Consider the following 72,089-nt stretch of genomic DNA (forward strand, 5'->3'; position numbering starts at 1 on the left):
AGCGTGGTTTAATGTGTTGTCTGAACTAGGCCAGTGAGAGAAAAAGAAAAAAAATAGCCAAAGGCAAGGGTGGAACCAAGTAATCTTCAACAATAAAAGTATTTTATTGTTAATAAAACAACTTTAATAAAACAAGTAAAAGTTTTATTAAAGTGCCAGGTCTCTTTTCCCTGTATATCTCACTTCTTCCTGTATCATGCTAGCCTAGCAGCTTCTGCAGACAACTGCATGAACATTATAAAGCCCTGAGGAAGAACGCAACCGTGTTCGAAAGGCGTAGGCACCTAGCACTTTAATAAAACTTTTACTAATATTATTCTTGAAGATTACTTGGTTCCACCCTTGCCTTTGGCTATTTTTTACTCTCCCACGGGGTTTTCCTTGCTTTTGCACTCAGTGAGAGAAAGAGACTGCAAATTACAAAGCAAGTAGGAGCTCTCTCGCAATGATTCTCTCTTTGGGCATGTCTACACCATGCCGTTTCCCGGGGATTGTCCCAGGATCATCCCTGTGTGTCCACATGACACACAGGGGATCCCAGGGGCAGGCAGGGAAGATCCCTCAATTTCCCCAGGATAACTGGGATGGCTTTTAGTCTGATTTTCCCCATGGTCTCAGTATCGTCCCGAGACTGCAGGACTTAGAAGGTGTGGGCAGCTGTCCTCCCGGTTTCATCCTGGCTCACGAGTAAACATGTGGAGTTGGGAACTGGGCATGGGGCACAGAGCTCTTTAGGCACCTTAGGTCCATCAGGGATGGGAGGGGTGGAGCAGGATCACTTAAAAAAAACACTCACTTTTTGTTGGTGCGCATGTGCGCTTTTCTTTTCTGTAAAAAGAAAAGAAAAGAAAGGAAGGCAGGCGGGCGGGCGGGCGCAACATCCCTCATTCCTCCCGGGATATTTATTTATTTATTTATTTATTACATTTCTATACCGCCCAATAGCCGGATATCCCACACACATCTCCCTCCCCTGGTCTAGACATGCCCTTTCTCTCCTCCTTCTTTCCTATCCCTTCATGAGCTGGCAAAGGAATGAGTTCCTGGGGGGGGGACAATTGGGATACATCATTTGCAATCCCGCCTCCTAACCACTGTGATTGGAGAGGGGGGCACAGTGAGGACATTGTGGCTATTGTTTAGCCACAGATGTCAATCTCAAAACTACCCCTTGTCAGTGTCTTCCTATTATGGAAAAGTGTTCAGTTAGTCCATCAATTTGAAACAACTTATGAAGCCTAAAAAACCTTCAGATGCTTGGATACCTTCAGAGGTCCAAACGACATTTGCTCCACCCCATGGGGATCTGACTGTTTTGAAAATGGCCAATATCTGCTCTGCAAGATTGGACCTCTAATGGGCCCTCAGATTTGTTGAGTGGAGCACACACCCCTAATGGATAAATGAGGCAAGGTCCATCCATCTCTGGATAGGGCCACAGCTGGTGCACCAATCTAACCTGGTAAAATGCGCTCCTGGTCACTGCAGCCACCTGGGCTTTCTGACTTATCTCACAGTTCAGGAGGACTTGCAGACTGCACACTTGGTCTTTTTTGGGGGGTGGGAGTGTCCCCAACTAAGACCAGATGTAAACCTCCATCCAAAGTTGTTGGTTTCTCCACCCACCGTACCTCTATCTTGTCTGGATTAAGTTTCAGCTTGTTCACTCTCATCCATCCCAAAAGAGCCTCCAGACAGTGCCTCCAGCTTAGGTCTGGCAGATTTCACAAGTCAGGACAGTAGCAGCAGTGGCCTCATGCTCTTTCCTTGCAAAGAGCACATGAAGGGTTGAGAGGTGGGACCTTTTCCTTAAAAGCAAATTTGCATAAATTGACCTTCATGGAAAAGACCCCCTCTCAACCCTTTGAACTCCCCTGGTGTTCAGGGGCACAAGGGACGGGTTTCCAAGCCCTCGAAGGGTTGCATGGCCCTGGCTCACATGGGTGGGCAAGCAGCGGCAGCTCCTCAAATGCCCACCTGGCACAGGCTCGAGAGAGTTTGTCCATCCCCAGGGATTGATCTGTCGTAAATCACAGGAGTTGTGAGATAAGCAGTGGCTAGAATCGGCAGTAAACACTCCAAGGTCGGGATTCCAAAAGTTTCAGTCGGAAGGCAAGGCAAACAATGCAGGTTTCTGGATTGCACAGAAGAGGAGTCAAGGTCTTTCCAGGGTCAGATATCATTCAAACAAAGTCAAGGAGCTGGTAGAGAAGTGACTGAAATTGAACACCTAACACGACAATTGCTTCCAGCAATCAAACAGCATCTCCGGCTGGCCTTATATTGGGATGCTTTAGGGTGTCAGGGATGTCAGACCATCTGTCAGGGATGCTTTAGGGTGGATTCCTGCATTGAGCAGGGGGTTGGACTCAATGGTCTTGTAGGCCCCTTCCAACTCTGCTATTCTATGATTCTATGCTGATGATGGAGTGAGACCAGCTGTGTTGGGCTGCAGCTAGCTTCTGTCTGCTCACGTGAAGGGCCCCTCCCCAAACACTCTCAGGCTCGGAGGCAGTCAGAGACACAACACGATCCTAGGATCTTCTTCATGCAAAATATGTCTTCAAGCACTGAGCTACAGCCCCTCCTGCACCGAGTTCTTCGCTGCCTTAAATATTGCTTCGTATCTGCTTCCAGTACCAACTACCCATAAAATGTATGTATGTATGTGTGTGTGTGTGTGTGTGTGTGTGTGTGTGTGTGTATATATATATATATATATATTCCCCAAGTAATGGGACTTGAAATATGCATGGAACCTTGCATATAATCTTGCGGATAAGGCACTGCAGGTGCTGAAACTGAAGAAGGAGACGGTTCCTTCCCCAGAGATAATACTCATGTCTACTAAATATGTTAAAATTTACATAATGAGTGAATTTTAATCAGACGGTATATGAAGTAAAGATCATGAGAGCAAAAGACACATGGCAGCATGATCTCAACAGGTATCATACATATTCTCGTTGTTTATTCTGCCACAAACGCCATGGGAGGCGGTGGGCGGAGAAAGCACCAAAATAGATACACTGAAATCTTATGAAATCTTGAGCAAATAACATAGCCTCAATAGAACTCATTACCATTCTGTGAGAACATGCAGAATAACTGGATAAAAGAAAAGGTTATAAAAACTCAGCATTGCTGAAAGTTCTCGAGCATGCAAATTTCTTGCATCAGGAAATGGGTGCTATCGGAAGCCGGGCTAGACGGATCCAACGAAGAGATGCTTGTGTGCACAGATGCACAATGGGCCTTCTTCCACATGGTGAGAAGGGCACTCCCAATTATTTCAATGGAGGGAGCTGATCCATGATATATTCCAAAATCAAAACAAACAACCACAAGTAGCATCCAGTTTACACATTTTGAGGCCACCGTCGATGTAAATGGGATATGAAAAGTCAAGAACAAGTTGCCAATTTTGCAGAACATGGCAGCTCGCCAAAGGAGCGAGTGCCCATTGGCTGGCTTGGCTTTGCTCATACCATGTCAGGAAAGGACTAGGGTCCATAGACAGGTGACTGAGTGGCTGACCTAGCAATTTCTCACCAGGCCTTGCCTGCACCATCCCTGTCTCCAAGTAGCCTCAGCTGTACAGAGGCATCCATCCATCACAAGATGTGGCGAAGTGGCACGAGATGAAGTAGTTGGAGGGGAAAGGAGCACTCTTCTGTCAGATTGTGAAGGTACCCAAGGCATTCCTACTTATCCCCCAAAAGAGTGACTGGGGCCCTTCCAAATGATGCACAGGGGATTCTGGTGTCAACTGGGGATGACCCTGGGGAAATGGTTTTCCCCATTTTTCTATGGTCCCGGGACCATATCAGGACTGTGGGGGATGTGTAGGTGCCTGCCCCTGCTTCATCTCGCCTCCTCATGAGTAAATGTGAGGAGGCGAGAAATGGGCATGGAGCTCTTTGGGCACTCCATGCCCATCGGGGGGGGGGTCAGGTTTCTTTTTCTTTTTTAAACTTATATTTTTTGTTTGGAGTGCAATTGCGCTTATCTCCCCTATTTTAAACAAAATGGCGGGCACGACATCCCTCCTTCCTACCAGGATGTCACACATGCGTATGGATCCAGGGAGAGGATCTCAGAAGCAGAATATCACGAGATCCTTCCCACTCCCTCCTGGATGGCTGGGAGGTGTAGAAAGGGCCTGGGTATTCCATACTGCTGTTCTAAAAGGTGGACGGCAGTGTTGCTGCACAGAGAAACATTCTGCAGTGCAAGAGGTAAGGTTGCTCCCGTTGGCTGGTGTCACCTGCCAGGACATATGGTACAGCATCTCATCCTCCATTCCCACAAAGCAGCTGGGGTAAACTCACCATCCCCACGGTGGGAAGAGCACCATGCAATGGAAGGTGAACCAAGTCCAAATAAACTCTTCGGGCCTTGCTAGACCAGGGGTTAGCGCGGTGCGAGGCCCATGCTTGTCCCTGTGCATCCAGATGACGCACAGGGGATCCTGGCTTCAGCCAGGCCTCGAGCCGCCCTGGCACCACGCTAACAGGAACCACTTGTAGTGCGGTTCTTCCCACGGTCCTGGTCTCAGGTCGGGCTGAGGCCAGGACCATGGGCATGTAGCCAGGTCCGCTGCTTTTCCCGGCTACTGGATTTACTACCAAGTAGCCGGGAAAAGTGGCGGACTGGCTGCAGCGCTCCACAGGAGGGCTGCAGCCATTAGGGCTATGGTGGGGACATGGGGGGTGGGAAACGGAGGCCAGGGAGATTGGGGGGGGGAATCGCAGCCCAGGGGACATTGGGGGGGAAATTGCAGGCGGGGGGACATCAGGCAGGGGATCGTACATTGCGGATGGGGGGCCAGGTGGGAGGAGGAGAACGGGGCTGGGGGGGGGAAGGAGAATTTTTTAAAAAACACTACTTACCTTTCCAGCATCCTGCCACTTTAAAAATTAAAAAAATGGTGCCCACGACGGTTCTCCTCCAGAGCTCGTCACGCCTCGCATCTGAATAAGGGCGAGATCTCGCGTTATTCATAACGCGAGGTCTCCCCTCCTCTCCCCCGGATTCTCACTGAGGTCTAGCAAGGCACTTCTTTCTTCCCTCCCTGAGAAACAACAACACAGCAACAACACACTCTTGCTTCCAGCCAAACTCAGTTAAGTTCCTATCGAGGCATCTCAGCACACAAAACTGTCTTGAATCCCTCTGTGTGCGTGTCTCACAATCCACCGCACTAGAAAACAAAAGCACCTGCGAATTTCATTTGATTCCACATCTAGGCAGGGCCTCCCTTAGGGTCGGGTGAACTGGATGGTCATCCAGGTGCCAAGCAGAGGATGCTGCCAAGTTGAGCTCAGCGGCTGTGTTTTTTGGGAATATACTGTCTGCAGGGAGCTAGGGTGGAAAAAACTTCAGCTTGTCCAAAATGAAGCACAATGGCTGATAAAGAGCTAAAGGTTTTCAGCAAAGTTATTCTTGATGGACGTCACACTTGCACCTGGGGCTATCAATCCTCTGGGTGGCCTTGCAAAGCAGACTACTGAGGCAGAATGGGGGGAGTTACTGAAGGTATTCCTCACCCAGGGCTATTGAACCTAGGACCGGCCCTGCATTTAGGGATGGTTAAGGATTCCAAGGGCGTTGGAGCCAGCAACTGGGACCACATGACACATTGGGCCTGTTCAGATGACACTGAGGGCTCTGTGGTTAGCTTAGCTATGCTTCTCTGTGTTTAGCACTAGCCACAAGCCATACGCTCCCACACAACACCATTAGCCCTCTCTGGTTCCTGGTTTCCTTAACCACACACTAACCACAAAGCACTTAGATGAGCATCTGAGTCCTCCGAATGCTCCGCCCCTTATCCCATCAGCCCTTGAGCTAAGAGAGCCAGCAGTTGTGTGATTTAAGTTATTTTGGCCACTCTATATTGCTAGCTCTATGATTTCGGCCCTTTAACCATAGCTGCATTTCATAAGACACCTTAAGCAAAGGTGCAGGAGCTATACTAGAGTGACCAGATTTAAAAGAGGGCAGGGCACCTGCAATCTTAACTGTTGTGATGAAGAGGAAATTTCACCAGGTTCTCCATATATACAAATGACTCCAGCTGAAATTTCCTTTTCAATACAACTGTTAAAGATACAGGAGCCCTGTCCTCCATTTCATATGGTCACCCTACTAACGCCAAAGTTAGTGCTGCTAACCCTGCTGCAGAACAGGGTTAGTGAAGCTAAACACAATGTGGTTTAGCGGAGGCAACTGGTAAAGGAAAACACATATCAGATGACACTGTTAACCCTGCTGCTTAACCAGAAACCCTTAACCAGCATGGTTAATGGTGCTGTCTGAATGGGGCCATAGATACAACAACTTTATTTGCTTCCATTTCTGGGGCCAATTCAAAATGCTGGTTATCAACAGAAATTTATTTATTTATTGCATTTATATACCACCCCATAGCTGAAGCTCTCTGGGAGGTTTACAAAATTAAAAACAGTAAACATTAAAACCAAATATTCAAAGTTTAAAAACAAAAAAAGTATAAAAACAACAGTACCCTTATGAAAACAACTATTCTGGAGTCCGTTAAAAACATGTTGTTAAATGCTGTTAAATGCCTGGGAGAAGAGAAAGGTCTTAACCTGGCGCCGAAAAGATAAGAACGTTGGAGCCAGGGAGCCTCGTCGGGGAGATCATTCCATAATTGGGGGTCCACCACTGAAAAGGCCCTCTCCCTTGTTGCTTAGGATCAGGATCAAACCGTTCCTTTCAATCATGGTTGGTCATCAACTGATGTGAGAATAATAGAATCATAGAATAGTTGAGTTGGAAGGGGCCTAGAAGGCCATCGAGTCCATTCTCTCGCTCAATGCTTGGATCATGTGACCAAGGATCACATGAAACCAGATTGAAAAGAGTCTAGGGTTAGAGTTGAAATTTTAAAAGTCTACCCATTGAATTAACATGGCAAAATCTATTTAACCTATTCTGCAATTGCTCAATTATAACTAATTTCTTAAAAATATTTTATGCATTCTGGATGTTTAAGAGTCGATTCACTCCCAACTGAATGTAGAAGTGAATTAATTAACTCTAGTATGATAACAGAATAAAGCTGAAAACCATATTTAAGGCAACCCCCATCCCCCCGCCTCTGCCTAAAATCTATTCATTTTTAAAGCAATTCCAGCATGAATCTACAGAGCGAGGATGACAGACGTAGCAGTTTCAGAGGGTAGCTGGAAATTGCTTCTTTTGCAAAGCCCTGTCATGTGCTTTCAGATAATCTATTCACAAGTGCAGTAAGTCAATCCAAAAAACATTTCAGTGTCCTATTAAGTCCTTGGACAACAGGATTTGTGTGTCTTTAAGTTTAAATCAAAGCCTAATCCATACTTCTGAGTGAGCTAAAAGAGTGTAATTCATTTCCATCCTGGATTCAGCATGCCCATCAGAGAAACAAATATGTAGCCAAAATCTGTCTTCTATTTTCCATTATCCTTGACAAAGTAAGGGACATTTTTGACACTTTGCATATTGAAGCAGGAGACAGTGGTGCCCTGATAAAGGCATTTGCCCAATTGCAGTATTTGTCCTCAGCATCTTGAATGAAAGAAGTCAGTAAAACTTTGGGTACTTCAGAAATTCAAAACTAACTAGAAAATTCTATATTAGGGTTCAGCTAGCCAGGAAATCAGAAGACGTTTACTTCTTGGGAGGAGAGCAATGACAAATCTTGATAAAATAGTTAAGAGCAGAGACACCACACTGACAACAAAGGTCCGCATAGTTAAAGCATTGGTATTCCCCGTAGTAACCTATGGCTGTGAGAGCTGGACCATAAGGAAAGCTGAGCGAAGGAAGATAGATGCTTTTGAACTGTGGTGTTGGAGGAAAATTCTGAGAGTGCCTTGGCCTGCAAGAAGATCAAACCAGTCCAGACTCCAGGAAATAAAGCCAGACTGCTCACTTGAGGGAATGGTATTAAAGGCAAAACTGAAGTACTTTGGCCACATAATGAGAAGACAGGATACCCTGGAGAAGAGGCTGATGCTAGGGAAAGTGGAAGGCAAAAGGAAGAGGGGCCGGCCAAGGGCAAGATGGATGGATGATATTCTGGAGGTGACAGACTTGACCTTGGGGGAGCTGGGGGTGGCGACAGCTGACAGAAAGCCCTTGTGTGGGCTGGTCCATGAAGTCACGAAGAGTCGGAAGCGACTGAACAAATAAACAACAAAGATGTGATCTGGGCAGTAGAGGCTGGTGGACCCACTTTTATTTATTTATTTATTTATTTATTACATTTTTATACCGCCCAATAGCCGAAGCTCTCTGGGCGGTTCACAAAAATTAAAACCATAATAAAACAACCAGCAGGTTAAAAACACAAATACAAAATACAATATTAAAAGCACAACCAGGATAAAACCACGCAGCAAAATTGATATATGATTTAAAATACAGAGTTAGAACTGTAAAATTTAAATGTAAGTTAAAATTAAGTGTTAAAATACTGAGAAAATAAAAATAAATAGTGGGGCTGGGAATCTATTCTGTGTTTCAGTCAGAACAAGCCAGAACTCTAAAGGAGACATCCAAGGCGCTGAATCCTAGCACCCAAAATATGCTGGAATGGCTTCTGGTGGTGATGGTTGAAGGTGTGAAAATCCAAGGAGAATTCTAGAGGTCTCACTCATCTTAAGGCCCAGTTCCTCTGACAGAATTTTTGCAACAAAGTTTCTACTCATCTCATCTTTCCAGCCTCCTCCACCACCAACTTCCTCAAGGCCTCCAAGAAACTTATCTTGGGGTAAGGGGGAGTCAGCGGCAGAGCTTCATCTGCCCACTATTTTTTCCTCATACTCACCCGCGATTTTGCGCTCTGTTTCTTGAGCACGGCAAGCTTTTAAAGATGAGGAGCCATTCAAAAAGAAGAGATGGCAACCCAAATTCAGAATCACAAACAGGGTTGGATAAGCAAATTAAGCAAATTCTTGCTAATCACGCAAAGGTATTTACCTGAATGGACAGATCTGTCTGCTCCGCTTTTTCTGCATTCTTTCCATCCCACTTATGAAGAAATTTGCAGATTTGGGTAACTGTATGAAAAATTCTCACCTGGGTAACAGGGATGTGTTCTCTCTTCCCTCCAGCACTGACCACTTTGCAAAGTGCTCTGCACCCGTTCAGAAAGGGCACAGAAATGTTAAAAAGAACGTATTACTTGGCAAGGTGGTGTTTTTTTTAAAAAAAAATGTGCTCCCATACCAAGATTTTGGCTCAGCCCAAGTCAAAAGCTATCAACTACACCAGCTGTAGAACGGCACAACAACTGGGAGGAGGATGTTGTGCAAGTTGGCATGCAACAGCCCTGGTAGAAAAAATGTGCGACGGTACGCTGAGCTGTGGCTCTGAATTTGAAATCAGAAGAAGAAATGCCCCAAGGAGCCTGTGCGTTCATTGCACACGCATGCTGCAATGGGATTGCCCAAGATGGTGCTAAATACACCCGAGGAAGTAAAAGCACCAGAGCAATATTTAAACTGCTGTCCAACAGCATTTGCATGACTCCCATCAGGCCTAGCTCTAGATCAAGGTGTCAAAGAGTCATAAAGGGTTTTGCTTAAAGACCTCACTAGTGTATCCTCCTGGATAGCAGTTACAGGAGCTCCCAATCCTTTAAATTACCTAATTACAGCACAGAGCAGGTATCAGAGCTCAAAAGCATCATCAGATTAGCAAGATAGCTGTTGGTTTTAGATCTTTAGACGGCAATCCCCATGTACAATTAATTGGAAGTATTGTCTTATCAGCATCCTTCTCATGGGGGAAGGAGTTACATCCCAGGACAGAGCAGTAGTAATGTCACAAAGGTAATTGCTGCATAAGTGACTTGAAAAGACCAGCAAGCCTAAAGGTTGGATCCTGTATTTTCTAATGTTGGAAATATCACCGCATAACAATACTTTCTCTTACCTCAAAATTCTCAATACCCTTGCATCTCTGCTTGAAACATATCAGTCCACTGCTATTTCTCATTTTCCAATTCTCTAGTTTGGATCATAGAACCATAGAATAGTAGAGTTGGAAGGAGCCTAAAAGGCCATCAAGTCCAACCCCCTGCCCAAAGCAGGAATCCACCTTAAAGCATACATGACAGATGGTTGTCCAGCTGCCTCTTGAAGGTCTCTAGTGTGGGAGAGCCAAAACTTCCCTAGGTAACTGGTTCCATTGTCGTACTGCTCTAACAGTCAGGACATTTTTCCTGATGTCCAGCCAGAATCTGGCTTCCTGTAACTTGAGCCCATTTTTCGGTGTCCTGCACTCTGGGATGATCGAGAAGAGGTCCTGGCCCTCCTCTTTGTGACAACCTTTCAAGTATTTGATTAGTGCTATTAAGTCTCCCCTCAATCTTCTCTTCTCCAGGCTAAACATGCCCAGTTCTTTCAGTCTCTCCTCATAGGCCTTTGTTTCCAGACCCTTGATCATCTTGGTTGCCCTCCTCTGAACACACTCCAGCTTGTCTGCATCCTTCTTGCAGTGTGGAGCCCAGAACTGGATGAGGCCTAACCAGGGCCGAATAGAGAGGAACCAGTACCTCACACGATTTGTAAGCTATACTTCTATTAATGCAGCCCAAAATAGCATTTGCCTTTCTTGCAGCCATATCGCACTGTTGGCTCATTTTCATCCTGAGCAATGAGTCGTCTTCTTCTTCTTCTTCTTCTTCTTCTTCTTCTTCTTCTTCTTCTTCTTCTTCTTCTTCTTCTTCTTCCTCCTCCTCCTCCTCCTCCTCCTCCTCCTCCTCCTCCTTTTCCTCCTCCTCCTCCTCCTCCTCCTGAAAAAAAGTTTTCATAAACATTCACACACCTTGTGCACGTTTCTGCTAATGCATGCATTTTTGTATGCAATTTTGCCTAATACATACATTTTTGATAGTAATTTAATGCATTTATGAATGTTATTTAAATGAATATATCCAATGTTGGGTGCACTTTCCCCTCATATATGTATTTTAATGTATAATGTTGTTGATGGTGATGATGGATTACTCCACTGCAAAATTTGGAGAAGTGCAAATTTCATTCAGTTCCTTTATTGGTTCAAATGTGCTAAATTAGGTACATTCAGAGTACAACACAAACCAAATAAATCGCTCACCCATCCCTCCACTCCACATGATGAAAAAAATTATTTATTTACTTATTTATTTATTACATTTTTATACCGCCCAATAGCCGACGCTCTCTGGGCTGTTCACAAAAATTAAAACCATTAAGAGCATAATAAAACAACCAACAATCTAAAAACACAAATACAAAATACAATATAAAAAGCACAATCAGGATAAAACCATACAGCAGAAATTGATATATGTTAAAATATGGAATTAAAACAGCAAAATTTTAATTTAGGTTAAATTAGGTGTTAAAATACTGAGAAAATAAAAAGGTCTTCACCTGGTGACGGAAGGAGTACAGTGTAGGCACCAAGCGAACCTCTCTGGGGAGCTCGTTCCACAGCCGAGGTGCCACAGCAGAGAAAGCCCTCCTCCTAGTAGCCACCTGCCTCACTTCCTTCGGCAGGGGCTCACGGAGAAGGACCCCTGTGGATGATCTCAAGGTCAGGGCAGGCACATATGGGAGGAGGCGTTCCTTCAAATAACCTGGCCCCAAGCCGTTTAGGGCTTTGAATGCTAGTACCAGCACTTTGAAAATACTTTGGAAGACTGGTTGACCCAAATTCTGCACAGATTCCGCTGAAGCATTTACAAGGCAAGGATGTTACGGCATATCCAAATCCACTGAAAAAGTCAACTTGACTCCAGCATGTAGACAATTCAATTTCAATTTCATTGTTATTAACTACCAGCAAGGAACTGTTCCCCATTCACCCTTGGAGAACAGTATTATGTTGTTCAGCTTTTTTAAAGGATCAGCTGCATGTGTTCTAGACAGTTCTCATTTCATCTCTTCCCCCTGCTGCTGGTGAGAGATGCTTTATGCAGTCCTGCTGTGCTGTAAAACAGAGCAAGAGCCTAAAATAGTTCAGGGCAGAAGGGCAGGCATTTGTATTACATTGTTGGGAGCTTAGGTGGACATGAAGTCTCTGTAAGAAAGGTGGAGTCTCTATCCTTTGCTGTCACATTTCCACAGTCTGAGCCTAGCAATTGCAGGTCCAAGAATTCTAACATGGTCAGAACTAGGGATGTGCTCCACTTCTAATCGGACCAGCGAATTAGAAGCGGAGCGGGGTGCTTCGCCTCCCCTTAAGGTGGAGGTGAAGAGGATTGGGGGGCCAGCGGAGCGTGGCGAAGAGGATCGAGGTGAAGGCGGATCCTTCGCCTCGATCCGGAGCTCTGCCAGAAAGGTAAGTGGGGTTTACCGGGCCCTGCCGCTGTCACTGTCGCCCATGCGGCGACAGCGGCAGGGCCTGGTAACCCACCCCTCCTCTCCCGGCCTTACCTGGAACCACTCCCCTCCACTGAGGAGCTCCGATTCAGAGCCGGAGCTCTGCGGCGAAGAGGAGCGGAGTATGGCTGGAGCGGCGCGGAGCGGAGTGGGCCGATCCGAAATTTTTGGATCGGCCCGTGGGGCGGAGCGGGGGGGTCCGTGCACACCCCTAGTCAGAGCAATCAGGGATCAGGCAAAGGCAGCCACTATTAGCTTATTGCAGCCTTTTGAAAGCTGGAGAGCCACCCTGCCAGAACTCTTGTGTAGAGATGGGCCAAAAATCTCCCTGGGCCTGCGAGGGCAGTGGACGCCCCTATGTCTGGCTCTCCCAAGCCCCGACGGACTCAGCCAGTGAATGTTCACCACATCACTGGCTACAGGACAAAGGGGAAGCAGGCCTGGGCAGAACTCAGACCTGCACATGCCCTCCCCAATTTATGAAAAAAATACCTGGAAAATCTGCGAGCTGTCCCAACGTGATGCAGATTGGGCTAAGCGAGCTGGTGTCTGGGGTGGGGACAGCTGGCAAAAAGTCAGCAAACTCCAGCCCCAACATCCCTAATCTATCGATCGATTGATCCATCGTTATATCTATTGTTCTATCTATACCAAATAACATTTTCAACCATTCCTAGATATACTCAAAAGGTTGATTAAGATAACGTGCCAAGTTCATGGACCTGAAACCAGTCACAGTGTCAGGTACTCCTGTCATAGGGCTCATCTACACCAAGCAGGATATTCCACTATGAAAGCAGTATGAAAGCAGTATATAAAAGGCAGGGGCCACACTACTGCTTTACAGCGGTGTTGAAGTGCCCTGCAGGATCTATGCTACTGCTTTATGGTGGTACTGAACTACATGCAGAACTATTGGGGCCGAATGACACATCTACACCAAGCAGGATATAACACAATGAAAATAGTATGGAAGCTGTATATAGTATGCCTCAATGGGCCCCAACAGTTGTCAGTGCACTTCAATACCACCATAAAGCAGTAGTGTGGCTCCTGCCTTTTATATACTGTTTTCATACTGCTTCATAGTGGAATATTCTGCTTTGTGGAGATGAGCCCATAGAATCATAGAATAGTAGAGTTGGAAGGGGTCTATAAGGCCATCGAGTCCAACCCCCTGCTCAAGCATTGTAAATCTTGATTCTAGTGCTCTGTAACATGGACTTAATCTACACCAAGCAGGTTATTGCACTATGAAAGTTGTGTGAAAGCATTATATAAAAGGCAGGAGCCACAATACTGCTTTATAGTGGTATTGAAGTGCATTGACAACTGTTGGGGCTCATTGACACATCCCGTACACCACTTTCATACCACTTTCATAGTGCTATATCCTGTTTGGTGTAGGTCTGGCCATGGCGTTATCTGGAAAACTCTATCTGGAAGAAAAAAGAGAGAGAAAGCAACATTACTTAGAAGCAAAAAGAAGTGAACATCCACCACCTACACGTTTCTAAGTCATCCTTCTTAGCATATAGCAAATATTGAAGGAGAATGCAACAACATATATGATTAGAATCTTTCCTTTTAGATTTCCCACTGATGGATTTCTTTATAAGTAGAAAATAAAATTGTCATCTTTCCTACCCACACAACCACCTGAAAACCCATTTTTTTCCCTGCTCCACCAAATGTAATAAACACAGAGGCAGCATACGGATATTCATCATGACTGTCACGCTTAGAACCCAATGGGGACACAATACATTGCCACCAATTGACAGATCTGATGTTTGAAATCTCTCAAACTCCCATTTTGTAGGACGTGTCCAGTAAGCTACAGTCATTCATTGCTATTCCAAAACACAGAGGTCATTTGGGCCAAAGTGGGTGTTGGACTCTTCAGAGCAGTGAAGACTGCAGGTGGCTCTTTTTTGCAAAAAAAAAAAAAAAGCACTTTATGGAAATAATCACTTCGTAGGGCACATTTCTATATCAGAGAGTAGGAAAGAACAAGATTGTCATTCCTCTCTACAAAATACATGAGCATGCCATGCTCACAACTGCAAACAAGGAGACCAGCAGGAGAATACATCTCCCAAAAATGTTTACAATTTTCAAACCTGGATGCACACATTTCAGTTTGTGCAAATTTCAAAAATGGGGGAAATCTTCCTGACTTTGGAAATCAGCTTTAGCTGATATGCCAGCTGAGCCCCTTCCTAGAGTTGGAAGACCTAAAGACGGTAGTGCACATGCTGGTAACTTCGAGGCTTGACTTCCGCAATGCACTCTACATAGGGCTACCTTCGTGCCTAGTCTGGAAACTTCAACTCGTTCAAAATATGGCAGCCAGGCTGGTCACCAGTACACCTAGGGGTGACCACATTACACCAGTTTTAAAATCTCTTCATTGGCTGCCAATTAGTTTCCGGGTGAAGTATAAAGTGTTGGTTATCACCTTTAAAGCCCTACATGGTTTGGGTCCAGGTTACCTGTGGGATCGCCTTCTCCCGTACAATCCGCCCCGCACACTCACGTTCTCTGGGAAGAATTTCCTCCAGCCAACAAAAACAAGGCTGACAATTATTACCCAGAGGACCTTTTCTTCTGCCGTTCCCAGTTTGTGGAATGGCTTGCCGGGAGCGATTTGTCAACTTAACAGTATTCCAGAATTTAAGAAAGGAATTAACTTCCTGGTGGAACCACGGGCTCAATTGAAGACGGCGACGGACCGCGGACGGAGGCAGGTAAGGTCCCCCTCTCCCTTGGTCCCTATGGGGGGGAACAGAGCTCCGATCCGGATCCGGAGCTCCGAGCAGAGCGGAGTGGGCACAGGCGGAGTGGGGGCAGGGCGGAGCGGCCCGATCCGAAAATGGCGGATCTGAAAGTGAAGTGGACTGGGGGGTCCGTGCACACCCCTACAAAGGAAGCTGGGCTCATCTACTCCTAGAGCACTTTCGAGAGGGGGGAGAGATAATTGCAAAGTTTTCTGCTTCAGTGATCGTCCTTCACAGGGCACATGCCAGCCAGTTTGCCTGCAATTTAAGGAGAGGTTTTCTGGGGTGATTTTTTTTTTTACAACTCCTGACTTCTGCGCAAGAGCAGAGTTGCGATCCTGCACAAAATGATGTTTTTTTAAAACACACACACACACACTTGGTGCTGAAAGACCCTGAGACCCATCCAGAACGTGTCAACTATGCTTTCACCTTTGCTCCAGATACCCATGGACTTGTTCCACATAGTGGTTGCCTGTTCGCTGAGCCCTGCAACTTGCAAGGAACAGCAACAGTTTTGCGAGGGGAGGGAACACCAGCTGCCCATCTCGGGATTTTTGCGAGAGCGGGGGGGGGGGGGGGAACTGGACAAAAGCTCTCATCGATATCCTGGGAAAACTGAGGGGTCATCCGTACATCACCACGGGAGCAGCTGTGCATCATGTGGCGTGGTAGGAATGACCTTGCTACTGTTCTGGAATAAACGGCTGGTGTGGATCAGGCTGCTGAACTACCTCAACATCTCCAACACAGTTATATGCCAATATACATACACTAGGGATGTGCTCCGCTTCTAATCGGACCGGAGAAGCAGTAGCGGAGTGGGGGGCTTCGCCTGCCCTTAAGGCGGAGGCGAAGAGGATTGGGGGGCCGGCGGAGCGTGGCAAAGAGGATCGAGGTGAAGGCGGATCCTTCGCCTCGATCCGGAGCTCCGCCGGAAAGGTAAGTGGGGTTTACTGGGCCCTGCCGCTGTCGCTGTCGCCCATGCGGCGACGGCAGCAGGGCCCGGTAACGCCCCCCACCCTCCTCTCCCTTACCTGCCTCCGTCCGCGGTCCGTCAGCGCCTCCAATTGAGCCCATGGTTCCAGCAGGAAGTCTGGGCCGCACTTGCGGCCCAGACTTCCTGGTGGAACCACGGGCTCAATTGAAGATGGTGACGGACCACGGACGGAGGCAGGTAAGGCCCCCCTCCCCCTTGGTCCCTTACCGGGCTCTGCCACCGTCGCTGCATGGGCGGCGATGGCGGCAGGGCCCGGTAACCCCCCCCCGCCCTCCTCTCCCTTACCTGCCTCCGTCCACGGTCCGTCAGCGTCTCCAATTGAGCCCGTGGTTCCAGCAGGAAGTCTGGGCCGCACGGCCCAGACTTCCTGGTGGAACCACGGGCTCAATTGAAGACAGCGACGGACCACGGATGGAGGCAGGTAAGGCCCCCCCTCCTCCTTACCGGGCTCTGCCGCCGTCGCCGCATGGGTGGCGATGGCGGCAGGGCCCGGTAACCCCCCCTATGGGGGGGACCGGAGCTCTGATCCGAATCCGGAGCTCCGAGCGGAGCGGAGTGGGCACAGGCGGAGTGGGGGCGGGGCGGAGCGGGCCGATCCGAAAATGGCGGATCTTAAAGTGAAGCGGAGTGGGGGGTCCGTGCACACCCCTAACATACACTGTGGTGAATTGTGCCATTAGATCAAAGAATGAGGAGAACTTTCCAAAGGCATGACACTTTTGCATAGTTTTACTAGCGCTGTGATGAAAATTGATAGAAAATTCAAAGGAAAAGAAAATTTCAGGAAATTGGGATTGGGGTTCTTATGGCAGCCGAACGGTGTGTGTGTGTGTGTGTGTGTGTGTGTGTGAGAGAGAGAGAGAGAGAGAGAGATTGTCCTGTCTTTTCTCATGCAGTCATCTCTCCAGCTGTCTGTAATCTCCTCAGCTTTCCACACTTCAATTATATCCTAGGGGAAGAGATCACAAGATAATTCCTTGCACAGGGGCTTTTTTCACATCAGGGAATGCAGATATGGATGCTTCAGAGCAATGTGGTTCTTCCTCTTCCTCTTCCTCCTCCTCCTCCTCTTCCTCCTCCTCCTATTACACTTCAGCACTTTGCAGTGTTTAGGTAAGGTCAGAAAAGCTGACCAAAAGAGATTCAAGAGAACCAGCTGGGCATTGAGATCCATGTTGCCCCCAAAGGGTGAGGTTTTCAAACAATGAATATCCCTAGGGTGACCATATGAAAAGGAGGACAGGGCTCCTGTATCTTTAACAGTTGTATTGAAAAGGGAATTTCAGCAGGTGTCATTTGTATGTATGGAGAACCTGGTGAAATTTCCTCTTCATCACAACAGTTAAAGCTGCAGGTGCCCTGCCCTCTTTTAAAACTGGTCACAGTATAGTTGCAGTATAGCTCCTGCATCTTTAACTGTTGTGATGAAGAGGGAATTTCACCAGGTGCAACATGCATACAAATGACACCAGCTGAAATTCCCTTTTCAATACAACTGTTAAAGATACAGGAGCCCTGTCCTCCTTTTCATATGGTCACCCTATCCCTAAAGCCATTATGATACTTTAGAATCCTTGAATTATCACAGGTTTCTCCATGAGGAAGTCACAGATGTGACAATCCAGCTTGTCTCCTTCTATCAGACTTCGATAATGAAACTGTTCTTGCCCCCAAAGTTAATAGCCATTCTCATTACTGCAGATTGATTTCTGCTCAGGTTCCAGTTAGATCTGCCAAGTTAAATGCCATAGAAAAACAGTTTGTTTAATTTAGAATATCATCCTTACATTTTAAACTGGTTTGAACATCTAGAAACATTTGGGAAGCACCCGGATGTTTTATTCAATCCTGACTTGATGAAATATTGAGAAGCTTTTGTGATTTATCACACTTTATACCTCATTGCACTGTCTTTTTGTGTATTTAAACTTTAGTTAATACAAACCTGACAGGAGAGTGGAAGGTAATTTACACTTTTAATATATGGCAGAACAGCTAAGGCAATGCATTATTTCTGTCAATGGAAAAGTACAATTTCTCTGATAGATTGATAGACTGAGGAAAATAACTTATACAGGCTCCATCCCGACCCCCACGCACACAATAAGGCAGGCCTCTTGCACAAATATGCATTGTATTGATGCACACATGACTCCACACAACATGACTCCACACATGATTCCTGCTCCTTGGACATTACAGTAGAGAGAATTGTCACTAGGAAATACTATTGGAAAAGGACCTCATGACGTCACCACGATCTGTGATGCTACCACCACCCTTCATGGTCGCCAGAAATTGTTGCTCCTCAACCAGGGGATTAAAGGCTCACTACCTCAGCACGTTAATAGCCAATCAAACACACAAGGCTGGAGCATACACTTAATCCATTTACTTTCGATACTGCAGTATGGGGGTGCTCTCCTGTTCTACAAAATGGAGGCACCAAGAACAAGGAAATCTCACAGAATATATAGGCCCTGACTACAAGAGGGTCTTAGTCTCTTTCTATCTGGATTAGCAAGTTAAGTTACATTCAATTTTCAAGTTAAGGTGCTCAATCTCAATAAGTCATAGGTTACATTCGATGCTCCATTGGTTGAAAGTTTTCCCCTTTGTCTGCTAGGACCTGATGTCCACCATTAAGGAATGCAAATCTGGCATATAGCCACATGTAGCCACTCTTTGGCAGAGAAGCCATCTTTAACCCTTGGAACATTACATTCATCAGAGAGATGAAATCTCTCCCTGGGTCTATCAATGCCACCAACCTCTTCATTATTAAGAAAGAACCTTAAGTGTGTGTGTGTGTGTGTGTGTGTGTGTGTGTATCTACAACTTTTGGCTTTGTTCATTTCTGGTTTCATTTGGACCTTTATTGATAACAAACATTTATTTATTTATTATTTTATTTTTATTTATTACATTTTTATACCGCCCAATAGCCAAAGCTCTCTGGGCGGTTCACAAAAATTAAAACCACCATAAAACACCCAACAGGTTAAAACACAATTACGAAATACAGTATAAAAAGCGCAACCAGGATAAAACCACACAGCAAAGTTGATATAAGATTAAAATACAGAGTTAAAACAGTAAAATTTAAATTTAAGTTAAAATTAAGTGTTAAAATACTGAGTGAATAAAAAGGTCTTCAGCTGGCGACGAAAGCAGTACAGTGTAGGCGCCAGGCGGTCCTCTCTGGGGACATGACCAAGAAAGTGCGGTTTAAAAGAACAAAAGAAAATTTAAAACTTAATTTACAAGGATTAAGCAGTTTCAGTATACATCTTAAGTTTCAGGATGTTAAATGAATATTATAAGTATTATTTTTATTTATTTATTTATTTATTTATTTGTTACATTTTTATACCGCCCAATAGCCAAAGCGCTCTGGGCGGTTCACAAAAATTAAAACCATGAGAAGCACAACAACAAAAAACAACAGTCTAAAAACACAAATACAAAATACAATATAAAAAGCACAACCAGGATAAAACTACACAGCTGAAATGGATATAGATTAAAATACGGAATTAAAACAGTAAAATTTAAATTTAAGTTAAAATTAAGTGTTAAAATACTGAGTGAATAAAAAGGTCTTCAGCTGACGACGGAAAGAGTACAGTGTAGGCACCAGGTGAACCTCTTTGGGGAGCTCATTCCACAGCCAGGGTGCCACAGCAGAGAAGGCCCTCCTCCTAGTAGCCATTATTATTTCTTTTATTATTCCTTTACCTAATAATTAGACTTTAAAATAAATATATCTATACCTCCCACCATCTCCCATGGAAATCTAACCACCCCCTAAATCTAGATCCCAGATTCTCTGATCCTACCCCTCTGAAATCCAGTTCTTATCTCACTCGCCAAAGAAAACCAAGTGACAGTTTTAATTCCCCTCTCTCCCAACTGAAAATGATACAGCCAAACAGGAGACACCATTCAAACAGCTAAACATTCTAACATCCCTTCCCACCAACGTACCATTGCCTGAAGGAGAAAGGATTTGTTAAAGTAAATCAAGAAGGGGAGGAGCCAAACATCACAGACACCAACTAATTTGTTTCAACCATGAGAGCTGTGTAAGCCATGGGACCAGAAGGTGCATGTTTTGCATGCAAAATATCTCAGATTTAGTCCTGACATCCATAGGTATGCACAAGGGGTGTGCTGGGTGTGCCCAGGCACACCCTAATGTCTCAAGCAATAATGTCTCTCTGCTAGAAGAAGCCAGGAAGAGGCCCCCTGTAGGCTAATACTGCCTCGTAAGACCCTTCTCCGGCCAGTGACACCACAAAGCCCACCAATGCTGGGGCTTGAGGAGGGTCTCCTCATTCCCTCCCCCCTTAACTTGCAATGGCCCTTCCCTAGTCAGGCAAGCTGAACACAGAGTGGGGCATCAGTATCTATGGTGTTTAATAAATAAATGGAATATAAATAATGTCCTTTATGATTGAGTATTCAATAAATGTTCACCTTTAAAAAAATAAATAAAATACCCTGGGTTGCACATCCTAATGAAATGTGCAATGCCTATGTTGACATCTCTAACTAAAAGGACCAAGTAGCAGGATATTTATTTATTTATTTATTTATTTTATTACATTTATATCCCACCCCACAGCCGAAGCTCTCTGGGCAGTTTACAACAATTAAAAATGGTAAACATTAAACGTATACAAAATTTAAAAACCACCAAAAACATAAAAAAAAGTATAAAAATGACAGTATCCATTTAAAAACAACAATTCTGGGGTCCATCAAAAACAAACTTAACATTGTTAAATGCTGTTAAAATGCCTGGGAGAAGAGAAATGACCTGGCGCCAAAAAGATAACAATGTTGGTGCCAGGTGAGCCTCATCGGGAAGATCATTCCACAGTCGGGGGGCAACCACTGAGAAGGCCCTCTCCCTTGTTGCCATCCTCTGAGCTTCCCTCAGAGTAAGCATTCAGAGGAGAACCTTAGAAGTTGAGCGCAGTGTACGGGTAGGCTCATGTCGGGAGAGGCGTTCCATCAGGTATTGCAGTCCCAAGCCATGTAGGGCTTTATTGGTTAAAACCAGCACCTTGAATTGGGCTTGGAAACATATAGGCTGCCAATGCAAGCGGGCCAGAATCGGTGTTATGTGCTCAAACCTCCCTGTTCCAGCTATCAATCTGGCCGCCGCATTTTGCACAAGCTGCAGCTTCCTAACCGTCTTCAAAGGCTGCCCCATGTAGAGGGCATTGCAGTAATCTAATTTGGAAGTTACCAAAGTATGGACAACTGAAGCTAGGTTATCCCTGTCCAGATAGGGGCGTAGCTGGGCCACCAACCGGAGTTGGTAGAAAGCACTCCGTGCCACCGAGGCCACCTGAGCCTCAAGTGACAAAGATGGTTCTAGGATAACCCCCAAGCTACGAACCTGCTCCTTCAGGGGGAGTGCAACCCCATCCAGAACCGGTTGAACGCCCCCCATCCGATCAGAGGAACCACCCACCAGCAGCATCTCAGTCTTGTCTGGATTGAGTTTCAGTTTATTAGCCTTCATCCACTCCATTGGAAATATCTCTTTCTTCCAGAGATCTTGGAGTGTCACTGACAGCTAGAGTAGATAATATTGGGGTATATGGTGTCATGCCTGGCCTTTGCCTGATCCAGGATTCCTACTCCACAGATGAAGACTCAGGCCACGACTAGACCAGGCCTATATCCCAGGATTGTCCCGGGATCATCCCTGTGCATCCAAATGACACACAGGGGATCCCGGGAGCAGGCAGGGACAACCCCTCCATTTGCCTGGGATAATCCTTAGGTCTAGCTAAGGCCTCTGAGTCCTGGAACCAGGAGAGCCCTTCAATTCTGGCACTGACCAGGAAGACCCCACCAGGCCTGTCTCAGAGGGAGTTTGCCATTCACTACTGGGAACAGAAGCCTTGTGTGATCATAATACCAATACCAATACTACTACTAATAATAATCTAGCAATGGTTTGCTTTCTGCACAGGACTGTTAAAAAATCTGAATCACAAATTAATGCACTTCGAGATCCCCTGCACCACTTTCTTGAAAATACCCTGCAGAAAGGCTAATATTTAGCTAGTTTATGAGAGCAGGTGGCCTATTAATGGCTGCCTGTTAAAGTTAGATATAGATAGCACATTGTACTATGGATTTTGTTGCACACTTCATTAAGACTTGCTTAGCACACTGAAGGTGCCAGGGGTCAGAGCAAATCAAGTATATGTTTAAAAAAGGAATTATGAGAGCGTTATTGCCCAGAGCGAATCCTACGGATATAAAATACAGCAAGTGGTGAGTATATAAACATACTAATGGTCGGCTATTAGGCTGTCTTATTAAAGACATAAAGCACAATACATTCCATATAAAAGAGCACAATGTACCCTGAACTGTCTTTGTGCTAAAGTTATACAGAGCAATTGTAATGATGCTGAGAGCAGAACTGGAATGGTAGTTTCACACAGCAGCTGCCCTGAATGGGGGAGATTTTGGAGGAAGAAGTGCTGGAGAATCGCAGCCCACCCGCCCCTCCCAATCAGAACCAACAGTTTGCTTTCAAATCAGTGAACTGAGGAAGTCGTGCAGATGTCTCGAAACAGCACGTCTGCCGTTTTTCATTCATGACTCAAATTCAAATCCAAACACGATTGCTTTCCAGGTCTTATCACATTCTCTGGAGTAGGGGGTGGGGAAATTCAGGACTGGAGGCAAAAGCCGCCCTGTGGGGGGCAGGGTCCAAATCACCACCCTGCCCCCTTCATTTTTCCCCATTGACCACAACTATCCAATTGTTTGGTGATTTCCACTGCCTCTGTGCAATCCCCCCCTCCTAAAAGATATTTATTTATTTATTTATTTATTTATTTATTTATTTATTTATACAATCATTTGTATCCCACCCTATATCATTGGGATCTCAGGGCGGCACACAGATAAAATCAAACAGGATAAAACAATAAACAATGTACACAGCTAAAAATGTATTCAACTGTTAACACACTAAACCCTATATATATATATATATATATATATATATATATATATATATATATATATATATATCAAAAACATTACAACTAGGTGCAGCTTACGCAAATTTAGCCCTCAAAATGCCACCCCTAAGGCTCATTTACTGGCAGTAAGAGCATTCAGCTAATCTGGCATTATTAACAGCCACCGCCATTAGAGCGGGGTGTGTGTGTGGGACCCGTGATTTCCCAGACTTGGGGAAATCGGGTTTCTCCCTCCCCCTGCTGATGAGGCCCTTAAAGTTTCTGTTAATAGGCCCTTTAAGGCCTCCATTGGTTGTGGTGGTGGCTGGCGAGAGAAACGCAATTTCCCCTAGGCTGGGGAAAATTGTGTCTTTTCCATTATGGCGGCTTCCATTACTGCAGTGGGGGAAAACACAAGGGGCATTCTCAGGTCAGGACAGAAGTGAGTTCAACCCAGAAGTGTGTACCACCCCCTTTGTCCTTTGCTAGTGTTGAGGCAAAAATCAACGCTAAAAATCTGCCCAGTGCATCTGTTGAGGCCTGAGAGGGCCGGACATAGCGGCATCTGATGCCCTCATGGGCCCAGGTGGATTTTTGCTCCATCGACAGTTCCATAGAAAGGGGGCCACCACACTGAAGGCTCTTTCCCAGGTAGACTCGAATCGGGCTGTAGGTCCATGCAGAACCATGAGGAGCATGCCCTTTGAGGACATCAGTGGCTGGGCATGTTGATAAGGGACGAAGTGCTAAGTCCCAAGATGTTTACGGCTTTACACGCTAGTACCAGAACCTTAAACCCAGCCCCGTAGTGAATTGGCTATATGTATGAGGGGAACTCCAGTAACATTTGCTTGTCTAATTCAGCCCAGTGTTACTCACATATGAATCCAGCTCTCTCAGGTGAAAGCAGAACATATCAGGGACTGGACCAAACCAGATTCCACCATTCTTTGTTTACTTTGGACCATTGGCATGGCAAGATGTGTATAAGTGCAGCAGCCATAGCTGAATGTCAAAGCACACACTTGGTACAGAGAAGGCCCTGGGTTCAGTACATATCTGGTTAAAGAAAGGCAGAGGTATCAAGGAATGTGAAAGACCCCCACCAGAGGGCAGCTGCTACTCAGAGTAGTAGACCATACTGGCCTAGGTGGATGAAGAGTGTGACCTGATACATGTCATCTTCCTATGTTTCACACTATCAGATGCGTGGCTGTTAAACCAGACTCTCTGCAATCCCATGGAAGACTTTGGCAGGAGCTTCCTCCAGATGTAACTTGGAAAAACAATTTGTTCGTTTAAAATGATTTCCATCAGGACTGTCTGCATTTTACTTATCGGATCTTGCTTCCTTCAGACCTCATTACCTCCCTTGAATGCAACTCGCAGCTCAGCCAAGCAGATGTTTTCTTATCAAGAAGTCAGCCCAGACCTATTTATTCAAAATTAGCATATCTCATTAACTGTCTCAAGGATGCTGCCTTAATTCATCTTTTAATGAGCATCCTTTCTAACACAAAAACAAAAAACCCTCCACCCTTTTCAAAAGAGAACCTCCATCACCCCCTGCTCCAACCAGCCCTACCCTTCCATCAACTCAATAAAATGAATGTGACGCATGTGAATATGCAGTTCAAATAGTAGAACTGTAAAACTGAGAGAGACCAAAAAGCATTTTAAATGATGAACCCTGCACTACACAATGTCCCCAGCCCCCATTACCCACCGCTGCTGAGTCCCCGGCCTCCGATGCCTGGTGCTGCCATGTCCCCGGCCTCCAATGCCTGGTGCTGCCATGTTCCCAGCCTCCAATGCCCAGCACTGCCATGTCCCTGGCCTGTGATGCCTGGCCGGGGGATAAGGCGGTGCTGGGCATAACAGGCCGGGGACATGGCAGCACTGGGCGATGGAGGCTGAGGACATTGGCGACGGCGGAAACGGTGGCTGGGGACATCGGCGGTGGTGGGTAATGGTGGTTGGGGACATCGCGGTGGGAGGATCAGAGGCCACGGGAGATAGTGGGGGGAGGAAATTGGGGGAAGGGGGAGCAGGGGACACATTTTTTTTTAAAAAAACTACCTTTTCTGTTGGTGCGCTCCTGCGCACGCAGCCCCTTTAAGTAAAAATAATAATGGCAAATGTGACAGGGCTTTCCTAGACCCCGTTGCATCTCACGTGCAGATGGGGCTGACAGGCCATGCTACTTCTAGCGCGGCCTGGCCCCTCCTCACCACCAGATTTTACAGTAGGTCTAGCAAAGCCCTTAGTGCATAATAAGAACAAGCTAAAATTACCCCTTCTCAATGTGTCCTCTACCCAGAGCAGTCTATCTGCTTTCCTTTACATCTACATAATTCAAATGCAAGTGCAGAGAACTGAAGTCTCAATGCCGCCTTCTCCTCCTCCTCCTCCGCTTCCAGGATTCGTTCTCTTGTCCCTCTTTCCCGTGAGCCTCGCAAGATGCAGCAGCCTTATCGTGACTTTCTTTCCCAAAAAGTGGGCGGAATTAACATGACTGTTCGAAACAGTGATCTCGCTTTACCGCCCTCCTTAATCATGGAATGCAAAACTATTTCTATGATGTATCTGTATGACACATAATTCAACAACCCACATTTATTCATTCAAGTTTAGTGCTGTGTAGGTGAAGGCGAAACTGCCTCAGAGGGCTCCGGCATAGTATTTGTCATACTCAAAGGAGGGTACAGTAAATGTGTAAGATACAAATGGCTGCTTTTATATCCTAGTTAGACCCACAACTGATTCTGTTGTTGTCTCTGGCAGTAACGCAATATATCACAATGCCAGCAGAAATCAGAATGGAGCACGTGAAGCACAGCACTGCAAGTTGGGGGTGCCATGGCAGAAGACCTTCTTGATGCTAATCAGCTTGATAAAAATCAGTGGGCACAAGCTATGTAAGAACATCAGAAGAGCCCTGCTGGATCAGACCAAGGGTCCATCGAATCCAGCATACTCTGTTCACACAGTGGCCAACCAGCTGTCAACCAGAAACCCACAAGCAGGACAGAGGTACAATAGCACCCTCCCACCCATGTTCCCCAGTGACTGGTGTATATAGGCTTACTGCCTTGGATACTAGCATCCTCTTATTGGCAAAAGTTCTTTGCCAGATCTTTAACAGCAAGATTCTTGAGTCTGACACAAATGAAAACTACAGGGCACCATCACTTCCGTCTAAGCAAGGGATTGCCACATCCCCCAACCTTTTCTGGGTACAAGAGAAGATGCTGATAGAGAGGATGGTCAGTCTGCTCTCCTAAGGGAGGGATAATCAGACCCATGGGGGAAAAAAACACGGCCTTGCCACCACCACCACCACCATCATCATCATGGGTTGGGGAGGATCTAATCATCTATACCAAGCAGGATATTCCACTATGAAAGTGGTATGAAAACAGTATATAAAACGCAGGAGCCACACTACTGCTTTAGAGCGGTACTGAAGTGCACTGACAACTGTTGGGGCCCATGACACAGTCCATATACTGCTTTCATACCGCTATATCCTGTTTGGTGTAGTTGTGTCATGGGCCCCAACAGTTGTCAGAGTACTTCAATACCATTATAAAGCAGTAGTGTAGATCCTGCCTTTGATACACCTCTTTCATACTGCTTTCATAGTGAGATATACTGCTTGGTGTAGATGAGCCCTATGTCTACTCTAAGGCAGGATCTACACTACTGCTTAGAACAGTTTATAACAGTAGTGACCACTGTTGGGGCCCAGGACACATTCCATATACAGTTTTCAAATTGGTTTCAAAGTGTCATATCCTGCTTGGTGTAGATCTGACCTAAGTCATTTTAAAGTAGATGAAATAAAGAAAAACTCCAGTTTGAGCCTTTTGTGCATTGCAGCCAAAGTCACTAGAAACTGTCATTTGTTGAGAAATAGCAAGTGAATCTGCATGTTCTTAAGAACATCAGAAGAGCCCTGCTGAATCAGACCAAGGGTCCATCTAGTCCAGCACTCTGTTCACAAAGTGGCCCACCAGCTATCGACCAGGGACCAACAAAGCAGGACATGGTGCGACAGGACATGGTGCAACCCTCCCACCCATGGTCCACAGCAACTGGTGCACGCAGGCTTACTTCCTTAAATACTAGAGGTAGCACACGACCATCAGGGCTAGCAGCCATTGATAGCCATCATTCTTGCTCACCAAATCATGGTAGAAGGCTTAAAAGTCATAGTCTATGTAAGTATGTTTAAAAGCCAATGCTTTCAGTACCAATTGTTTAGTGCCTTCAAAGCTATCATGAGGCTAGTCATAAAGTGATACTTAAAAGAAAGAGAAATCATTCAGTTATATAAATTTCTCTGACATAATGCATTCCGAGACAAAAGATTATATATCTCATAGCCTTGGCTTTTGAACCCAGTAAATGCGGTCACCAGATCTTAAAGTGTTCAGATCTCAAAGTGTTCTGTGTAGAACACAGAAGGAGGCCGGGCTGATGAGCCAACATCTTTGGAAGAGGACAGCAAGAGCATGGCAAGGCCTTTGCCAACGGCCAGGGCAAGCCAAGAAGAAGCTGTTCCAAAATGTGCGGGACGTAGAGTTCCCAGCTCCTTGAGGCACTCGCACAAGGGGTCCAGGAGGCCGGCCTTCCAAGTGGCCAACACGGCTATGAGAAAAGCTCTCCAGGAGGAGGAGGATTGGAGTGACATGGAAGAGGAAGACCAGAGTAAGCAGAGGCAGTAGGTGTGCCTGCTGGTGGGCTCCTGGGCCCCGGTCTCTCTGGGCTTTGGTGCTGTTGTTTAAATGGATATTGTTGTTTTATACTGTTGTTTTTATATTTTTGATGGTTTTGAATTTTGTATAGTTTTTAATGTTCACTGTTTTTAACCTTTGTAAACTGCCCAGAGAGCTTCAGCTATGGGGCGGTATATAAATTTAATAAAACAAATAAAATAAAAATAGAAACAAGTCAACAATGAGGACCTATTGAGATGCCAATACTGCTCTTGCTGCCTTTGTTAAAACAACAATAATAACAGTGTGTGTTGATTATGACATTTAGAACAGTTGGTTCAAAATCAAAGGAAGGGGAAATCAATAAATAAGGTCAAAAGCCAACTCTCTGAGCATATGTTCACTCAGAATAATTGCTTAACAGTGCAATCCTATACAGGTATGCACAGGTGAAAGTCCCATTGCTTTTATGGTTACTCCCAGGTAAATGGGTATGGGATTGTAGCCTTATTCAATATTTTCAGCAGTTTTGTTACATTGTCCGTTGGAGAGTTTATTTGAATTTCATTTTTCCCCTTGATCAGGATGTTGGCTTAAGGGGATGTTGGCTCGATCCAGCTTTGAACCATTTGCACTATTAACGTTGTCAGAATGATTTCAGCACAAGTATGGCATCACTTCGCATGGCAATGTTGAATTGCAGGCTTTGCCTGCAACTTCCATTATGCTTTCCTTTCCCAAGAGGTTCAAGTCAGGAAGGCAGGACTTTGCTGCCCCAAAGGAGCCATACCTGAAAATGTGGGGGGCGGGGGTGGGGAGGAGAGACACACCAAAAGAATTTCAGGAATACAATTCAGAAACTGAGAACAGAGCAATTGATGCTTAAAAGAAAGCTCTATTAATGGATAGTGCAGGAAGGGGACTCCTTACAGCTTCAGCAGCAAGCTGAAATACACTGATTTAAGTACGCCCATTGAGGACTGATTAACTGATCAGCACAGGACTCCCTAGAGTCATCCCTCTGCCAAATTGGGGACACCAATAAGAAAATGCAACTATCTGAGAATTCCTCAGAGGAAGAAATGTGATAATCTTCTTCACACAGCAAAATCACCCCTTTCTCAGTACATGCAGTCAATTTCTTTGTCAGAAAGTGGTCTGGGGACCATGAGTGGCTCTTTAATTGCTTTTGGTTAGTCTGAATAACTTGTTCCAGACTAGAAAGAAATTTAAAGCACTAGTTAATTTAAAGCACTAGAGAGCTTTGGCTATTGGGCGTTATAAAAATGCAAAAATTAGATAAGACAGACAAACATAATATTGCAGATCTAAGATCTCTTTAAGGGAGGCAATGAATTATGGTGTGTGTGTGTGTGTGTTTCAGAGAAAGAGAGAGAGAGAGAGAGAAAGAGAGAGAGAGAGAGAGACCATTTCTTCACCAGCCCGATAGTCCTGGCTGGTCACGGCTGAGTCCTTGTGTGTCCAAATGATGCACAGGGACTCCTGAGGGCAACCAGGACAGGGACGGGCTTTCCCAGGGATAACCCCCCCCATGGGAAAACCTGATTCTTCCCATGGTCTCGGGATTGTCCTAAGACCATGGGAGGTGTGTGCCCCCATCCTGGATTCTTCTCTCCTCACCTTGAGTAGCAGGAGTCAGCAGAGGGAAGGAGCGAGGCTGAGAGGAATGCAGGCACATGAAGGGGGGAGTGGGGTTGGGCCTTTTTCTTTTTTCTTTGTATCTGGTCAAGAGGGCAGGGCTCCTGCAGCTTTAACTGTAGTGGTAAAGAGGGCATTTCACCAGGTGTTGCATGCGTACCAATGGCACCTGCTGAAATTCTCTTTTCAATACCACTGTTAAAGGTACAGGAGCCCTGTCCTCCTTTTCATAGGGTTGCCCTATACAAAGAGGACTGTCTTCTGACAGCACTTCAATTAGAGGACTGTTATCTGTAAAGCAGGAACATGACCACTCTCACCACCACCTCTGCTATTTGTGAGAATTATGCCACAAACAAGTAATATTATTACTTGGACAACGAACTAGAGAATGAAAGACACATTGTTTCTTTTCAGAAACCCCTTGGCTTTGTTCTGTTTACCAAGCGTAAATTAGCTGGAAGTCAAATTTAAATAGAAATTTTACTTAATCCTGTGACAACATGAAAATTAATGCACACGATTCAATAACAATGAGCCATCAAGAAAATGGCACAAATATCCATCTGCCACCAATTAAGGCTGTATAATTCATCAAAAGGATGGCTTATTATATTCATTTTACCCTGGTAATAATTGGCACTAATCTTCCGCAGGTTATACCTTTCTCTTGCTCTTGTGAATCCCACATCAGCATCTGCCAGAAATATTTAATAAAGTGTTCAAATGATCATCTGCAGTCATGTTGCAGCAAATGTCAACAGACACATTAGGAAGATTCATGGCATTACACATATATTCTTAATAACTTATTTATTGTGGCTAATGTTAAGGACTATGTTTCCACCATGGACATATGTTAGGGTGACCATATGAAAAGGAGGACCAGGCTTCTGAATCTTTAACAGTTGTATAGAAAAGGGAATTTCAGCAGGTGTCATGTATATATGAAGAACCAGGTGAAATTCCCTCTTCATCACAACAGTTAAACCTGCAGGAGCCCTGCACTCTTGACCAGATACAAAAGAGGCAAGGGTGACCATATGAAAAGGAGTACAGGGCTCCTGTATCTTTAACAGTTGTATTGAAAAGGAAATTTCAGCAGGTGTCATTTGTATAAATGGGGAATCTGGTGAAATTTCCTCTTCATCACAACAGTTAAAGCTACAGGTACCCTGCCCTCTTTTAAATCTGGCCACTCTAGTATAGCTCCTGCAGCTTTAACTGCAGTGATGAAGAGGGAATTTCACCAGGTTCTCTTATATACAAATGACACCTGCTGAATTTCCCTTTTTTATGCAACTGTTAAAGATACAGGAGCCCTGTCCTCCTTTTCATATGGTCACCCTAGGAATGGGCAAGGAATTCATTCGTTTATTTATTTTTATTTTAATATCACAACAGTTAAAGCTACAGGTGCCCTGCCCTCTTTTAAATCTGGCCACTCTAGTATAGCTCCTGCAGCTTTAACTGCAATGATGAAGAGGGGATTTCACCAGGTTCTCCATATATTCAACTGACACCTGCTGAAATTCCTTTTTCTTTGCAACTGTTAAAGATACAGGAGCCCTGTCCTCCTTTTCATAGGGTTAGAGTAAATTCCATTTCTCAGTGTTAGAGTAAAATTACAAAGCAAAAGTGAAAGGTAGAAAGCTACAATGGACAGACAGATCTGTCAGTTTTGCTTTCTCCCACCTTTGGATATATCCATCTCAAATATGGAGAACTTCATAAATTTTGGTTAGAGATGTGTGAATTAGCCAAACTTGAACTCAATAGAGTTCTGAAATTCAAACTCGACAATGATTCCAACTCAAGTCAGTATCAGATTGCAAGGATTGTGTGATGTATGTGTGTATGTGTTTGCACAAACATCCATATATATATATATATATATATATATATATATATATATATATATATATTTGTGTGTATTTTTCCTCCAAATGTCCACTTCAATTGTGTACATTTTGTATATGTACATTTTCTTCCCCAGTTGTTTAATGCACATCTGGTGAATTTTTAAAAGGTATGCATTCCTTCGGGCATATTTTTCAAATGTACACATTCTGTCAAATGCATTCCCCCCCCCTTTTTGTATCGCATTCTAAGCTCAGAAATGTAAAGATTTTGACTGTAGTTTGTGTTTGAGTCCATGCTCCATCTGAAAGGTGTGAACTGGGTAAATCTTGATCAAAACTGAACTGAAATTTCTCAAGCATCTCTGATTTTGGTAAATTCTTATTTAAAATGAAATGAAACTAAATTCCCACCCATCCCTAAATTAGTTGTTTTAAGTCGATACTGTTTTTAAATCAATATTGTTTTTACGCTTGTGATGGTTTTAGATTTTTGTTTATTTGTTTTTAATGTTCATTGTTTTTAACTTTTGTAAACCACCGAGAGAGCTTCGGCTATGGGGCAGTATATAAATGTAATAAAATAAATATAAATAAATGAATGAATTCCTTGCCCATTCCTAGGGTGACCATATGAAAAGGAGGACAGGGCTCCTGTATCTTTAACAGTTGCATAAAAAAGGGAAATTCAGCTGGTGTCATTTGTATATATGGAGAACCTGGTGAAATTCCCTCTTCATCACTGCAGTTAAAGCTGCAGGAGCTATACTAGAGTGGCCAGATTTAAAAGAGGGCAGGGCACCTGTAGCTTTAACTGTTGTGATATTAAAATAAAAATAAATAAACGAATGAATTCCTTGCCCATTCCTAGGGTGACCATATGAAAAGGAGGACAGGGCTCCTGTATCTTTAACAGTTGCATAAAAAAGGGAAATTCAGCTGGTGTCATTTGTATATAAGAGAACCTGGTGAAATTCCCTCTTCATCACTGCAGTTAAAGCTGCAGGAGCTATACTAGAGTGGCCAGATTTAAAAGAGGGCAGGGTACCTGTAGCTTTAACTGTTGTGATGAAGAGGAAATTTCACCAGATTCCCCATTTATACAAATGACACCTGCTGAAATTTCCTTTTCAATACAACTGTTAAAGATACAGGAGCCCTGTACTCCTTTTCATATGGTCACCCTACCATTGCATGTCCCCAGTATCTTGTGTAAATCCAGCATTTTGGTAATTCTGCAGCCTTTTTTCTTCCCTTGTTCATATATTGTCTAGCTGCATATCAGGTGTTAGCTTGTCCTTCAGTTGGCAATTCAGCATAGACTACCGATGTCATATTCCTCATGATTACCGCAGTAGATTTTACTTGAGCACTCAAATAACGAATGAGTAAAAATGGAAAGGATTGAAATTTTCCACTTAATCAGGTTCAATAAATTATGAAGTTGAAAAGCTTGAGGACTGGATAGTTCAGGAAACCGGTAATAATGAGAAAATAGCAGGCAGCTTGGATGAATTGGAGTACTTTTAAAGATGTGCAGACTGAACTTTGCTGTGCCTGTTTACTTAAGCAAGTCACATGGATTTTCTTCAAGAGGGCTTTTATTTTTTAAAGAGTGTCTCAAAACCTTATTAGGCTTACAGATTCTGTGGCCATAGCTAGACAGGGCTATATTTTGGGGTGATCCCCGGGATCGTCTGTGTGTGTTCACATGATGCACAGGGGATCCCAGGATCAGGGAGGGATCATCCTTCTCTTGCCCCAGGATACAGGCTACCCCTTTGGCCCTGGTTTTTCTGCAGTCCTGGGCAATTTTGGAGATTGAAGAAATTGTGGGAATGAAGATAGAACGAACACCAAAAGTTGCATTACTGTCACTATTTGATGATTTAAAATGTAAAAAAGAAATTAAGGAATTGATAACGAATTTGCTGATTGCAGCAAGATTGATTGTATCTAGGAACTGGAAGATTCAAGGGGATTATTGTATTGAAGAATGGTATAAAGAAGTATGGGATATAGCTATTAATGATAAATTGACTTGTAATATTAAACTGAGAAGAGGTATAGCTAAAACAAATGATTTTGAAGGAATTTGGAAACAGTTCCTAATATTTGTGTTTTCTAAGGGAAGTGGGAAACCACCAGCAGAAGAAAGTATGAGATTTTGGAATCAGGAATGAGATCCCGAGGTGGGGGGTGCACTTATATGTTAAGTTTGATTATGTTATATAGGTATGATATTAATGTTATCCAACATTTATGTAGTATGTTGTTTCTTTAATTGTAATGGTGTATGTTTAAGTATTGTAGAAAATAAAAATATTAAAAAAAAGAAGTCCTGGGCTGAGCCGGGAGGAGTCGGGAGCCGTTGTGCCCATCGGGGGTAGTGTGTGGGGAGTGGGGAAAGTAATTTAAATTTAAAAAAAGGACTTACCTTTTGCGCATGGGTGTTTTTGTGCTGCTGGCCCTTTAATATATAAAAAATGGTGGGCACGATATCTCTCCTTCTGAGGTCATCACGCAACACGTATGAACAGAGGAGGGATCTCGCGTTAAACACAATGCGAGATCTTTCCTCCTCCATCATGGGATAACAGGTAGGTCTAGTTAAGGCCAGTGACAAAAAAAGAGGAAAGATGGAAAGTGACCATGAGGGCTAACTCAGAAAACAGCCTGATTCAGCTCAGCTCAAAGTAGAGGCTGTTTGCTTTGACTTGGGGACCAAACTCGGGTTGAGATTTACAATCCCTCCCACAACACACAGTAATTCAACCATACTCTCCATCATAAGGTTTTACAAAGAAAAGACGCTATTTTTGGAGACAGACACTCTGCATTTCTGAAACGTGAAGCACATATGAATGTATGGCCTAAGCAAGATATTGCAATATAAAAGCATTACGAAAGCGGTATATAAAAGGCAGGAGCCACACCAAGCAGGATATTTATTTATTTATTTATTTACAATATTGAAAATTTCGGAGCGGTATACAAGATGAAATAAAATAAAAACAGAATACAACACTTTAAAATAGATTTTAAAAGAAGCAAAATGTACAGTGAAACCGTGGCTGGTCATTAAGGAATGGCTTCCTGGAATAATGACGTTTTCAGGAGGTGACTACAGGAATACAAAGTTGACTTCTAGAGGCAGGGAATTCCAAAGGAGGGGGGACACCACGCTGAAGGCTCTTCCACTGGTGGACTCCAATCGGAGGATGGGTCTAGGTGGAACCACATAGTGGTATGAAAGTGATATATGGTGAACTATTTGCAGGAGACATCGCAACTCCGTGTTTCCCTCATCTCTGAAACATGAGTTGGTAATGATAATGAAGCATTGTTTAGCTGCTGCTTTGGGCGTGTTGGCTTTGTGTTCAAGTTGAAACATCTCATTTATTTTACCTGCAGGTGGATCCAGGCTCATCAGGTCCATGCACGATGGGAGCTGTACATCTGGGAACAGCCTCCGAGAACACTTCTCAGCCTGCCAGCATTATATTGCTGAACAGATGGCACTGTGAATAGGCTTGCCTAGGCACTAGTAACTTTCCACAGAGCACAGAGCCACCAGGCTAAAGTACATGGTGAAGTACCTTTCCTGTGGCCTGCAGCATCTGGGCTGAATGCTTGTGGAGGCCTGTAGAATTCTGCATAGGAAACAACATTGGCACCATCTGACCATGTTGAAGAGGATGACTCTCCAGTTCACTGTGATATGAAGCAATGAATTTTCAATCAGGCACAGCACTTTCGCTAACAATAGATTCAAAATAGAATTTTTCATAGGGACAGGAATGCTGATGGATTTCAAGCACAAACATGAAAATGGGGGTGGGTGGGTGTGACGTGTGCTTAGGATAAGTCTTAGGATCATAGAGCTGGGAGATATCTTAAAGGTCATCTGGATCACTACTCCCCTTCTGATTTAAGAAGTCTCTTGCTACAGCAGACCTGATATGTAGCCAACCAGCTCCTGCTTAAAGTCTCCCAATGAAAGAGAGTGAGTCAACCACCTTCCAATGAAGCCAAGTCTAATGAAGGAGAATCCACTGCCTTAAAATGAATGAGAGTCTGATGAAGGGAAGTCCACCACCTTCCAAAGCACTCTGTCTCACTGTTGAACAGCCTGTACCATTGGGCTATCTTTCAAGGATGTTACAATTGCATCTCATGTAGGGATGCATGAGAATTTCATTTTTGCTCAAAAACATGTGAGTACACCCTTTTCGAAGCCCCGAATGCAATTGGAAGTGCATGCATGTGTCCACTGAACATGTTCACAGATTGCCAGCACTCATTCAAATGGCACAGCTTTCCCAGTTCGATTTTGTACAATCTTCCAAATTTGCACAATTTCCCCTGCAGTCTTAATCAGCCCCGCTTTAGTCTATGCCAGACTAAATATATCGGGCTCTTTGTAACGATTTAGTTGCAAAGTGGTTGACCTCTAAAACAGCATTCTCAAGTTCATTGGAATGCCACTCCCATTCAAAACTTGTTGCAAGAAGAGAAGGGAATAAACCATTTCCCCCTCCCTTTAAGTAATGATTGCCTGTCCGATGTCAGAAAAAAACCCTGTCTCTCTGCCCATTTCCAGCCCAAAAATCTGGACTTGTCAAGACTGAGTCCCTGTGCATTTAAATGATGCACAGGGACTCCTGGGAGGGGAGAGGGAATAGAATGGGTTTTCCCAGGGATAAGTAGTCCCTGGGAAATCCCAATTTCCCCCACAGTCTCAGGATTATCCCGAGACTGCAGGAGGTGTGGCCACCCGTCCCGTCTTCTTCCCTCCTCACCGCAAGTAGCAGGGATCAGTAGAGGGAAGGAGGTGGGACAGGAGGAATCAGGGTGGGGGGAGAGAGGTCGGGACTTTTAAAAAAATATATATACTTACGTTCTGTTGGAGCACACTTGTGCATATCTCCTTTTTTTAAAAAAAATGGTGGGCACAACAGCCTCCTTCCTCCTGGGATGTTGCATCCACATGTGGTCTAAGGGGAGGATCTCGTGATCAGGATATTGTGAGATTCTCCCCCCTCCCTTCCTTTACACTGGGCTGGTGTAGAAATGGTCTCTCTCTCTCTCTCTCTCTCTCTCTTTCTCTCTCATTCCATGTTTCATTAATTCATTCGCAGTCATCCTGTGTTTCTGGACTGCCTGCGTCTGGATATTAGCCAAGCTAAAACAAAACTCTCTTGGCTATGAGAAAGCATAAAGCAAGTTTCTGCATTCATTAAGACTGCACAGCTTTCTCCTGAGGGAGCACTGAAATTGGAGTACGTAGGGTTAACACTGCCTGACCTGAATAGATAAGAAAGTCAAGGCTGCCTTGCATTCGACTCAAGTCAAAAGTGTAATGGAAGGTGAGCCCAGTTATGGATTTTGTTTAATTGAATCACTACTGTATATATAGCTATCATTATATACACAAATGGTGTATCCTTGACTTGACAGCACATATAGAATATCCATTATGCAGTCTGAGAGTGAGATTTTACACTTTGAAGGGTGGAAAGAAAGTCTTGGAGGATGTGGGAACAAGAAGGAACACTTTCAAGATTTGCCAAGTACATTGGCAGTCATTCTGGTCCATGAGACACAAAATTTGCTTGGCAGCTTCACATAATTTTCTGCAACTCACCCTCTAATCAGTTGGCAGCAGCGTGTGGAAGAGGCACCTGTTCAACCATATTTTATTCAAGGCATATCAAGATGACTCCAAAAACAGAGTAGCTATTTTGAGTAAAATGTGGGTAGCTCATAATAACAATAGGAAGCCCCAAATGCTCAACTGTATTTTTGGGCCCTGGACAACCATGTTTTCCCACGTGGAATCCAATGGGATGCTCTTGCATGTGCCATTGTGAAAAGTGCATGTGTGTTCAGCATATGAGATCAAATGATCAGTAAGGTATGATTAATATCATACCTCAACATTATACCTTAACAACAGAGTGTTGAGACATTTAATTTATTTATTAAAAAGATTTGTATCCCGCCCTATATCATCAGGATCTCAGGGCAGTGTACAGAAAAAAATCATACAAACAGTATAAAACAATAAACATTACACACATACTTCAAGATCAAGTGACATCCAGTAGCACATGGCAGTAAGCCTTAGTAAAGCAGTTGCCGGGGAACATGGGTGGGAGGGTGTTGTTGCACTCATATCCTGCTTGTGGGTTCCCAGTCAACAGCTGGTTGGCCACTGTGTGAATAGAATCCTGGACTAAATGGATTCTTGGTCTGATCCATTATGGTCCTTCTTATGTCCTTAGTTTTTTAAGTTCTTAATCTATCTCCATCATTTAGGACATGAATGCCATCATGGTCCCAGGCGTCACACAGTCACTGGAGTCATCTTCAGAGGAACAGCCAGAGCCTTCAGTCCTCAGAAGTCTCTGGCATTAGATGAGATGGTCCAGATTCTGCTCACACTGTAGTTTCTGAATGAGACCCCCATATGTAGAAAAGCCTCCAGGTACATGTAGTGACTCTTGGTCCTATTAGTGCTATGAGCAATGTATCTGAAAATCTCTTTTCCTGCCTTCCCCTTGCTTTGTAAGCCACCATTTTTTCCACCCACCTCCTGGTAGCACCTCACTTTTTCTGGCAAAGAGAAGCAAATTGCTCCCAGTTCTTATAATTCATTATTCTCCCTCTTCTTGGTAGTGTTTGCTTGCAGTTGCATCATCATCATCATCATCGAGCAAGGATAAGGTTGGTGAGCATTCTTAGTCACGGTTGTGGTGATTGGTAACACCTGAGGCCCTCAGCTGGGAGTCCTGCAGCACCAGATAATGGGATAAGGGTTACCTCTTAGGCCAACCTTACTCACTCAGAGTTTTGCAACCTGAGGGGGAGTGACATTGGAAGGCATACCTACCCCAAAAGGGGAATCCTGACAGGTGGCGATAGACACACGTCACTGGTCAGGATATGAATGGATCGCCTGATCCCAATTATGGCCAAGACGTTGGCCAAGAGAGGACGCCTGCCTAGGCCTCCATCTTCCTTTGCAGGTATTCATAAATAAATGTGGCCCTATTTTAAATCCAACTTCTTGTCTTGTCTCATTATGTCACCTTCCATCCGCAAGTGTTTGCTTGCAGTTGCATCATCATCATCATCATCATCATCATCATCATCTGAGTTTATTGATGCCTATCAATAAAGGTATCATACAAACATTTTAAAACAGAAAATAATAAACAATAACATCTGAAAATAAATCTGAAAATAAAATGAAAATGGAGTGCCAGTGAGAATAATAATAATAAAAGCAATCAGGACTAACTTACTTGTTTGTTCTGCCATAAGATGCAAGGTGCTACTGGAGGGTGAGTGGACAAGTAGTGACAGAAGACATCTTTATTAGAATGTAGGTTCTGTAGTCAATGCAGCCTACTGATGGGCAAATCTATCAAACTCATTTTTGTTCAGGTTGTCATTTTCCCCAATGCTAAATTAATTCCACCCCAGTTCAACACAGGATTACATATTTTCATCTGCATTTGTGTACATTTCCTCCCAAAATGTACACATAATATTGTGCACGTTGAGCAAATGTGCATATACATATTTGTATGCATTTTTTAAATATACACTTCTAAAAAGTATGCATCTCCCCACCCCCACCCCAGAACTGCATCACAAACTTCAGAAGTGTAAATTTTGGTGCCAAATTGTGTTCCAGTTCATATTTAGAATTTATTCAGTGCAAACTTGGGAAGTTCACATGGAAATGTGGACCAAACGACTTGTTCACCCATCTCTAAGACTGCCTAGATCAGTTGTAATAAATACTCTTGCTTCTGTGCACATTGAGTGTTTCAGAGGTTGTTGATAGGGATATATTTCACCAATCAGATAAGCTAATCCTCTAAGAGTGTTGAGATAGCCACAACTATGGTGTGGGATTCTCACATCATAGATAAAATGCTTCTATACTACAGAAGATGAGTGTAAGGTATTTGCTAGGAACATTATATTAGCCTTTGGAGATAACAGATAATAGGTAATATCCCTCACTTTCAGCCACCATTTGCAATATGCAGATAATAATCATTAAACTACTTGGTATGGTTATTGAAGGGTTATTGCTCACTTGGTATTTAATAATCTCTTGCATAATTGGCTTAAAAAAGCTTGAAAATTGATTGGCCTAAAAAGCTTGAGGACTTTATTGTCACAAAAGACTCATGAGTTATTTAGTAGTTTTCTACCAGCTATGTGCATCTTTGACACAGACAAAATTCCTCAGAATTTCATAGTCCCATGAAACAGCAGCTATGAATTAAACAGGGCACAGCAGAAGTAAGGTAGCATGGAATACAGAATGAACAGTCCAGTTTGTATATGAACTGGTTCAGGCAAGCAACAGAATGAAGTGGTTGGAAACTGAGCTGTGCCAGGAAGTGATGAAAAGTGTAGAGAGCTGCCCCATGTGGTGAACAACCAAACTGCAGGATGCAGCTTCTCCAAGAAGTGCCATCAGGCCCTGGACTGACTCCACCCACTGAGGCTGGTAATTGGATCCTCCTGGACAGGATGGAGTATAAGAGGACTTCCTGTTCCAGTAATACTTTGATGGAGCAAGATGGGGGATGGACACATCTGTTATTAGGGATGGACGGACAGACAGACAGACCTCTGCTCATGCCATGTTCCGTTCCCCAAACCACTCCTTGCTGCTGGCTGGTCTGTGAATGCATGGCCCCCTGTCCTCTTGATGAGGTGCCATTTTCTGTAAAACTGGTGGCACGACTTTATTCGTAAAAGGGGATTTTGTGCAAATAACAGTCTTAAAGGGACCATTTACGCAACATTACAGGTGTAAATGGTCTATTTTGACCAAGTGGCCCAGCTGTTTTTATCTTGGTTGAGCTTTTATACTGTATTTTATATTATGGTTTTATACTGTTGTTTTACACTTTGAATTGTCTTAATTTTGTAAACTGCCCAGAGAGCTTCAGCTATAGAAATGCAATAAATAAATAAATAAATTTACAGCTGCCATTTGCACAAAGCTAGTTCAGCAGCCAAGGAACTGGGAGAGAACCTTCCTCCCTGATGATATGTTATTATTATTATTATTATTATTATTATTATTATTATTATTATTATTATTATTTATATAGCACCATCAATGTACATGGTGCTGTACAGAGTAAAACAGTAAATTTTCTATTGGTAGTGGGAGTTATCACATGTGGGAGCACCCAGAAGTGGAGTCTTCCATCACATTTTCTTCAATGGATACAATGCATTCCACATTCTTCTCCTAAAATGGAAAGGAAAAACAAACCATGAATATTATGGCTGGGCAGCCTCGGTCAGAGGCCATCATGGTTAAGAACATAGATATTCTATAAAGGGATGGGTGGGGTCGATCACATGAAAAGTATTATCCTTAACAGTTACAGTTGTTCCTTTCCTCTGTTAATAGCTGAACTTGTTTTCTTGTTCATGGCAATACCAGCCATGAACTTCCTATAATTATTTAACCATGGGGCACTGGGGCATGGTCTCCAGGAATTCATCAGGAAGTATCCCGGGATACCTCGTCCATCTTCAGGCAATGGACAGTTTGTGAAGAGAAAATAGCATGCTGATAATTGAGGGAAATTGCTTAAGAGGATACTGACAGAAACAAAAATAGGCTAATTAGTTAACCCGCTTCTCTCCTCCTGTGATTCATGACTGTCTCCATTTAATTTTGCTGTCATTTATGTAGCGAGGTTAAAAATGGATTAGCATTTTTAGCTGCCTTTTAGCTTCCTCCTTTACATCTTCTTTTTTAATATGATGTTTTTGCATAGTAATAATAATACCGTATTTCTTCGATTCTAAGATGCACTTCCCCCCCCCATATAAACATCTCTAAAAATGGGGTGTGTCTTAGAATCACGGGTGCGTTTATGATTTCTTAGAATCAAAGCTTTTTTTCTGCTGGTGGTACTGAAATTAGTGTGTGTCTTACAATCGATGGCATCTTAGAATCGAAGAAATATGCTAATAATAATAATTAATAATAATTAGTTCAGTTCTTTACTCTTAATGCAAACCGATAACTAAGTTTTTTTTTAAAGGACCCCTTCATTCAATCAGCATTATTTTGTACTGTTATTCCTGTTCTCTTCAAAGAATGTACTTGTAACTGAAGACTCTTTAGCAACACAATTTGCCAATGTGTGAGGTTAATCTCTCTGGGGAACAAGTGTCAAAATCCATAAAACTGGAACAAGCACCCCTGGAGGGGGATTTAGGGAGCTCTCCTTCTTGCCCAATTTGGGAACTATAATTAACACATCAGCATCCTAAGAGGCCAGAATGGGCAATTAATGTTACTCCACTGCCTGGAACAAGCAATCAAAGATGACAGATCCAGAAACAAGAAGGAACATAAAGTAATCAGAGCCATAAAAGGTGCATGGGAGAAAAATCTGTGTATCAACTACAGAGGGTTTTTTTCCTACTCTTACTTGAGAGAGGTTTAATATAAAGCAAGCTAAATATGGCCTGTAATTCCTCAAAATGGTTCTGGGGTTTGGTTGGTTGGATAGGGACTTTGGGCATTTTGAGAATGTTGTAAATGTTCTCACAAAATAGCTGTCAAGGGCAGGAGCTACACTTCGGCTTTAAAACGGTTTATAACAGGGGTAGGGTGACTATATGAAAAGAAGGACAGGGCTCCTATATCTTTACCAGTTGCATAGAAAAGGGAATTTCAGCAGGTGTCATTTGTATATATGGAGAACCATTTGAATTTCCCTCTTCATCACAGCAGTTAAAGCTGCAGGAGCTATACTAGAGTGACCAGATTTAAAAGCGGGCAGGGCACCTGCAGCTTTAACTGCTGTGATGAAGAGGAAATTTCCCCAGATACCCATATATACAAATGACACCTGCTGAAATTTCCTTTTCAATACAGCTGTTAAAGATACAGGAGCCCTGTCCTCCTTTTCATATGGTCACCCTAAACAGGAGTGACCACTGTTGGGGCCCAGGACACACTACATATACAGTTTTAAAACCGTTTTCAAAGCGTATATCCTGCTTGGTGTAGATCTGGCTATGGGAGGGTGTTAACTATTCATAAAAATGGCTGCCATGTTTGGTATGTCCAGTCACAACTGGTGAGATGAAGGATCGTCCCGGGGTCATCCCTGTTCATGTAAATGCCACACAGGATATCCCTGGAGCAGGCAGGGACGACCCCGGTATGATCCCAGGATAAAACTTAGGTCTAGCTAAGGCCTAAAAGAAAAAGAAATTCCACTAGAACCTTAGTAAAAGGCAGAGATGGGTTCTGATTTTCAAAATACAAGAACATGCTTTTGAACCCAACTAAAGATAGTGTTGTAGAGTAGCCCTTTGCCTGCAGCATGTCCACTTCCAAGTTGAATAATAATGGTCAGGAAACTCCTGAATCTGAAAAAGACAGCATGACTTGGCAAAGCCCGTCATGTCCATCTAGAAAAACTGCCATGAGTGAGAAAAGAGAGTTAATAATAATAATGAATAACAGTTCTAAATATCTTAATGAAACAGGGCACCTAGTTGGGTGCATTGGTGTCCATGGGAACCATGTTGAAGACCCTGGCTTCAAAAGTTAAATAACATATTGGGCATGGCTACACCAGGTGATATCCCCGGATCGTCCCAGAATCATCCCTGTGTGTCCACATGACGCACAGGGGATCCCGGGAGCAGGGAGGGATGATCCCTCCATTTCCCCAGGATATTGCCCTACCTTTTTTTTGTGCTTTTTCCCATGGTCCCAGGACGATCCTGAGGACTGCAGGTGGTGTGGCCGCCCATCCCGGCTTCTTCTCTGCTCCCCAGTTTATTTTTTTAACTTACTTTTTTGCTGGAGTGCAGATGCACTCTACCTCCTGTCTTCTTAAAAATAATAACGGTGGGCATGACATCCTCCTTCCTCCCTGGACGTCCTCCCAGGGGGAGGATCTTGCAATCAACATGTCATGAGATCCTACACCTTCCTTCCCCCTGGTGTAGACATATCCATTGCTGCTGCTGGTGCTCCTCCAGTAAATCAGGTATTTTAGCCTGATTTACTGTTCTCATTGTTATGATTATTCCTTTATTTCTGTTTTGTGTAACCCCTTCCACCCCCTCATATATTTTAATGTGATTTTAGACTGTAAGCCTCTAGGCAGGGTATTGCTGTTTTATTTCCATATTCTTTACAACACCAAGTACATTGTTGGTGCTATATAAATAATAATAATAATAATAATAATAATAATAATAATAATAATAATAATAATAATAATAATATCCTCCTCTTTTGTATTCTCAAGATTTTTCCATCCTGGTTATGGATGTGTGTGTAATTTTTCATCATTTCTTCTCAAACCCTAAGCAAAATCCAGTTCTCATCCAACATGGAGAGGACCATGTCTTCTGAATAACTGCTAAAGGTAAAGAGCCTGTTTAATAATAATAACAATAATAATAATAACAACAACAACAACAACAACTATGAGAATGTTTTAGAGGTGTCAGAGAAATCCATTTGGAGGATGGTGTTTACTGATTCCTAGGTTTGGCCAGCCAGATTTTGTTTCGTTTCCTGCTGCCGCACCTGACTCAATGTGTAGTGACTCCAGACACTTTGCACATCTTCCAGAATTCTGCACATTGTGCGGGGAAAGGTTCTGAAATATGCACCAATTTCTCTGCAATTTAGGCAAATGTCTTGGCCACTTGCGAAATTATGGCCAAATGTTCACAAATTCCACAAATTGCAGCCGAGTTTGTGGAATGTGTGCAAGTTGCTGAGAAATGCATGTAAATTGCAGAAACTCTCCACCCATCCCAAAATGTGCAAAACGTTCCTGAACGTGGGGAAACAGCCCCACAATTCAGATCACAGATGCAAGCCCAAAACAGAAATGGATTTCCCAGTCATGGATATCCCTAGAATGTTTAGCCCTTTGTTATCAGAATATTTGCACATCAAACACTGACTGCAATCAGGTCACAGTGGATGCTGTCTGGAGGCCCTGCGTGAATGGTGCATGGGGGGTGGGCGGGTGGGGGAGAATTGCACCATGTGGAACACACTAATAGTATTTCATTAAGAAACTGTAAATAGCAACAGCATACGCTGGATGTGCAGCTGCATTCATGGGCCATAAATGCTAATGTTTATTACCAATAAAAGTCAAAGGAGCATTTAGTAAAGCAGTTTACCAAACAAACATTAAATACTTTAATGCATTAGCTTCAATGGACAGAATCATGTTATTTAATTAACGGTGGGTAATTTGATAGGTTTGGTTTAAAATAAATAAATAAATAAAAACCACAAGTGATTTTCCAGTCCATCCAGAACAAATCTCTGATGAGTACAAAAAGCAGAACAAATGTACTTAAATACAGGGGTGTGGGGTTGAGGGCAGGTATAGAAAGGGATAGAAGTTCATTGGCCTGTTATACCCACCCTTGCTTCAAGAAGCTCTGCTTGTTTATTTATTTATTTTATTTATTTATTTAAGGATTTTTATGCTGCCATTCAGCCAAAAAAGGCTCTCACGGCGGCTTACAAAAGTATTTCTTGACAGTCCCTGCCCACAGGCTTACAATCTAAAAGACATGACACAAAAGGAAAGGGGATTGGGAGGGAGGAGGAGGAGGGGGGAAAGGAAAGTAGATTCAGGCACTACAATCTTAGTTGCAAAGTTCAGCAGTTACAGTTGACAGCAGGAGGGAGGGGGCTCTCAGCTGGAGCTGGACCCAGGCACGGTGGAGAGGTGCCTGGCTGCTGCTTCCTCCCTCACTGGTGGCCTCTGCAGAGACAGTTGGTGGCAGGAGGGAGGGGGCTCTCAGCTGGAGCTGGACCCAGGCACGGTGGAGAGGTGCCTGGCTGTTGCTTCCTCCCTCACTGGCGGCCTCTCCAGAGACAGTTGGCAGCAGGAGGGAGGGGGGCTCTCAGCTGGAGCTGGACCCAGGCACGGTGGAGAGGTGCCTTGCTGCTGCTTCATTTTCCTCTTTTCTTCCTCATCTCGGCTACCATTTACCCAAAGAGGTTCAAAATATCAGATGCTGTCAGTGTTCTTAAATCACTGGGATCATGTGGTTCATTTCTCCCCAAAATATGGTGACAGTAAAGGGGGTAGCGTGAACTGTTGCTCTCCTCAATCCACCACGTTTTCTTGCTGCCAGTCCTGATGGTGCTGTAAAAAAGAAAATTAGCTAGTTACATGTACATTGTAGAGCTGCTGTTTCTCCATTACCCTATTTATTTAGGCTGTAATTGTATGCAGATGTATCTAGAAGTAAGCCCCACTGAGTGCAGTGAGTCTTAGGCCATAGCTAGACCTAAGGTTTATCCCAGGATTGTCCTGGGGTCAAACCTGTTCATCTAAGTGCTACACAGGGCATCCAGTGCTCAGGCAAGGACAAACCCGGAATGATCCTGGGATAAACCTTAGGTCTAGCTACGGCCTTAGTTTTGAGAAGGCATGAAAAAGATTGCACTGTTAATATCCTGAGCTCATTAGCCAATGTATACTAGGGTACAAGGGTAACCATATGAAAAGGAGGACAGGGGTCCTGTGTCTTTGACAGTTGTATTGAAAAGGGAATTTCAGCAGGTGTCATTTGTAGGCATGCACTGCCTGGTGAAATTCCCTCTTCATCACAACAGTTAAAACTGTAGGAGCCCTGCCCTCTTTTGTATCTGGTCACTCCAGGATCGCTCCTGCAGCTTTCACTGTTGTGATGAAGAGGGGATTTCACCAGGTGCTGCATGCATACAAATGACACCTGCTGAAATACTTTCTTCGATACAACTGTTAAAGATCCAAGAGCCCTGGCCTCCTTTTCATATGGTCACCCTAAGGTATACTGTTAAAAGGAGATTCTGCCTTCAGCTGTGAAGAGTTAGGAGGAGAAAGGAGTAGGAAGTAGAGAGACAAAGGGAACAATGGGTTTGAAACCTGATCATTCATGGTAACGCTTTAAAAAAAACACACCAAAGAAAGGATACTGGATAATCATTGTGAAAGAATTCCAAGCAAAGGGGAAAGCCAGGGCAAATGAGCAAAGATGAGAGAGGGAGAGAGCTGACAGTATAGAAGACCCACCCAGAAGGTGGGAGTGGGTGGGTTGTAAGGAGTAACTCAGCACACCAAGGGAAATTGATGTAGCTATAGAGGAAGTCCGATGCAAAGTTTATAGTGAATCCAAAGAAAAATGAAGCCAAATAAAGAGGAAGTTGGGAAGGCGGCCCATAACCAGAGTGAATATTTCTTTCTTTCTTTCTAACATTTATAAACTGCCTAATCTTAAAAGCTATTTCAATCAAAGCCACAACAGAAATATATTTAAAATATATTGAAAGCAACACTGTTCAAAACCATTTTTTTTAAAAAAAAAACTACGTCATTACAAAACAATACGCAAAAGCAATAAGATGGAGCAGTGTATGGTCAACAGCAGTTATTTACAAGATAGAGAAGCAAACAGTGAAGAAGTACGTTTTTCAGGAGGTGTTTGAAATGTAGCACATTTTCTGCCTCTGAAATCGCATGGGGGAGGGTTCTCCAGAAGGTGGGTGCCACCACTGAGAAGGCCCACCTTCAAGGTATTCTAAGGGTCACATTCTGTTGGTCTCAGAATGGCCACCATGACTTCCTCTGAAGACCTAAATGGTTGGGTGGTAAATATAAGAGGAGGTGGTCTGCTCTGTATCCTGGTCCCGAGTTCTTTAGGACTTCATGTGTCAACAGCCTAACCTTAAACATGTCTTAGTAGCTAAAAGGCATCCATTGCAGTCTTATATGGCCATAGCTGGTTGCCCCACTGAGCTTTCTAGCTGCTGCATTCTGCACTAGCTGCAGTTTCTTAGCCAAGTACAAGGGCAGCCCCACATAGAACAAATTACAGTAATCTAACATGAGTTCAGTAGTATTTATTGAAAACATCTGTATCTCGCCCTATATCGCTAGGATCTCAGGGCGGCGTACAGAAAAAATTATACGATATAAAACAATAAATATACAGCTAAAAACAAATTAAACCATTAAAGAAGTTAAAAATGTAGGGATGTTGTGAGTTTCCAAGTGGGTCTGGGAGTCCAGCATGCCCTTTGTCGAACTGCCATGTTGTGCAAAATGGCCGCTGGGTCATTTCCAGTAAGGTCTTGTTGTGTAAATGGCAGCTGCAAAGCAGCCATTTACACAACAAGGCAGGCATAAATGGAGCAGCATGTGTAGAGATGTCTTATTCAGATGTTACAGAGAAATAGATCTGAGGTCTCATAAGCATAGTGGTGACAGCTTGCCCCAAATCTCCTAATGACCCATCTAAGCAGGTTCATATAGATATGAAATAACATTGGGGACATGCAAGTGCCCTGTGGCACCCCACAGTTCAACTACCAAGGCACAGTTACCCGAGGTTATTGTCTGGAACTGCCCATTAGTAAGAGCTGAACTCCTGTAAAACAGTGTCTCAGACTCGCAACTCACAGAATGGTTCAAGAAGACACCATGGGGGTATGAAAAGTTGTTAAGAGATTAAGAAGAAGTAACAGGGTCACATTCTCTCTCCCCCACCCCCCTCTCAAAGAAGGACATCCACCAGGACGACCAAGGCCTATTCTGTCCCGAAACTGAGCCTGAAGCCAGATTGGAATGGATCCAGATTAAAAGTTTCACCCACAAATAGTTGAGTAGATACAAAGGGCTCATCTACAACAAGCAGGATATTCCACTATGAAAGCGTTATATAAAAGGCATGGAAGTGCACTGACAACTGTTGGGGCCCAAGACACATACCATATACCACTTTCATACCACTTTCACGGTGTTGTATCCTGCTTGGTGTAGATGTGTCATGGGCCACAACAGTTGTTAGTGTACTTTAGTACCACTGTAAAGCAATAGTGTAGATCCTGCAGAGCACTTCAGTACCACTATAAAGTAGGGGTGTGCACGGACCCCCCGCTCCGCTTCACTTGCAGATCCGCCATTTTCCGGATCGGGCCGCTCCGCCCCGCCCCCGCTCCGCCCACTTCCGCTCCGCTCCGCCCGGAGCTCCGGATCCGGATCCGGAGCTCCGTTTCCCCCCCCCATAGGCTTGCATTGAAAGCTAAAAAATTATACAACTTTTTTTCTGTTCAAGTTAGAAACCTCATGTTTGGCACCATGACACCTCATGGGGATATACACACGCATGCCAAGTTTCAAAGCAATCCCATCATCCCCTGATTTTTGGCGAATTTTTGAAAATCGGGCACCCCACACACAACATCCCTGCGAGGTGGGCAGGGGAGGAGGGAGGGAAGGCAGGCAGGCATGCAGCTGGCATTTCTGGGGGCATAAGGAAGTGAGCCAAGGATAAGCCAGTAATGCATATAAAATGGAATAAATCAATCAATAAACAAAGGAGGGGTGGAATTAAAAGCAGCAGTGTTGCTCAATAAACAGCAAGAAGAATTTTTTTAAAAAGGCTATATCTGTCTTTTACCAGCAATAGGGGGACGTGCCCGGGGGAGGGGGAAGTAGCTGCCAGTTCAAGACACTGACAACCACCAACAGCTCCGAGAAGAAGTAAAACGCTCACTTCGACTCAGAACAGGCATTGCTCCACCACTGAAAAGTGACCATTCACTTCAACTCATGATAGGCATTGCTCCACCGTTTTACTCTCTTTGGAAGGCTCTATGGCCTTCCAGTGCAGGAGAGGGTGGGGGCACGTCCACGATGAGATGCCCTAGGGGAGCTCATCCCCTTGCACCACATCGATTCAGTTGTTCACCAAGGTTAGGGTGGGGAGCAGTGCTGTGTTTCTATCTCTTATTCTTGGCTTAGTATATGATTTCAGGTTGTGTTTGTGCATTTGGTGGGGCTACTGTGTTAAAAAACACGGGGAAAAGCCCGTTCAGATGAAGAAAGAGAAGTTTCCCAGAATCCCAAGTTACCTGTTTTGCCTATGCCCTCCTCCAACTTTGGGATCATCATGACCGGGAGCTGACTCTGCCCCTCAGCCCTTTGAAAAAGGTATTTTTCCCGCCGATTTTTTAAAAACTTCTAGCCCACGACCCGTACGATGCAGAAAGTTGAGAGTGGTCTCAAAATGACCCCCATCCACGACTCTCTGTGCACAAGAATTTTCAGAACGATAGCTTAACCCCCCCCCCAGTTATCCCCGATTCTTTCCCTCAATGCAATCCTATGGGCGAAAAGCCGAAAACGCAGTTTGAGTCGTGCGGTTGACCCGATTTTCACAAAAACATTGCACGTGAACCACAGCACGCAGAAAGTTGAGAGTAGTCTCAAAATGACCCCCATCCACGACTCTCTGTGCACAAGAATTTTCAGAACGATAGCTTAACCCCCCCCAGTTATCCCCGATTCTTTCCCTCAATGCAATCCTATGGGCGAAAAGCCGAAACGCAGTTTGAGCCGCGCGGTTGACCCGATTTTCAAAAAAATATAGCACGCGACACGGACAACGCAGAGAGGTGAGAGTGGTCTCAAAATGACCCCCATCCACGACTCTCCGAGCACAAGAATTTCCAGAGCGATAGCTTCAAAAACAACGTAGTTATGCACGATTATTTGCCGCAATGCAATCCTATGGCGAAATGTTTTCAAGATGGCGACCGGAGCGCTCCGCCTGAACTCGGAGCTCCGAAAAATGGTCGCTTCTCTTCGCCTTGCTTCTAGGGGGTCCACGGTCCGCTCCTACTCCGCCTCTGGGTAAGGCGGAGCAGGCCAATCCGCTACTGCTTCTACGCTCCTAATCGGAGCGGAGCACATCCCTACTATAAAGCAGTAGTGTGACTCCTGCCTTTTATATACCACTTCCATACTGATTTCATAGTGGAATATCCTTCTTGGTGTAGATGAGCCCAAAGTGTGTGTGTGTGGGTCTGGAGAAGAGGTGGGTTGCTGGATGTTCTCAAGGCAGGGGAGCTGGAATTCTCCACCAGTTTAGGGGGAAGCTAGAAAAAGAAAAACTCTAAAATCAGCTCTAGAACTTCATTGAGCAGTGTTTCTGAACCACTAGGAGGCCACAGTGGCAAAGCGTGGGTTGCCGGCGCCCGGGGCAAGGCAAGTATTGCACCCCTAATCCGTGGACCTCTAGCACTCCCTGAGTCCCTTCCACCAGTCCAGTATTGAACCCCTTACCCCCACCCAAGAACATGTATTATATTTTAAGAAAATACTGATCTATTTAAAGTAAAATTAATTTAATACTAGTATACCGGTACCTACATTTATTTAAAATCGCCTGGTTTTAATATGTGAAAAATTTTCAATAACAGTATTGAAATCTACATTGAAAATGTTACGTGGCAACGTTTATTTGCCCCGTCTACACAGTTGGATCTACACAGATTTTATTTTTTTAAATTTATTATTACTACTTCCTCTTTTTTTAAAAATTTTTTTTGTGCCCCTAAAAATTTTGCACCCAGGGCAACTGCCCCTGAGGCCTCCCCCATGCTATGCCACTGGGTGGCCACAACCTTTGCATTTCCCAAAGGTTTAGGATTCATCTCCTGGTCTTTGTATGTGTGGAATCCAAATACAATGAGATCAACCAAGGTACCAGGAGAGAATGAAAAGGGGGAGGAGGGTGAAGATCGAAGCACTAGTGTGGATATAATCTTATGATCAGACTGTTAGCTGAAGGAGTTCAAGTAACAATGAAGTATGTGAAGGATAAGATGACTTTTAAATAACTATGTTTGGGGCTTGACTGCATTTGATAGTAGTTTATGATCACAGTAATCATGCTGCTAATGTTCTGTAATTCAATTACTACACAGTAGTGAACATTAGCAAATCTGAAACACAGTGGGACAAACCAGTTAAATTCATATTTCAGAAATATCAGTATTAAGCCGACTGCATAATTACCTCTGAAAAAGTTGCCACTTAAGACACAGCAATTTAAGGAATAAATTATGAAGATAAATGTTGTCGGTAATTTACCATCATGCGAGGGAGAAGGAGGTAAGAAAAACAAATACAGCTAAAATGGTTATTTCCCTTCTAAGACCCAAATATTGGCAATGTGGAATCATTTTAGACTTGTGTGCATTTTGCCCCTCTAAAACTTGTGACTAAAATGAATGTACAATTATGGCTTGATTTAACCTTTTTTGAATTACTTTGAAAGCAGCGTAAAATGTCTTTATCCATACAAGGTTGGATCCAAAGCTCTGTAAATTGGAGGGAAATTGCTCCTGGCAGTTTTCTGAAAATGGTTAACAGAGAACTAGGGAGGTTCTCTAATAATTCTTTGCCTCTTGGACAAGATTGTAGGATCTGTTGCACAATCAGGATGACTGGGTTTTGTTTATTAAGGATATATGATTATTATAGTTGGGGCTTTGTTGTTGACATGTTAATGGAACTCCTTCCAAATGCAGGTGTTAAGGAACAAATCTGTCCCTATTTCCATATTTAGGGATGTGTGTATTTATGTGCATGCGAATGTGTACTAGTCAGTTTCAACCTAATGTGAAAAAGGCAAATTCTAGGTTAGGCCTAATTTTGGAAAGGAATTGAAAATAAACCAACCAATATCATACTGTCCTTGTACAAGTCTATTGTAAGACCACACTTAGAAGATTTTGAACAGTTCTTATACCTGCATAAAAAAAAAAAGGATACAGAAGAAGAAAAAAAGCAGAAAAGGGCAAATAAAAGTATCAAGGGTGTAGAACAACTCCCCTTTCATTGATCAGTTTATTTGATCTTTTCTGCATTTTTTACAATGGCAGGGAACATTTAGCTTATGGGGAAAATGTAAGGGAATACATGCTAAAGGTGTACAAAATTGTGCATGGTATAGAAAAAGTGGATGTTTGCTTTGAAAACCTGTTTGCTTTGAACAGGCTCTACACTATCCTGCTTGATTGCACTTAACCAAGCTGGTGTTAATATATCACTTTGCAAAATTTGGACAGATTGATAAGGGGTGTATAAGAATTTCATTTTTTACCCACAAAACATGCAAGCATGCCCTGTTCGAAGCTACAGACTCTAGTATTAGCATGTGTCCATCAAAAATGTTTTTGCAAATTGTCAATATGTGTTCATGTTCATCCCAGGTGGATTCACACAAATATCTTAATTTATACAAATTTCCTCAGTAGACTGAATCAACCCCACTTTAGTCTATGGAGGAAATTTGCAAACTTTAACGGGATTTGCACAGTTTGTGGAGATTTGCACAATTCTCCCATTTGATCAGTAAACAAGCAGCAATTGCATATGTGAATAGGCTGTTAAGCTTCTTCTTCTTCTTCTTCTTCTTCTTCTTCTTCTTCTTCTTCTTCTTCTTCTTCTTCTTCTTCCTCTTCTTCTTCTTCTTCTTCCTCTTCCTCTTCTTCTTCCTCTTCTTCTTCTTCTTTTCCTCCTCCTCCTCCTCCTTCTTCCTTAAATAAGCATTTCCAGTTAATTTTTTATCTTGCCCTCTATTGTTTTATTGAGATCTTTTAGCATTGTTCTGTTGATTATAGTACTGTTATTTTAATTGCATTGTTTTAATGACTTATCACACCTGTAATGTGAACATATGGAAAAGCAGATTATAAACCTCAAATAAATAAAAAAATACATGCATAAGTATATACAAATATGTTTATCATAACTCTGATCAGATACTCTTGACAGTAAGTTAGGAATGGGTGGATCTGATGAACCTGATTCCATGGTTGTGCTGTTTTTCCCCACCTCCAAGCCTGTTCTGTTCCACTTCAATGTGGATGTAGGTTGTGTTTTGTTTTGACTTGTTTTTAATGAAAAAGATCTGTTCATTTTGGGTGTATCTATTTTAGAATTTTGTGTGTTTGCATTTTTTAAATGCTGAATGCTTTTGTACTCAGCCACCCAGTGAGTAAAGCTGGTCTGCATGCATTTTTGAAATACATGCATTTCTGTTTGCTTACATTTCAAACACACACATTTGGGGCACTTTTTTTCCTGTTCTCCTGAATGTATGTTCTCCTGAATGTTACAAGGCCTGAAATCTCACAGAGAGGATTCCTCATATATCCCTACAGTACACAAAGTAATACAGTGATATACAATGTTCATTCTATGCTATGAATGCAGAGAGAGAGAGAGAGAGAGAGAGAGAGAAAAGTCACCTTCAAATGCATCAGCTTGTCCTCTACCATGCCAAGATACAATTCACGTCAGAATAAATTGCATGATTGATATCATGCTCTGTCTCAGAGAACTCCTTGATTCCTTTTTTAATCAATATTGGGTGGGGGAAATAACAGGGTAAAATAAGAGAAGAAATCATAAACATTGTAAAAAAAATGCTGGGTGAAATTTCATTTTGGCAATTTTTAAAACAGTGAATATAGAGTAATCTCTCTCTCTCTCTCTCTCTCTCTCTCTCTCTCTCTCTCTCTCTCTCTCTCCTCTGCATATTTATCTTGGTATTCCATTTTCAACAAGTATTCAGAGAAATATAAAAGCACCTCATGGTAATTGCACATAGGCTTCACATGCAGAAGATCCCATGTTCAAGCACTGATGTCTTCAACTGCCTCATCTCAAAAAGGTATTTCAGAGATAGGAAAGCTGGACATAAGTGCATACAAAATGATTAGTGGGGACACATCAACTCTGCTTGGAGAAAAGATTGTCCATGGCTTTTTAGTATAGAAAAATGAAGTTTATAAAAGTGTGTACGGCATTGAGAAAGTGCTTTGAGAAAATTCTTCTCCCTCTCTCATAATATTGAAAGCTGGGATCATCCAATGAAGCTGAGTGTTTGAAGATTTGGAACAGATAAAAAGGACTTCTTCACTTTATTTATTTATTTATTTATTTATTACATTTCTATACTGCCCAATAGCCGGAGCTCTCTGGGCGGTTCACAAACTATTCCCATGGTACTATGGGAATAGTTCTCATTAGTTGTGGTGAAGGCCACCAATGTAGATGGCTGAAAAGGTGATTAGATACATTTACTTGAGGATAAGCCTCTCAATAGTTACTAGTCATGACCAAAATGGCCTCAGGTTCAAACCCAAGCTATAAAGCTGCTACTTCAGAGAGAGTGCAACCCCATCCAGAACAAGTCGAGAACCCTCCATCCAATCAAAAAGCCACCCATTAACAGGATATCAGTTTTATCTGGATTCAATTTCAGTTTATTGGCCTTCATCCAGTCCATTGTTGCAGCCAGGCACTGATTTAGCACAGCAACAGCCTCACCTGAAGAAAGCAAAAAGGAGAAATAAAGCTGCATGTCATCAGCATACTGATGACAGTGTACTCCAAAACTCTGGATGACCACACTCAATAGTTTCATGCAGATGTTTAATAACAACATGGGGGACAAATCTGACCCCTGCAGAAGCCCATGCTGGAGAATCCATGGGGCTGAGCAATATTTCCCAAGAACCACTTTCTGGAGTTGACCATCCAAGTAGAGGTGAAACCACCACAATGTAATGCCTCCCACACCCAACTCAGACTGTCATCCCAGAAGGCTACCATGGTTGATGGCATCAAAAGCACCTGAGAAATCAAGGGGAATCAACAAAGCCACATTCCCCCTGTCTCTCTCCCGACCTAGGTTATCATACAGGGCAAACAAGGCTGTTTCCATGACAAAATCTGGCCTGAAGTCTAACTGAAATGCATGTAGACAATCAGTCTCTTCCAAGAATGTCTGGAGTTGCATGTCAACCACCCATTCAAGAACCTTTCCCAGGAAAGGAACATTTGCCACTGGCCTAAAATTATTAAAATTTTCTGGGTCCAGAAAGAGTTTCTTCAGGAATGGTCTCACCACTGCCTCCTTGAAGCAGCCCAGGACCACTCCCTTGCAAGAAGGCATTAATGACCTCCCTGGACGAGCCCGCTGTTCCTTACCCACCAGTTTTTATGAGTCAAGGTTGTAATAAGAAAGTGGTTGTACTAACCTGTCCAACACCTTGTCAACATCCTTGAGCTGTACCAACTGAAACTCATTGAAGGCTGTGTTCTAGATACCTTACCAGATACCTGGAGAAGAGGCTGATGCTTGGGAAAGTGGAAGGCAAAAGGAAGAGGGGCTGACCAAGGGCAAGATGGATGGATGATATTCTGGAGGTGACAGACTTGACCTTGGGGGAGCTGGGGGTGGCGACAGCCGACAGAAAGCTCTGGCGTGGGCTGGTCCATGAAGTCACGAAGAGTCGGAAATGACTGAACGAATAAACAACAACAAAACTGTCAACCCCTTCACTGTCATTTTCCAACTAGTCTTTTCCATCTATCCAAAATCACCAGCCAATCAGAATCAAGTGCACCTGATCCAGGCCCCATCTAACAACATTCAAAGTGATTTTGTCTCTCTCCATCCCAAGCAACTCCATCTCCAAGCAACTACCACATGGACCTTTGACCATAACAAAACAAGGCCTTAGGCCTACTCAGATACACTGTAGCCTCACAGAGGCCACACAAAGTGAACATCACATAACACCAACAGCTATATATAGGATTTTGTTTTCACATGCACCCACTGCAATTTATGAACCATCTTCAAAGGCAGCCCCATGTAGAGTACATAATGATATTCCAGCCTGTATATGACCAAAGCATATGTCCCTAAGGGAGGGTGCTCTTTCTCCAGATAAGGCTGCAGCCAGTGAACAAACAAAAGCTGATTTAAAAATAAAATAAAAGCATTCTTGGGCCCCTTATACCACTATAAGTTAACTCTATGTGTTTTACTTCAGATTGAGTCTTTGTTCAAATATCTGCAAATTCTTTGTTCCTAATCTTTGATGTCTGACATCACAGGCACAATTGAAATACCCAATCTACAACTAAGCTGAAAGGAGATTTTTCCTTTTCTCTTTCTCTCTGAACAAAGTATTGAAAGTCTAATAGGAGACCCTCGACCACTTGTATTTTATTTAAGACTCTTTTGAAGGTTTTCTTTCTTAAAAACCATCTATGTTCATTTGTGCAAGAAAATTCCCTGAACACACTCAAGTGGCAAAAATATCCGGGTGATGCTTGTTTTTGGCTTTAAAATAATCTCATTCTAAGAAATTAAGTCTTTGAATTTAAAGAACCACAGGCTCTGGAATAATATCAAGAGAAAAGGGCATATACTGTGTGAGATGATATCACTCATATCCATCTGGGGTTGTACAATATGTCTATTATCCACTTTAAATATAAGCAAGCATCAGTAAAGCACATCTCTGGCACCAGATTATACATTTCATGTGGTTAAGGAAGCAAAACGTATAGAATTAGTCAAAGTTGTCATGCATAAAATTTCTGCAAAAACCACAACTGAGTAAATTAAGTTCTTGGCAAAGAGTAATATTACAGTAAAAATGAAATGGTTTACAAAGCATAGCCAGTTATATGTAATCCCCCCATTTATTATTATTATTATTATTATTATTATTATTAATAATAATTTATTTATATAGCACCATCAATGTACATGGTGCTGTACAGAGTAATAATCACACATTTTATATCAGTCATTATCCTTTAGGACAATTGTCCGTTATCTATCATTACCCTTTATTTTATTTTTTACTTATTTACAAGATTTACATACAATACTACATCCAGTAAAATTATTGAGCAGTGAATAATGAAAAGGAAGAAGAAGGAGGAGGAGGAGGAGGAGGAGGAGGAGGAGGAGGAGGAGGAGGAGGAGGAGAGTTAAAATATTTAAAAATCAAATTATGGTAATAAAACCGTGGGTGGTTAGTTAGAAAAGGGTTGCTTAAATAAAAATGTCCTCAGCAGGCACCACAAATGAAGCATCTGCCTAACATCAACAGGCAGGGAGATCCATTGAGAGAGGGACAATACTGAAGGTCCTACTCTGGGTGGGCTCTGAACAGACCACAGGTCCATGCAGAATGACCAGATATGCCTAATCCGAAGAACCCAGTGACAGGGCAGGCTGGTAAGGGAGAAGGCACCCTCTCAGGTATCCCGGTCCCAAGTTGTTAAGAGGATTATCCACCAATAGCAAAACCTCAAACCTGGTCTGGTAGCAAATAGGCAGCCAGTGATCCTGTTCAGATGACACGCTAAGCCATAGTTAGACCACTAATGGTTTTACAGCAAATGGTTAGTGAGCATATTTAAACTGTGGTTTGGTAGCCACCATAGCTAGAAATGGTTCACCTGACACACCAAGCCATGGTTCACGTGACACACTAAGCCATGTTTCACTCAAAGTGCTTAATCATCGTGGCTTAGCATGATGTCTGAACAGGGTCAATGGCCTTAGCTAGACCTAAAGTTTATCCCGGGATCATCCTGGGGTCTTCCCTGCCTGCTCCTGGGATATCCTGCGTGTCATTTACATGAACAGGGATGACCCCAGGACAATCCCGGGATAAACCTTAGGTCTAGCTTAGGCCAATGTTGTTCCTTCAGTAAGGGTGTTATGGGCTGAAAAGGGGCAGTTCTTGACCACAGCTGAGCTGCTGAATTGTGGACACACTGCTGCTTCCTGACCAACTTTAAGAGCAGCCTCATCTTACAGTAATCCAGTCTTGAGTTTCCTAGATTTATTTAGGTATGTGTCAGGACCGCCCTATGCATCACAATAGGCCTTAATACTGGGGAATTTGGGTCTGCTTCCAAATCAGGCCAGAATGATTTAGAATCCAGTACTGCAGCAGAAAACTCAAGGCTTGAGTTTTCTGAAAAGTAAAGAAAAATTAAATATTTGGGTATTAAGGTTACTAAAAATTTAGAAGATTTGGAAAGTGAGAATTTAAATGGATTGAAAAAAGAGATAGTAGAAAAGTTAAAGAAGTATAAGAAACTGAATCTTTCTTGGTTTGGAAGAATAGCTTTAATAAAGATGAAAATTTTACCTAAGATTAATTTTTTCTTTAGGATGTTACGAATAAGAATTTCAGATTTAGAGTTAAAAAGTTGGCAGAATCTTATAAATAATTATTGTAATGCTGAGAAGAAATCAAGGAATAATAAAAGTAAATGGTATTTAACCCAAAAGAAGGGTGGATTGGGTCTCCCAAACCTTGAGTACTATTATATAGCAAATAGGTTAAGACATATTGTCGAAGCAATTTTAGGGGTAGGGGACTTAGAATGGATGGAGGAAAATACATTAGGTAATATTGAGTTAAAATTGCAGAATGTATTTTTTAAGGAAAAAGGGAAGGGTAAATGGCTTAATGATCTAGATAATCACTTTTTGAAGTTCCATTGGGAACTTTGGAATAAATATAAAAAGGAGATGCTTTCAAGTAATTCCTCCTTAACACCGGTGACAATGTTAAAGAATTTTCCTGAAAATTTAAAGAATAGACTAAGTAAAGTTTTAAAAGAAAAAAACAAAATGAAATTAAGAGAATGGTTAAGGGGGATGAATACAAGAGAGAGGTTGGAAGAAGTTTTAAAAGATTTGAAATTAACGTGGTTAAACTATGGGCAATTGGAACAATGGACTAAAATTGGGTAAGAGAAAATGGAGAATGTGGAGAGAGGACGAAATTTGAGGAATTAATCGGAAAAAAAGAAATGGACAAGGGACAAAATATAGGGACAAAAGGGTTAATGAGTCAACTATATAATATATTAACTGAGAAAGGAGTGTTGGACAGTGTCAGGAAAGTGGTTTGGGAGACCGATTTGAAGATACAAATAGGACGGCAAAGATGGGATGGACTATGGAGACAGAGAGTGTTGAGAAATATGTCAGTAAGAATAAAGGAGAATTACTATAAACTTGTATGGAGGTGGTACTTAACTCCGGTCAGATTAAATAAGATTAATAAGCAGCTTTCAGCAGATTGTTGGAGGGGTTGTGGTGAAAAAGGAATGTATTTACATATGTGGTGGGATTGTAAACATGTGCAAAAGTTGTGGAAGATGGTGTTCTTTGAGATTGAGCAGATTGTGGGATTTAAAGTAGAGGTTACACCAAGGATTGCATTACTCTCACTGCAAGAAGAACTTAAATGTAATAAAGAAACAAAAGAACTGATAACGAACCTGCTGACGGCTGTGAGGCTGATGGTAGCCAGGAACTGGAAGATGCAAGGAGACTATTGTATTGAAGAATGGTATAAAGAAGTGTGGGACATTGCTATAAATGATAAATTGACATGTAATATTAAAATGAAAAGAGGCATAGTAAAAACGAACGATTTTGAGGGTATATGGGAAAAGTTCCTGGAGTTTGTGTTCTTTAAAGGAAGTGGGAAACGACCAACAGATGAAACTATGAGTTTTTGGAAACAGGAATGAGATCCCGAGGTGGGGGGAGCACTGTTATGTTTAGTACAAATATGTTTAATAGGCAAAATTTGAACATACGATATTAAGGCAATTTTATGTTTATGTATTAAGTGATTTTATTTGTTGTTTTTGTTGTTGTTGTATAATAAAATTAAAAAGAAAAAGAAAAAGAAAACTCAAGGCTTGTGAACTTGGCACAGCTTGACTCTCAACTGATTACATGCCAATACAAAGCACAACTTCTGAACAGCCCCAACTGCAAGATAAGATTTTATCTCCACTCCCTGATTTATTACCTTTGATGGTGGGAACCAGACATATAGATAAATTTGATGAGGAGGGAGTTATGGGGGTGTTACCCATAGTGAGATATCAAATCAAGAGGAAGGAACAGTGATGGACTCCTCAATATTCTCTGTATTTACAAGCTAAAAGAGCCATTTCTTTGTTTGTTAAGAGATGGCCCCATCTTACCTTTAAATGATGGCTCTATTGGAGGAGGACACACAGCAAAGATAAGTCCCATGAGTGGTGTGGTGGTGGTGGAGGTGGCATCTCTGGTTTCGAGGGGAGGGAGGTAAGCAGGGCACCCAGGAACCCACAACACCCACCTAGTGAATATGATGATGATTTTTTAAAAAAGAAAAAAATTCAAAAACCAAATAGGGACACTTTACCAGGGACAGGGACTAGAATAAAAACCCTAAATGAGCATTACTATACACTGTGATCCTTGGAGGTACACCTTTCAGTAATTTGCTCTGCTTACTGCTCTTATGACTTTGTGATTGATCATATTGTTCTATTATTTATTGTGTTTATGGCTGTTGTGACCACCCTAGGGTTTTATTGAATAAAAGAAAGGCAGGTATACAAAGTTTAATAAATGAATGAATGAACAAACGGGGAAAGCTGGACCATATACTCATCTGTCCTCCCTATTTCTTTTCCTCCCCTTTCTCACCCTGTTCTACAATCTCATTCCCCACTCTCTTTCCATAAAAAACTATTTTAAAAATGTGGCTTGACACAGTTGTGAATTATGGCCTGCCTGCTGAAGACAAATAGCCTCCCCAACATACAAATATGCACTTGCCAAAAGGGTGCCCACTAGTTATGCAAACCTATTTCCCCTCTGACTACCCAATATGGACTAAATTTTGCAAGCCTTATACAGCTCCAGGCCTGAAGGTTGGTGGAATTTCCAAGGACAATAAAGAAGAAATTAGAGACATGATGGAGGCATACAAAACCATGCATGATGTGGAGAATATGGATAGGGAGACATTTTTCTCCCCCTCTCAAAATACCAGAACCTGGGGGTCATCCTATGATGCTGATTGGTGGAAGATTCCGGGCAAATAAAAGGAAGTTAACTATGGAATCTACTACCACAAGATGTAGTGATGGGCACCAATCTGGATGGCTTTAAAAAGGAGTTAGATAAATTCCTGGAGGAGAAGGCTATCATTGATATTGAGGTTCTGCAGATTGACTTCTTGAAAATACATTCTTTTGGAGTAGAAGACTATCAATGGCTACTAGTACTGATAGCTATGTTCTACCTCCAGTATCATAGTCTGTAAGCCTATGTATACAAGCCACTGGGGAACATGGGTAGGAGGGTGTTGTTGCATTCCAGTCCTGCTTGTGGGTTCCTGGTCAACAGTTGGTTGGCCACTGTGTGAACAGAATGCTGGAGTAGATGGACCCTTGGTCTGATCCAGCATGGTTCCTCTCTGTTCTTACATTCCTAAACTAGGGTTACTGTTGTTGTTTTAAGGTTTGATCCCCTAATAAAACACATTATGAAAGCAAATTTGAGAGTGAAGGTGGTGCAGTTAATCTTTGATCATGCAGTATACTTCCTAAAATGTCTGAAACACATGCCATTTTCTCCATTTTGACTGAAGCCTGATTCAAAGGAGAAATATTAGTGATTTAACATGAGTGAAACACATTTTTATAATCCTTATCAAATGTTCAGTTACTAGATCAGCATAAAGTGCAGCTTATTAAAATGGATAAGAGGAGGGTTATGGGATTCATATTGTCAAGAGAAGAAAAGTGCTTTAAAATACAGATGTCTTTAATCTGTCACTCAGAAAGTAGAGCACTGCTGGGACAATGTGTGTGCATCTAACTTTAAATTAGACAGTCCTGACAAAGAGAAGAGTCAAATGATTCTTCCTGGCACACAACATCAGCCTTGAACATTCTTATCTTTTATAGATGACAAGCTTTGAAGGTCTCAGCTTGGATACAGTGATGTAAGTGTTTAAGGAAACTTTGCAGATTTTAGGGGAGGTGACAGGGGAGGAAGGGTATGAAGTTTGTTGGCTTTGCATTTTAATGGGGATGGATGAATCTGTCGATTCCATTTCTCATTTTTCCCTCCAATCTTAAGTCTGGCTCATCTCAAACTTTGAGAATTTCTCCCATCTTAAGTTCGGGCCTTAGCTAGACCTAAGGTTTATCCTGGGGTCATCCCGGGGTCATCCCTGTTCACGTAAATGACACACAGGATATTCCAGGACCAGGCAGGGATGACCCCGGGATGTTCCTGGGATAAACCTTAGGTCTAGCTAAGGCCTTGGTTTGTCTGAACAAACATCCCTGTGAAAATTCATAATTCATCATTTCTCTTCATACATGTAATCTTTTGATACACATTTTTGCCTAATATACAAGCAGTTTTCCTATTTTAGAACACTATTCCCTCTAATAGACACATTCTTATATATATATATATATATATATATATATATAGAGAGAGAGAGAGAGAGAGAGAGAGAGAGAGAACTCCATAGCAAAATATGAAGAAATGCAAATTTCAAAAGACAGCTGAGTTTCAGTTCACATAGTGGCTCAGACCATTTTAATTAAGTATGTTCCTATTAAATGCAAATTAAACAAATTTGTCCCCCCATCTTTGAATTTGCCATTCTCTGGGTGGTTTGTGGGGCTCAGGACTTGGGCCCTGATGTCCCACCAAAGCTGTGCCCATGTGCTTTCCTGCCATCCACACTTACAGTACATCTTCTGAAAGATGTAATTTGCCTTGGGAAGGATTCTGCTATTCCTCCCCAAACAAACTGCAAGTCCTGCATGTGGCGCTTTTGTTGGGAATAAGGATGTATGGATTCTATGTCTCGTGGAATGTCAAACATCTTTCATTCTGTCATTTGCTCATTGATGGAATTGTTTTTGTTTGTTTTTAAGGATGTGCGAGAATTTAGTTCCACTCACGCTAATGCACATTGGTGAATTGGCAAAGGTTTTCCCTCGAGTCAATAAAGCCTTTGAGGCTCCCATTGCTGCAGGTGGGGGACGTGCAATTTCCAGAGGGTTCAGAAATTGTGCATTTTCCCCTTCCACGCTAATGGTAGTCGCCATTAGTGCAGCAAGGGGGAGGGAAGCCAGGGTGGGTGGCTTTCAAGTGCTCAGGAGCCTTGTGAGTGCTCATCAGAGGCTTGCACAGCCCAGAACACGGGGAGGGCAGGAGCAGCAGCAGGGCAAGGATCCACGGGAGGAGTGTTAACCCATTTCACCCATCCGTAGCATGTACTAACTCTGTTAAAGACTCTGTACCAGCTACCCTTCTGCTACTGGGCCAGGCTGAAGTGTCTTTTATTAGACTTTACAGCTCTGAATTATTCTGAACCAGGATACTTCAGGGTATACAACTTCTCCCTTATCATCCTACCTAATCACGGACAACTGAAAGACTGAAAGAACTGGGCATGTTTAGCTTGGAGAAGAGAAAATTGAGGGGAGACAGGAGAGCAGGTTGTCACACAGAGGCGGGCCAGGATCTCTTCTCGATCCTCCCAGAGTGCAGGACATGGAATCATGGGCTCAAGTTACAGGAAGCCAGATTCTGGCTGGACATCAGGAAAAGTGTTCTGACTGTTAAAGCAGTATGACAATGGAACCAGTTACATAGGGAGGTCGTGGGCTCTCCCACACTAGAGGCCTTCAAGAGGCAGCTGGACAACCATCTGTCAGGTACACTTGAAGGTAGATTCCTGCATTCAGCAGGGGTTAGATTCAATGGCCTTATAGGCCCCTTCCAACTCTACTGTTCTATGGTTCTATGAACTTTTGAAGAGGTGTTTCTGGTGGTCCCACATAGGTTGGGGATCTCCTTGGAAACACTGGGAGTGGGGATTTTAATGTGGTCCCTCCCACCCTATAGAGCCACCCTACAAATGTCCTTCCAGCTGAGATCAGACATACCCTTACACAACTTTGTTTTCAATGATGGCTGATGACCTTTCTTTTCAGGCAAGTATTTCCTGACTGGTGAGCAAATTGCAGCCACATGGTTATTGATCTATTTCCTTTTACTGTAACTTTCCATATTTTGTGCTTTAATATACTATATATTGCCCTGATTTTTCATAATAAATCAATTTCATAATCAATCCATCGATGTCATTGTTTCCAATAGCCAATGAGGAGTCTCCCCTGCTAATTCTCTTCTTCTAACTACTATTTGTATTGTGCTTTCCTGTGTTATTTTCTGATGGTTAGTGATAAATAAAAGGCATCCTTGAAGTTCACGGGAAACTGAAGAAGCAAACGATGCCTCCTGCTATCAGAGAAGTCATTCTCCAACCAAGTAAAGGTCAAGGTTTTTTTTTCTTGGCAGCAGATCCCGCCCTGTTGGAAGTCAGGGTATTTATCATCTATAGAGTGCTGCCTTTGCAGGCTTTGTGATAATTTCATCAATAAGAAAGAACTAAGTGAGTGTGTCTTTTTGTATAAGACCCACCTCATCTATTTTTTAAGCAGCGCTGGAAAAAAAATGATAGCAGAGAGACAGTGCTGGTGAGTTAAGTCACAGAGTATAAGGGCACATTGCAAAGCAGGTAACCCATTGGGGAGAGGAAGGATTTCTCGAAGTTGCTTGCAAAACAAAGAAAAAGACATATATATTGAGATTTTGCCCCCTTCCCCACTAACTTGCCTCCGCAGTGGACAGCGGAGGCAGGTAAGTGGGGAAAGGGGGACAAAATGGGGGACAAATAAGCCCCTCTCCCTCATTCCCCTTTACCTAGCTCCGCTGCCATCACCGCACGGACTGCGGCGCCGGCACCAAGTGAGCCCTCTCCCCCCACTTACCTGCGTCCGGAGCTCCGGATTGAGGCAAACCGCTTCACCTCAATCTGCAGCTCCCCTGACCCGATTCAGATCCGCCTTTGGCAGCGGCTTGGGTCGCTCCGCTCCAGATTCGGGAAACCGAAATAGAGCAGAGCACAGCCCTAGTAAACATCTATAGAATAATATTATAAATATAAGCAACATTGGAATATTTTTTTGTTTAAGGTGATAAAAACAGGGATGGGAGAATGAGCGTGAGAAAGTGTGAGAAAGCACCTGCTTGGCATGCAAATGGTCCCATGTTGGATCCCCAGCTTTTCCCGGTAGGGCAAGGAAAGAATCCTGCCTGAAATGCTGGAGAGCTACTGCCAGTCAGTGTCGACAGTACTGGGCCAGATGGACCAATGGACTGAATCAGTAGAAGGCAGCTGCCTGCATTCCTCTGAGCGATGTTCAAGATGGTAAAGATTCCGCAAACATCTGCTTGCTGCTCATCTCTCCTCAATTTATTTATTTATTGATTTTATTTTATTTATTACATTTTTATACCGCCCAATAGCGAAAGCTCTTTGGGCTTTTCACAAAAATTAAAACCGTAATAAAACAACCAACATGTTAAAAGCACAAATACAAAATATAGTATAAAAAGCACAACCAGGATAAAACCACGCAGCAAAAATTGATATAAGATTAAAATACAGAGTTAGAACAGTAAAATTTAAATTTAAGTTAAATTTAAGTGTTAAAATACTGAGAAAATAAAAAGGTCTTCAGCTGGTGATGAAAGGAGTACAGTGTAGGCGCCAGGCGGACCTCTCTGGGGAGCTCATTCCACAACCGGGGTGCCACAGCGGAGAAAGCCCTCCTCCTAGTAGCCACCTGCCTCACTTCCTTTGGCAGGGGTTCACGGAGAAGGGCCCCTGTAGATGATCTTAAGGTCCGGGTAGGTACATATGGGAGGAGGCGTTCCTTCAAATAACCTGGCCCCAAACCGTTTAGGGCTTTAAATGTCAATACCAGCACTTTGAATCGGGCCCGGACCTGGACTGGCAGCCAATGAAGTTGTAAAAGGACTGGCGTAATGTGATCTCGCCAGCCAGTCCCTGTTAGTAAACGGGCTGCCCTGTTTTGTACCAGCTGAAGCTTCCGGACCGTTTTCAAAGGCAGCCCCACGTATAACGCATTGCAGTAATCCAAACGATAGGTTATCAGAGCATGGATAACTGTAGCTAGGCTATCTCTGTCCAGATAAGGGCGCAGTTGGTATATCAGCCTAAGCTGATAAAAGGTGCTCTTTGCCACTGAGTTCACCTTCGTGCTCGTATTTGCGCTCTCTCTTCATTGTGGGCATGTCTGCACCTGTCCTATATCCTGGGGTCATCACTGGATCATCCCTGTGCATCCAAATGATGCACAAGGAATTCTGGGGGCAACCCAGGATGATCAGGGACTTTCCCCAGGATATCTGGGACCGTAGAAAACCCACTTTTTCCATGGTCCCAGGTCTATCCCAATGAGTGTGAGCTGTCTGTCCGCTGCTCCAGAGTCGTCCCTTCCTCCCTATGAGTAGCAGGGCTCTTTAAATGGGTTCAGAGCTGCATGGTGGCAGTCTGTGCCCGTCAGGGCTCGTGGGCATGTCTACACCATCCATTTATCCTCATCTCATCTCCAGGTGGTCCCTGTGCATTTCAGTGGTGGCCCCCAGACTATGGAACGATCTCCCTGACGAGGCTTGCCTGGCACCAACGCTGCTATCTTTCCGGCGCCAGGTTAAGACTTTCCTCTTTGCTCAGGCATATGGCGGCACATCTTAATCACCTACATGTTTAATTTTTTTAATGGTTTTTAATGCTTTATGTATGTATGTTCTGTGTTTTAGAATTTTAAATTTTGTATACTCGTTTTTATCTCAACTTTAGAATTTCTGTAAACTGCCCAGAGAGCTCTGGCTATGGGAGCAGTATATAAGTGCAATAAATAAATAAATAAATAAAGAAATAAATAAAGGACACACAGGGGATCCCGGAGTCAACCGGGGATGATCACTCACTTTCCCCAGGATAACTGCAACCACGGTTTTCCCATTTTTCCCCACGTCCCAGGACAACTCTGAGCACCATGGGTGGTATGGCACAGGCTCCCAGGTCCTCAAACGGGCACAGAGCTGCACGGGGTGGCTCCATGCCCATTTAAGGTGGGGGATGGGCAGTATTGTCATCATCCCTTGGATGGCGGCACTGAATTTCCCATTTTGTAATTTTCTTTTTTACTTACCGTTGCGTAGGATCGCAACAGCTCTCCTTAACAACAACAAAAAGTCCGTGCCATGCAGAAACAGCCCTGTTGACTTCCAGGATGACAGCAGGTATATGGACTCAGGGGGAGGGTCCCAGAAGTGGTAAAGCCTGAGATCCTCCACCACTGAGTCCCAGAAGGCTCACAGGTGTAGATGAGCCCTGTGTTTGGGTCAGGATTACAAACGAGACATTTTCATGTGATTTGCGAACCGAAATGAAATTCTCACACATCCCTAGATAAAGGTTCAGGAGAAATATGAGCAGAGCATGATTATTCAGTGAACAAGGTTACAACAGCCTAGGAAGCTAAAGAGAAAACCATGCCACGGAGAACATTTAGGGAGAAAATCAATCAATCAAACAAACATCCTTTTAAGCTTCTGGCTGCAATTCCAAGCACACATACCTGGCAGTAAGTCCAGCTGAATTGCTTCTAAGGAGACACATATAAAATTGCACTTGAAAGGACCACATTATATGTTATATGGAATATCCATGAGTAGAACTCTTGACATTTTAATTTCTAGTTAAACACTGCTGTGAGGCCCTCACATTAAATTCCGGGAATGGTGTTGGAAAAGGGTGGTCAGTTGTTCCTTTTTCCCGTACCACTTCCCTGATTTAGGGTGACCCTATGAAAAGGAGAACAGGGCTCCTGTATCTTTAACAGTTGTATTGAAAAGGAAATTTTAGCAGGAGTCATTTGTATATATGGGGAACCTGGTGAAATTCCCTCTTCATCACAACTGTTAAAGCTGCCCTCTTTTAAATCTGGTCACTCTAGCATAGCTCCTGCACTTTAACTGTTGTGATGAAGAGGGAATTTCACCAGGTTCTCCATATTTACAAATGACACCTGCTGAAATTCCCTTTTCTATGCAACTGTTAAAGATACAGGAGCCCGGTCCTCCTTTTCATAAGGTCGCCCTACCTGATTGCACCACCCAAAACTACTATTAGTTCAGCTGCAGGGAAAATAGAGAGACCCAGCAAAAAGAACTAAAAGCAGGTATTTTGGGGTGTGTGTGTGTGTGTGTGCGTGCACACACACACACACACGTGTTCAATTATGAAAATGTTCAGGGAGGAAAAGTTAAACTCCAGGTGACTGTCATCCCCATATTGATTTTAACTTAAAATTAAAATGTTGGGAGATTCAATAATTGTTCTCTTGCAGAAATCTTAATTCTATTCAGTAGTAAGTCCCCTTCATAGAATCATAGAATAGCAGAATTGGAAGACGCCTACAGGGCCATCGAGTCCAACCCCCCGCTCAATGCAGGAATCCACCCTAAAGCATACTTGACAGATGGTTGTCCAGCTGCCTCTTGAATGACTCTAGGGTGGGAGAGCCCACCACCTCCCTAGGTAACTGGTTCCATTGTCATACTGCTCTAACAGTCAGGAAGTTTTTCCTGATGTCCAGCTGGAATCTGGCTTCCTGTAACTTGAGCCCGTTATTCCGTGTCCTGCACTCTGGGAGGATCGAGAAGAGATCCTGGCCCTCCTCTGTGTGACAACCTTTTAAGTATATGAAGAGTGCTATCATGCTTCCCCTCAATCTTCTCTTCTCCAGGCTAAACATGCCCAGTTCTTTCAGTCTCTCTTCATAGGGCTTTGTTTCCAGACCCCTGATCATCCTGGTTGCCCTCCTCTGAACACGCTCCAGCTTGTCTGCATCCTTCTTGAATTGTGGAGCCCAGAACTGGACACATTACTCTAGATGAGGCCTAACCAGGGCTGAATAGAGAGGAACCAGTACCTCACGTGATTTGGAAGCTGTACTTCTCAGTAGGGCTTACCTGCAAGTAACCAGGTATAAGGCCTGTTCAGACAACACATTAAGCCATGGTTAGGCTCTTAACTTTTTTGCAGGAAATCATAGAATCATAGAATAGGAGAGTTGGAAGGGGCCTTTAAGGCCATCGAGTCCAATCCCGTGGTTAATGAACATGTTTAAACATTATGTAGCCACCATGGTTAGGAATGGTTCACACAACATGCTAAATCATGTTTCACATGATATACTAAGCCATAATGTTTAGCTCAAACTGCTTAACCACCACAGTTTAGTATGTCATCTGAACAGGGCCGTACAATTGCAGCCGTAGTTCCATTGGTTTCAATGGTGGCGGGGGAATGTTTTAAATGTTTCCCTTGAAATCAATGGGACTTTTACAATGTTTGTGATGTTGGCTGGACCATGCCTCAGCTCGATCCCAAGAAAGACAAAGAACTTGACTTTTTAAAAATGTCTTGGGAAATGGTGAGAGAGAAACTGTTGGGTTAATGTCAGAAAGATACATGGGCCAAGGCTGCTACTTTTACAAGGTATTTTGGAGACAAAGAATGAGATCATTATTAATGAGAGTGTTTTGAAATTCAAAGATTGTGTGTTTGTGTGGAAGGAGGAGTACACCCACAGATTAATTAAAAGCCTATTTGTATTATTAATAATCTGATTATACAAAATGGAGCACTCAGCTAGTTCCCAATTCTAAGATTAATTGCACTGTTGCATAATGAGCTTTCATTGAATCAACCTGTGGGAGTGACTTACTTTTAGAAACTTTTCTCATAGAAGCCAAGTTGCCACAGAGTGTGGACTTTATTAGATGAGTTGATATTTTTGAAATCTTATTTATACATCTATTTATGGCAGATAATGAGCACCACACCAGATTTAACACAACATTTGCTGTGCTAGATGTTGCAGTAAATGTGTCAGATTGGAACAACACATTCTTCATGTCTGTTCGGCTAATAGTATTAGGATGTTACCGCAGCTGTGACTTAAGGCTTCTGACCCTTTACTAAAGATGTAAGGAATTAGCTACAATTCATGTTTGAACAGAATTTACCCAGTTTGCTCCTCCTTGCCCTAAACTTATTTAGGGCAAGGAGCCCTACCCTGTGCCTGTTGGCATTCTCTTCTCCTCCTTATTGTTTTACTATGATTTTATTAGATTGTAAGCCTATGCGGCAGGGCCTTGCTATTTACTGTTTTACTCTGTACAGCACCATGTACATTGATGGTGCTATATATATAAATAAATAATAATAATAATAATATTTATTTACTTATTACATTCATATACCATCTAATAGCTGAATCTCTGTGGGTGGGTCACAAAACATAAAAATACAAAGTACAGAATGTAAACAATATAAATATAGAAGTGTAAGACTACAGTATAAAAATACAACCAGAATAAAACATAGCAGCAGTGCAGATTTAAAATTCTTCTTCTCACAGTTAAATTATGGAACTCACTGCCACAAGATGTAGTGATGGCCACCAATTTGGATAGCTTCAAAAGGGGGTTGGATAAATTCCTGGAGGAGAAGGCAATCAATGGCAACTAGCCCTGATGGTTGTGTGCTACCTCCAGTACCTGAGGCAGTAAGCCTGGGTGCAGCAGTCGCTGGGGAACATGGATGGGAGGGTGCTGTTGCACCGTGCCCTGCTTGTGGGTCCCTGGTCAACAGCTGGTTGGCCACTGTGTGCTGGACTAGATGGTCCCTTGGTTTGATCCAGCAGAGCACTTCTGATGTTCTTATGTTCTTAGATTTAAAACAGCAATGCTAAAAGACTATAACTCTAAAACGTTGGGAAAATGAAAAGGAAAGAGCACAGCCTGGCGAGCTTCTCTGGGGTGAACAACTCAGGTGCCACAGGAGTAAAAAGAAACAGCTCTGGCAGGGCCCTTGGATGACCCCAAAAGAGTTTGTACATTTTTGAGCTTGCAGGGTGATTCACGGAATAAGCTGCTGACTTCTGGCTGCCTAGGTTCAAGTTGTAAAACATAGGGCTTTGCTAGACCTACCGCCTAATCCGGGTGGGAGGAGCAGCGAGCCCGTGCTACTTGTACGTGCTACTTGCTAGACGTAGACGTGACAGGAGAAAGCAAAGCCCCATCGCATCCGCCATTTTTAAATTTTTTAAAGGGGCCAGATGCAAGAACGCTCCTGTGCATAGGTAAGGCCCTTTTTAAAAAACAAACAAACAAACCTTCTCCCCCCTCCCTGGCCATGAATCCCCCCTCCCACTGGCTTCGTTTCCCCCCCATCCCCGCCAGCTCCGTCGCCCACCCGTCAGAACCTTTCCCCCTGCCTCTGATTTTCCCCCATCTCCCCTGGGCTCCACTGCTTGTCCTGGCTACTCGTGAGTAAGTGCGGCAGCTGGGAAAAGTGGCAGAACAAGCTAGATTCCCACAGTCTCGGCCTCAGCCCGAGGTCGCGGGTAATGCCGGGCCAAAAGAGGTTCCAGTTAGCCCAGGCCGAAGGAGGTTTCAGCCCTGCCTGAGTCCAGGATCCCCTGTGCGTCATCTGGATGCACAGGGGCCGGCCTGGGGCTCGTACCGGGGTACCCCGTCGTCTAGCAAGGCCCATACTGAATTTCACCAAAACACTACCTTCAGCTTTCTAATTAGAAATGCAAATAATTGTGTGAAACACTGGCCTGGTTTAGACAACCTGCTAAACCGTGGTGCTTAACGACAAAATGGTTAATGGCATTCCATTAACCATTTTGTGGTTAAGAAGCATGGTTTAGCGTGTTGTCTGAACGGGGCTGCTGTGTCAGCAATTCCTTCCACATTTTTAAAATCATTCTCATTATATTTATATTATTATATTTCAACTGGCAAAAGCTTTTATGCAAATTTAGCTGTAGAGAAATCCATATTTTTTTTAAAAAAATCGCAGAAAACATGCATTTTCCCCATAGGCTAAGACATGAAAATGTACATTTTTGCCCTCCTCTCTCTTATTTTCATCAGGAATGCATAAATGAATGACATTCCATGAAAAGTGGGTTGTGTCCATGTGTAGTGAAGTGGGAGTTGTCCATATGCTGCTCAATCTGAAGAGGAACATGTAGTTTTCTTAACTTTCCCTTTCTTTTCTCTAAATGACTCATCACTCAATCAAAAGCAAAGGATTAGTCCACATGTCATATCATCACTCAAAGGCTTGGTCCATTATTGCCAATGGGAAGAAAACGCTGCTCTCCA

At 43.2% G+C, this 72,089-nt stretch overlaps 2 long non-coding RNA genes across 2 annotated transcripts; both read right to left on the reverse strand.

Annotated features, from left to right (window-relative positions):
* Nucleotides 1-44,564: 44,564 nt before the first annotated feature.
* On the reverse strand, nucleotides 44,565-53,796 carry LOC134409122 (uncharacterized). Its single transcript, XR_010026159.1, has 2 exons — nucleotides 53,557-53,796; nucleotides 44,565-45,616 (listed from the first exon to the last, which is right to left on the reverse strand). It is a non-coding gene; the product is annotated as an uncharacterized LOC134409122 (long non-coding RNA).
* Nucleotides 53,797-54,140: 344 nt separating this feature from the next.
* Nucleotides 54,141-60,281, reverse strand: LOC134409121 (uncharacterized). The gene is made up of 3 exons (XR_010026158.1): nucleotides 60,146-60,281; nucleotides 55,354-55,618; nucleotides 54,141-54,640 (listed from the first exon to the last, which is right to left on the reverse strand). It is a non-coding gene; the product is annotated as an uncharacterized LOC134409121 (long non-coding RNA).
* Nucleotides 60,282-72,089: the final 11,808 nt, after the last annotated feature.

Source organism: Elgaria multicarinata, chromosome 15 (assembly GCF_023053635.1).
Source record: "Elgaria multicarinata webbii isolate HBS135686 ecotype San Diego chromosome 15, rElgMul1.1.pri, whole genome shotgun sequence".
NCBI classification, from domain to species: Eukaryota; Metazoa; Chordata; class Lepidosauria; order Squamata; family Anguidae; genus Elgaria; species Elgaria multicarinata.